Source organism: Onychostoma macrolepis, chromosome 23 (assembly GCF_012432095.1).
Source record: "Onychostoma macrolepis isolate SWU-2019 chromosome 23, ASM1243209v1, whole genome shotgun sequence".
NCBI lineage: Eukaryota > Metazoa > Chordata > Actinopteri > Cypriniformes > Cyprinidae > Onychostoma > Onychostoma macrolepis.
In genome coordinates, this window is record NC_081177.1 from 556,424 (window position 1) to 628,223 (window position 71,800).

Consider the following 71,800-nt stretch of genomic DNA (forward strand, 5'->3'; position numbering starts at 1 on the left):
AAAACTACAGTAAAAACTGAAATATTATTCTAATGTATGTAAAACGGCTGTTTTCTATGTGAATATCTGTTAAACTGTAACTTATTTCTGTGATCAAAGCTGAATTTTCTGATTTGAAATGCTGATTTGCTGCTCAACATTTCTGATTATTATCGATGTTGATAACAGCTGCACAATATTTTTCTGGAAACTGATACATTTTATTTTCAGGATTCACAGATGAATAGAAAGTTCAAAAGAACAGCATTTATTGAAACAAAAATCTTTTGTAACATTTTAAATGTCTGTTAACTTTTGATCAATTTAATGCGTCCTTGATGAATAAAAAGTATTAAAAAATGACTGACCCCAACCTTTTGAATGGTTGTATATATTAGTACAAAACTTTTCCAGTGAGTTACACTATTGTGTGTGTGTGTGTGTGTGTTCAGTACGCAGATTCAGACAGTGGAGATGATTCTGACAAACGCTCATGTGAAGAGAGCTGGAGGCTCATTTCGTCCCTGAGAGAGAAACTACCAGCTAACAAGGTACCAGAAAAACAGAAAAATTATTATTTATTTATTTTTGTTATTATTGGTATTCTGGTCACACAGTTACTGTATCTGACATTTAATTAAACGCAAGCTCTTGTATTTTCTCTCTGAGCTGCTTTATCATAAGAAGGAAAGACAAAAAAACATTATTTCAGTATATGGATTTTATTCATATTGGCACAATCTGTTTATTGCCTTTCTTTAAACATATATCAGCAAAATCCAATATCACTCAACATCTAATTCGTATGTACTGATATATCTGTACATATGATATACATATCGAAGAAAATATACATTGTGGTGGTTATATGTGTGGAGCAGTTTGTTTAATTAAGAATCAGCGATCAGCATTATTATCTAGCATTATAACTAAAACTAAAGTAATAAAAGAAAAACATTATTAAAAAAATCTATTAAAAACTATATAAATTAATAAATTAAAAACAAATATATTACTAAAAACTACAATAGTGTCTAAATGATAATAAATAACACTGCGGTGCATGATTTAGTTTGGGATTGTTCTGTATCACATACAGTATTAATTTGATTTGTGCAGCTCTTAAAAGATTTTAAAAAGTCTTAAATTTGATTTTAAATTCTGCATATATTCTGTAGCAACCTTAATCGCCCTTCACGTGTCATTAGACAACTTCTTGTGCTCGTCTGTTCCTGGGCCCGTATTCACAAACATCTTGAGACTAAAAGTAGCTCATAACTTGTAGATTTAGGAGAAAATCTTAGAAATAATGGGTGTGTCAGTCCTAAATTTATTTAGTCATTTTTAATCATAAGCAGCACAGCTATATTTGTAGCAATAGCCGACAATACATTGTATGGGTCAAAATTATACATTTTTCTTTTATGCCAAAAATCATTAGGATATTAAGATCATGTTCCATGAATTAATGTCCTACTGTAAATATATCAAAACTTCATTTTTGATTAGTAATATGCATTGCTAAGAACTTCATTTGAACAACTTTAAAGGAGATTTTCTCAATATTTAGATTTTTTTGCACCCTCAGATTCCAGATTTACAAATATTGTCCGATCCTAACAAACCATACATCAATGGAAAGATGATTTATTCATCTTTCAGATGATGTATAAATCTCAATTTCACAAAATTGACCCTTATGACTGATTTTGTGCTCCAGGGTCACATTTTTTGTGAATACAGGACAGACGTCTTTATGTTCCTCATGTGTTTCAGGTTCAGTCCATAGTGAAGCGCTGTGGTTTACCCAGCAGCGGCAAACGGCGCGAGCCGCTCCGTGTCTATCAGATCCCGCAGCGCAGACGCATCAGCAAAGACCCCCAGCAGGTGACTATGAGCGACCTGAAGCTGCAGGCGGTGAAGGAGATCTGCTATGAGGTGGCGCTCGCTGACTTCCGGCACTCGCGGCGTGAGATGGAAGCGCTGGCCATCGTCAAGATGAAGGAGCTCTGCCGCATGTACAGCAAACGAGACGCGGCCGAGAGCGAGTCCTGGAGGGAGGTGGCGCAGGACGTGTGGGACACGGTGGGCATCGCAGAGGAGCGCACGCTGGAGACCGCAGACGGAGAGAGCGGCGTGTACGACCTCAGAGCACACATCGACAAACTGACCGACATCCTGCAGGAGGTCAAAGAGCAGAACAACATGAAGGACGAGGAGATCAGAGCCCTCAGAGACCGCATGATGAAGATGGAGAGCATCATCCCGGGAGTGCAGCAGGTACACACACACACACACACACTTTTGTTTGCTTTCTTTTTTTCGTTATGTTTCTTTTTTGTTTTCCAGTTTTTCTTTTTTGTGTTTCTTTGTTTTTTTCTTTCCTTTTTATTTTTATTTTTTTGTTTGTTTCTTTTTCTTTTTTTCAATTTTTGTTTTTCTTGATTTTTGTTTTGTTTTTTTGATTTAATTGTTTTGTTTTTGTTTTTTTGTTGTTTCTTTCTTTCTTTCTTTCTTTTTAAGGCCAATAAATCTTCAGACTTTAAGGCTTTTTAAAAAAATCTTATCTTGACAAATCTTAAAAATGACAGTTGAATTTTGAATTCTGAATTTTGCAATTCTGCATCCTTTTTGTTACATCATTTCAAATTTAAATCAAATTGAAAGTCATTTTCAGCTCAATTCTGAGTGGAGTCCGTAATGGTTGACGTGTGTGTGTTTATGTAGGATGATGATGACGACGACGAATCAGAGGAACTGCCCATGAACGGCGATCAGGGGCGGGGCGATGACCCGGATGGGTGTGGCCCTCTGGAGCTCCTCCCTAAAGAGGAGCGAGTGTCACGGCTGATGGAAGAAGACCCTGCCTTCCGGAGGGGCCGCCTGCGCTGGCTCAAGCAGGAGCAGATGCGTCTGCACAACCTGCAGCAGCAGCAAATCACCAAGCGGCTGCGCAGAGGGGGCGGAGCTGGGGGCGTTGCCGGGGAGGGTGTGGTCCACCTTCCTGGAACGGGACGCTTCATTCCCCCTCAGGACTGCAAGCTGAAATTCCCCTTTAAGAGCAACCCACAGCACCGGCTCTCTTGGGGCCCGAATGCATCCATCACTCTGGACGATCTCAAAGATGAACGCAACGAGGGACGAGGCCCCGCTCCCGGCGTGCCGTTACTTCCTCTACCGTTCCAAGTGCCAGTCATCATGCGCGCGCCCTCCCCCAGTCGCCTCTGGCAACCTCCCCAATACGGCAACTGTAACTATGGCAACGGCAATCCGTTTCCTCAGCAACAGTGGCGTTACAGGCGCAACTCACTGGATGGCTCCACCGTGCCTGGCAACCAGGGTTACTATAGCAACGGGCACCACAACAATAACGGCACGCAGCATTCTGGGCGCGGTCGCTATCGGCGACAGTCGCCGGGTCCTTGCGCACGCGGGGAGGGGGCGTATGTGCAACCGTACGTCAATCATCAGCGGCCCGCCTTCCAGACTCTACCGCACACGCTTTCCGATCAACAGCGCGGCAGAAACCAAAAACCACAGGGCTACGTCACTCCGCCGCGCATGAGACGGCAGAACAGCGCCCCCGACCTGAAGAGCAAAGAAACGCCCGTCTGATGTGTGCGCAAGTCTGTCGTTTTACTGTCGTTCACGTAAGATGTCATGAAATACAAAGCCGTTTTGTTTTAATGGGTTAGTTAACAGTCTCGTGTAGCCAGACTATCAGCAGAATTCATTCTGGCCAAGAACCGCCCACTTTTGACAGGAAGAGAGCGTTTGAATGACAGTTAAAACCTGTTTGCAATGAGAGCGATAACTATGATGATGGTTTAATATTCGCTCTTAAGGTGAGCTCACATTTACTGTAGTTCTGCACAGTTTTGCAGGCGAAATCAAGTTGTTTTAATAGGAATCTACGCGATTGGGAATTTTGCATGAGAGCGAAAGATTTCATTGGTCAGGCAAATTTGCCGCGTAAGAGACAATGTCTCTGACAATGTTTTTTTTTTGTCTGTACAATTTCACCAAAAAATCACAAATGTGACCTTACTATAAACAGTGTTTTATGTATCGTTACACTTTTGATTATGGACAAAATACTTTTTCAGTCTGTTACATTTTGAATGTGTTTAGCTAATGTAACCATCACGTAATTAGAAGTCCACCTCACGACTATAACGATTAGTTCTGCACATTTTTGAAGGGTAAAATCAAGTCCTTTTAATAGGAATCTACGCGATTGTGAATTTTGCATGAGAGCGAAAGATTTCGCAACTGGTTCAAGTTGGTCAGGCAAATTTGCGGCGTTGACCAACAAAAACTTGGATTGAAAGTGATTTCTTGGATTGTAAGAGACAATGGACCTTTTTTTTTCGTTTGCCAGAAATTTGCAAAAATTTGTGACCTTGCTTTAAGCAGTGTTTTATGCAATCGCTACAGTTAACATGATAACGGACAACATACTTTTTTAGTTTCTTACATTTTGAATGTGTTTAGCTAATGTAACCATCACTTAATTAGAAGTCCACATTACGATTAAGATTTGTTCTGCACATTTTTACAGGTGAAATCAAATCGTTTTAATAGGAATCTACGCGATTGGGAATTTTTTTCGCGAAAGATTTCCCCACACAGATTTCACAACTGGTTCAAGTTGGTCAGGCAAATTTGCCACATTGACCAACAAAAAGCTGCTTGGATTTAAAACGATTTCCTGGTTTGTAAGAGACAATGGACCTTTTTTTGACTCTGAAATTTCGCCAAAAAATCGCAAATGTGACCTTACTATAAACAGTATTTTATATATTGCTACACTTTTGATTATGGACAACAGACTTTTTTAGTTTATAAATTTTGAATATGTTTTGATAATGTAATTATCACTTAATTAGAAGTCCACATCAGGACTATAACGATTAGTTCTGCTCATTTTTACAGGTGAAATCAAGTCCTTTTAATAGGACCTTTTTGTCCGTCTGTGAAATTTCATTTATGTATCCCTACACTTTTGATAATGGACAACAGACTTTTTCAGTATGCAAAATTTTGAACAAGTCCACATCACATTCACAACTATAACGATAACGACACAGAGGAGCAATATCATTGGAATCACTTTCAAAACGAAAACATTGACAACCAATCAGAATCCATCCGAGCTCAAGCATTTAAAGCGACAGACGACAAAACTGAATTTTATTGTCCACTGGTGAGCACGACTATAGCTATCATTACAGTTATCGTTCTTGGAGTGAACGGGCCTTTAGTCCTGGTCATCCAATCAGATTAGAGCTTGTGGTTTTTGCAAAGCTCTCATTATTTTAAGTGCAATATGCATGTGTGGGCGGTCCGAGACTAGTTAACCCAAACTGACCCAAACTCAGTTGACGCACAGTGGCACGTCACTTCTCCGTCTGTGTGTTTAGTGTTATTCAGGATCACGTACCTCCAGCAATGACTCGGCCCAGGACTAGCTGTGCATTAGTTTTGGGTGTTCGTATGTTCAGCCTTAATGTGCCTTAATGAGATGCCGATAATAACCTGAGATCACTGAAGGAAATGCCATGGGAGTGTGTGAGTGTGTGTGTGAGACGCTGATGATTTACTGTGTGAGATCTGAGGAAGTTTTGATGCTCGATTCATGGATGTGGTTCTTTTGAACCGGTTCTTGCAAATGATTCGTTCACCTGATTCAGAACGGAACAAAACACAAATGTTCTGGCTTCAGTACATGTTCAGATGCTGCTAGAATCATTTGACTCACTATTTCATTTTATTTCAGTCTTTCAATTTTTTTAATCATTTTTTTATCGTTACGCCAAACTCAGCATTTCAGTAATGGTCTTTAGCGTAATAAACTGAGCCAGATGATCAGTGTTAAACTACACAAGATTTCATCACACTCGTCGATTCACCTCGTTCACAGCTCAGTTAATGAACATTTAACCAGAAACGTTTGAACTGAAATAAACATCACTGAATGACTCGAATCAAGAACCAGTTCACTGAAACGAACCAGCTGAATCAAACGATTCACTGAAATGATTCAGACTAGAGGAGAGAAATTAGACATGCGAAAGTGTGTAGAGCTGGAATGAGTTTACTAACAGATGATGATGATGATGGTGAAAGTGATGTGAGAGTTCAAAGGTCAATGAAATGGATGTGAAGATGCAAGTCGTGTGAGTTTTAGAGGTGTTTTTAGGATTTCTGTGGGTTTTTTAAGTTGCGAGTGAACGTGCAGATGACGGATGTTTTAAACTCGACCAGATGGCTGAAATATTTTGACTATTTATTTGGATTATGATTCCTGTCGTTTGATCCGTTTTGACGTTATTTTTGAGGCAGATTTCGATCAGTCGTGCAGTGGTGCATCATGCTGGACGCTCGAGACTCTTAAGAAGATTCCCACTGCATGCCGTCAGACACATGCTGCGTCCCAGTTCACCTGCTTATACTGTGCCCTAAAAGTGTGTACTCTTTTTGTGAAGAAAAATACAGGCTTTTGAGTATGTAGCAGAATTGTAGGCAAGCTTTGGGACATACTACTTAGTTATTAACGAACGCTCTGTTGCTTAGTTGCTTGAATTCTGTCACTGTTTAAACTGCCCCGTCAATCATCTTATCACAGTTAACGAAATTCACATTTCGTTTAATTTAATTTCCTACCGTATTGGAGAGAAATAAAGAAGCACATCGCGGGTCTATCACGCAGAGAACTCTCTTCATATGTTTGCATAATGATGCATTTAAAAGTGAATGACTAAATGTATCATTATAAAAGTTCACGATGTTTCTGCAGATTAAATATAACGCGCATAACATTAAATAAATATTTTTAAATCAGGTTAGATATTGATTATTTATCATTCAAACACCGTTCTCTGCCTGTTTGTCAGTCTCGCATAACTGCCATGTTTGTAGTTTTAAACACTTTTTATGTGTGTTTGTAGTTCTAAAGGAATCCTCGTCCACCGCGCAATGTATTGTGGGTAATATTAGCCGTTAGAGTGCTCTTCGAATTTTAATCTCAAGTAGTAGACCATCCGGGAATCTTTGGCACACTATGATTTGGGACGTAATAATTCTGTTTTCGAATACTGTTTAGGGCAGATAGTATGTGAATTTGGACGCAGCAAAAGACACATGGGAGGCTGTTCTTGTGTTCGGTGTCGTCATGGTAACTGCGTCGCAGGGGGGGGGGGGGTCACTCAACTAGCGCAGGAAGTTTTCTAACCCTTCAGGACAATCTGCTGATTGTGTTTTGATGATGATGATGATGATGATGATGATGTCTCTTATTTACACTCGCAGACTATTTCCTGCCACAATATGACGTTGTTGTTTTTTTAGTTTCCTGTTTTCTTTTTCAGTTTGATTATGATTTAGAGTAATGTGTGTTTGTGTGCGAGGAGTGGATTTGCACGAACACACACATGCACTGTTCACTGTGTGTTTTGTTCGAGGTTGACTTTGACGTCGTTTCCAACATGATGAACCTCTGCCGCTTCTGTTTTTATGCTCTTCTGTTGCTCTTTTTTTTCTTTCTGGGTTTTGAGTTATTTTTGAGTTTTTAAAAACGTCTGGTTAAAAACTGCAAAATGTCAATAAAGGACAATGTGTATAAAACGTCAGTTTCCAGTGTTTTTGTTGACAGAAGCTGACGTCTGTATCTCTTCAGCGTCTGACTGATTCTGTTCTTGCTTTATTATTGTTGAAAATGGGTGTTTTTCTTTTTTTTTTCCTTTTCAGAGGGAAAATACATACAGAGATCAATACATGCATAATTTCTCAGAAAGAAAGAAAAAAGAAATGAAAACATACACATTAATGTTACTATGGAGAGTATGTATGCCCTCAATCTTCAAAACAAATTACTCAAATGTTACATACGCATTATATTTTCTTAATCCTATCAACAACTATATTCAAAAGAACACGGGCGCTAATGCTTACAACTCATACAAAAAGATGCCTTAATAAAACTGTTACAATTCAAGAAAAATCTGGCGTACCGGTTTAATATAACCCATCCAATTATTCCAGATTAGAAATCTAGCTGAGTTCTTAATGAAAAAAAAAAATGTATATAATATATTAATGAAAAATATATTTTTTCCATCACATATATAATGTGTATTGTATCAATCCACTCTTCAGCTGTGGGTGATTCTGGCTTTAGCCATTTTTTGTAATTACTTTTTTACTAGCCGCCAGAAGAATGAACAATTTCTAATACTTGTTCCACCCATCTAAGTTTATGTCAGAAGATGGGTGTTTTTCAAAACAAAAAAGCTTCAAATGATAAAAACGGTTAAAAAGTCCCAGATCACAGTTTTAAAAGCCTTAAAAAGACCAACATCGACATCATTTTAGAGAAGTTTGACTTGGGCTTCGCTCACATTTCATTAAGAACATGTACAAATCTAGTCCTTGTCAATGTCAACTTTATTTATATAACACCATTAAAAACAACAACTGTTGACCAAGGTGCTGAACAAAATATCAAAACCTTCAATAAAAACAATGACAACGACAGATTACGCACACTTAAAATCACTAAACACACACATTAGCTAAATGCTAAGAAAAATAAATATGTTTTGAGCTTTTCCTTAAAACCATGTACCGTAGTAGCAGTTCTAATGTAAACAGGTAAACTGTTCCAGAGTTACGGTGCAGCAATGGAAAAAGCACGATCACGTCTCTGTTTCAACCGAGCCCGCGGAACATTTAGCTGTCTCTGGTTGGATGACCTCAGAGACCTTACTGGGTTGTGAATGGAGAGTATTCAGGTGCTAGACCGTTCAAACATTTAAAAACCAGTAGCAACACTTTAACATCAATTCTGAAACAGACTGGAAGCCAGTGCAGAGAAATTAAAACTGGAGTAATGTGTTCTCGTTTTCAAACACCTGTAAGAAGCCTGGCAGCAGCCCATATAAAGGGAGTACAGTAGTCTAATCTTGTTGAAACAAAAGCATGAATCACTTTTTCAAAGTCCTTAAAAGAAAGGAATGGTTTTACCTTAGCTAGGACTCTAAGATGGAAAAACTGGTTTTGACCACAGAACTAATCTGTTTGTCAAATTTAAGAGAGCTATCAAAAAACACACCCAAGTTCTTTACTAATGGTTTGACAAACGGAGACAGCAGACCAAAATCTAAACAGGAGGAGCTGAAGGTATCAGAGGATTCAAAAACTATAATCTCAGTTTTGTTTTCATTGAGATGAAGAAAATTTACGGACATCCATGCCTTCACGTCTGCAAGACAAGCCAACAGAGTATCCATACCTCTCTTATCAGATTCCAGGGGCAGATAAATCTGGGTATCGTCCGCATAACAATGAAATGAAATATTGTGTTTCTTAAAAATTGACCCCAGAGGAAGCATATACAATGAGAATAAAATCGGAGCAAGGATAGAACCTTGTGGAACGCCGCAGGTAAGAGGGGCTGCACCTGTCATAAACTCTCCAATATTAACAGAAAAGCTCCTGTCATAAAGATAAGACTGAAACCATTTAAGAGCATTTCCCTGAATGCCTGCACAATGCTCCAATCGTGAAATGAGAACTGCATGGTTTTACTGTCAAACGCTGCACTCGGATCTAACAGCACTTGCACCGCAGATTTGCCAGAGTCAGCAGTTAATAAGATATCATTTAAAACCTTTACCAGTGCTGTTTCTGTGGAGTGGTATTTTCTAAAACCTGACTGGAATGCTTCAAAAATGTTGTTTCTGTTCAGAAAGCTCTGCAGTTGATGAAATACTATTCTCTCCAGAATCTTAGACATAAAAGAAAGGGTAGAAACTGGCCTAAAATTTGACAAAACTGTTGGGTCTAAGTTAGTAAACAGTTCACTACTCTGAAATATCGCTTGACACATTTTACAATAATAATAACTTCTGTAGATTTCGGTCGTTACAGAAATGTGCATCTTCCAGGAAACTTGTTTTTGTACCCAAGAAGAGCTGATTGTGATATGCTCATATATGGAGAGGCGCCTGTGGTTTGTGTTTGAGTCTGAGGAAGAGAGATAGAGCTGTGAATCCATCCAGACCAGAAGAAACCAGCTTCATACAGACTCATGCAGCTCCGCGGACGCCAGCGCTCACAGGTACTGCTCATTTACTCCCATACAGTCCAAGGCTGCACTTACTGTACTTGATCAAAAATACAGTAAAACAGTAATATTGTGAATTAGGTGAACATGTGTTAAACTGTAATGTATTTCTGTGATGTGCAGCTGTATTTTCAGCATCATTACTGCAGTCTTCAGTGTCACATGATCTTCAGAAATCATAATAATATGCTGATTTGCTGCTCAACAAACATTTCTGATTATCATCAATGTTGAAAACAGCTGCACAATATTTTTGTGGAAACTGTGATGCGTTTTATTTTTCAGGATTCACAGATGAATAGAAAGTTCAGAAGAACAGCATTTATTTGAAACAAAAATCCTTTTTAACATTATAAATGTCTTTACTGTCACCTTTGAGCAATTTAATGGTTCCTTTATGAATAAAAGTATTAATTTCTTTAAAAAAAAACAAAAAAAAAACAACACTGATATTTTGGAAATTCACAATAAATTAAAATTTAAAAAATGACAACATAATCCAGTTTTACTTTTTTTCGTTATACATTTAAAGAGAGCTTGTAATAAAAATGAGCAATTGTTCAATTTATAAAATTATTTTGGTAAGTTATTTATCGTGTATTTTATTCTATCTATTTGTTTTTATTTATTATACAATTAACAAAAGTAAAAAAGGCCTCTAACACTAGCTTGCTCTATTCTTTTTCTATTCTGTTTTCTTTTTATTATATATAAAAAAAAAAAAAACCTTGCTACGTGTACTGTGTTAAGCTAACCGAGACTTGTTACAGCTCTAGCATATTATTGCTCTTTTGTTGATTTTGATTGCTTCTATTGTCCTCAGTTGTAAGTCACTTTGGATAAAAGCATCTGCTAAATCACTAAATGTAAATGGAATGTAATGTAAATACACTATATTGCCAAAAGTATTGGCACCCCCTTCTAATGAACAGGTTTGACTACTTTAGTAATTTCCATGAGTACAAATATTAATGTTTAAGCATATAATGATATTCTGGGGAATTGTGTGCTTCTAATTTTAAAGGACCCTTTTCTATTCTAACATGACAATGCCTCTGTGTATACGGCAAGGTTCAAAAATAAATGATTGATTGAGTCAGTGTGGAAGAACTTGACTGGTCTGCAGAAAGCCAAGTCCTAATCCAAGCTGAACACCTCTGCTGTGACTTTAAATGCAGATCTTGAGCCAAAAACTCTTTACCAAACACCAATGACTTGTACATACACTATATAGACAAAAGTATTGGCACACCCCCTTCTTTAGAACAGAAAAAGGCACTTCCAAAACTGTGGCAACGAAGATGGAAACATAATTCATGTATTTAAAAATTGTATTTCCATCTCTGTTGCAACATTTTTGGAAGTGTCTAAAATGACTGTATCCCATATGTACAAGTCATTGGTGTTTGGTAAAGAGTTTTTGGCTCAAGATCTGCATTTAAAGTCACAGCAGAGGTGTTCAGCTTGGATTAGGACGTGGCTTTCTGCAGACCAGGCAAGTTCTTCCACACTGACTCAATCAATCATTTCTTTTTGAACCTTGCCATATACACAGAGACACTGACATGTTAGAATAGAAAAGGGTCCTTTAAAATTAGAAGCACACAATTCCCCAGAATATCATTATATGCTTAAACATTAATATTTGTACTCATGGAAATTACTAAAGTAGTCAAACCTGTTCATTAGAAGGGGGTGCCAATACTTTTGGCAAATAGAGTGTATGTAACAATGGACAAAAAGTGTCATCAGTCTTTTTTTCTTTCTTGATTTTGTGGTCAAATTTGGCATAAACATGCTATTTTACGAAGTTTTAACATACAGTGACACAGTTTTGCTCAACAGTGTCTTAATATCCGGCAGCCTTCATCATGCCACACTTCATCATCATCCTCGTCTTCCTCCTGCTGCGGTGCTTCATGGTCACGAGCAGCATCTGTGAGAGCGACAGGAACAAGGACCATCGGCCCCGCGTCAGCTGCGTGAGTCAGGGACTGACGGTTGTTCCCGACGGCATCAATAAAACAGCCACGCAGGTCCTGGTTCTCACTGGAAACCAGTTCACTTCTCTGTCCTGGTCCATGTATTCTGGATTCACAGAGCTGCACGAGCTGGACCTGAGCCACAATCACATCAGCACACTGGAGCCGCCGGGTAAACAGAAGCACAGCAGACAGTGAAAAACACTAAATTAATACTCAATGCAAAAATTAAAAAGCAAAAAGTGAAATTCAAAATGCAAAATAAAAGCAAAGTTCAAAATGTTTAATGCAAACTGCAAAAATTTAAATGCAATTTGCAAAATTGTCAATTTTCAATAAAACTTAAAAAGCAAAAATTAAAAAGCTAAATTAATTCAAAATGCAAATTCCAAAAATTAAAATGGCAAGTTAAATAGCAAAGTGTGATATTCAAAATTCAAAATAAATGCAAATTGCAAAAATCTCAATGGAAATTAAACTGCAAAATTTAAAAAGCAAAATGCAAAAATTAAAATGTGAAATTAAAATGCAAAATAAATGAATGCAAAATGCAAAAATCTAATGGCAAAATTAAAATGCAAAAGTTAAATAGCAAAGTGTGAAATTCTAAATGCTAAAATTTCAATAAAACTTAAAATTCAAAAATTAAAATGTGAAATTAAAATGCAAAATGAATTCAAAATGCAAAAGTCTAAAGGCAAAATTAAAGTGCAAAAGTCAAATAACAAAGTGTAAAATTCAAAATGCAAAATAAATGCAAACATTTCTATGAAAATTAAAATGCAAATATTATAAAGCAAATATTTTAATTTAAATTTAAAAGGCAAGATTAAAATGCTAGTCTTTTTAAATTATTTTGAAAAGTTATCATATATTTTATTATTTTTTATTATATTTCTTTTTAATTTTTAAAATGAGTGTCTTTTTGTTTATAAAAAGTTAAGTTCCTGTGGTTTACAAAGTTTAGAGTATTAAAACAAGCTAGAGCACAAGTACATTTTGTAAATGTATTTTTTTATTATTATTATTATTTTGATAAGTTAAGATTTGGTTTTATATTTTATTAATTTGTATTTTTTATTATGATGATAACATTATTATTTTCTATTATATTAAGTCTTTTTATGGTTGTGGATTTAGTCAAGTGTTTGTTTACAGACATGAATTTAAAGGCACAAATCTTTCATTCTGATGTGATGAGAGTCTCAGACTCTGTGTTTCTTTCAGGTCCAGTGCTGAAGAATCTGAGCGTCTTGCATCTGTCTGGTAACCGGTTAACTGGTTTGGGAGGACTGGTGTTCCGCTGCGCTCCCAGTCTGATGGAGATCTACTTAGACAGGAACCAGATTCGTTCCCTTCACGACAGCACCTTCAGCGAGCTTCCGTTTCTGGAGATCATTAACCTGTCTCAGAACAAGCTTCCCGCGCTGCCTCTGCGCCTCCTGGAGCGCGTCTCCTCCGGCGGCCTGAAGACCTTCGACTTGGAGAATAACAGTGTCTCGCTGATGCCCGACCAATTCTTCTCGTCCAAACCCGAGCTGCCTTATGTTTTCCTGACCCACAATCCCTGGCTCTGCAGCTGCGCGGTTGGTTACCTCCATAGCTTCCTAAACGACCAGGAACACAACATCTACATGCACGACGGGCCAAACAACCTCATTCCTGCGTCCGAGTCCGTGGTGTGTTCCGGTCCACCTCACCTGCTCAAACGACCCATCATTGAGCTGGAGGAGAGTGACTTCTGTCCACCAGATCCACCAACTCCAACTTATCCTCCACCCCTCCACCCCAGAGGAGACGAGGATTTCAGACCCACTCATGTTCTTCCAGATTTCAAACCAAATTATAAACGTCCAGATATTGGATCCCCTTCTGAATCTCCAGATCTTGACCTCACTCCTCATCTTACAGATCTCGAGCCCCCTCCTGATCTTCCAACAATCTCAGTGAAACCAATTTCCAGCACTCAAACACCAATTGCTCCATATCACACCACAATAGACTCCCACCTGCACGATTCCACCAAATCCTGGACATCCATTGAAACGTATTGGGTCACTGAGACCTGGACCGAGATGTATTGGGTCACTAGGACCTGGACCGAGATCTGGTCTGAATTCTGGACAGAGTATTTTACTTTGACTCCAACGGCCAATCCATATCTTCCCTCTCAAGGCACCACAGAACCAAACACCTGGAAAACCGACACATCCCAACCCACAACCAACTCTGAACCGCCAACCACTGCCCCAATTATTGCCGAATCCCAAAGTCAAGATACTGGACGAACTGAGCCACACACAATCGCATTCAGCACCAACTTTGGACTAATTATTGGCCAATCCCAACCTCAAAGTACCACCCAACCAGAACTGCCTACGATCACGGTCCAAACCACCAGACGGGTCACTCCGCCGACCAGCGTTGGTCCACACTGGGCAGAAGCTCGGGAAGCGTTTGGACGTTTGCTGCCCTGGTGCTGGTGGCTGTTTGCTGGTTTTCTGTTTCTGTGCATACTTTCTGCTCTCACTTCCTGTTTCCTGTTCCTTTGGCTCCTCAGAAACTACCTCGTCGTCTACCTGCGGCTCAAGCGTCACGTCTCGCCCTCACGGGTCACCCTGCGGGCGTACAGACGCACCCAAAACACGCTCGGATTGGAGAATGAGGGTGAAAGCGTGAGTTTTTTACCCCTAGAGCGGATCAAAGATGCTCAAGCCGTGTTCCGGACTGTCCTCTTCATCTCCAGAGACGAGCAGCACCAGAAGAAGGAGACCGAAGACGTCTCTTCTGTAACAGAGCTGGCGAGAGATAAGGAGCGAGCGCCGCTGGAAGTGTTCAGGAAGACGCTGTGCAGAGTGATTAGTGCAGAAGAGGAAGCAGGCGGATGGACGGAGGAAGAGGAGCGCGGGGAGAATGCGCGATACAGCCTGATCCTGAAGGAGGAGAGAGGCCTTCAGAGAGAGAGGAGGTGGCTGGTTGGAGAGTGGGAGATGGGCGGTGGGGGCGTGGCCTGTGAGAGATCCTGCTCTCTGATTGGCCAGCCCTCCGCAGTCGCTCTGGAGTGAAGCACTGGTGGATATGATTCAGTCTCAAACATCAGTTCAGAACTTTCTAGTATTACTAGTTGGTTCAAGCCAGTGAAGTAATAATAAAAAGTTCTTGCTCTTCTCAGCTAGAAACAATGGAATTAATTCACTGTATTTCACTAACTATAGGAAACTTTGCAAGTACATGTCGACTAATAGCCATTAGAGTGTTAGTGGACTAAGTTAGGGTTACACTGCATAAAATATTTTCTTGCTTAGTATTTTTGTCTTGTTTCTAGTATAAATATCTACAAATTCTGGAATCAGGATGCATTTACTTGACAATATTATCTTGTTTTCTGAAAATATTATTCAAATTTTGTTAGTTTTTGCTTAAAACAAGCAAAAATATCTGCCAATGTGGTATGAAAAATAATCTTAATTCAAAGGCTAAACAGGCTTTTTCAAAGGCTTTTTTTTTCACCTCATTGGCAGATATTTTTGCTTGTTTTAAGCAAACACTAACAACATTTTTTGACATAATATCTCAGGCCATTTTACTTGCATCTTAATTCCAGAATTTGTAGATATTTAGATTAGAACACAAGACAAAATACTAAGGAATAAAATCATTTTTTGCAGTGTAGTAGAATAAGTTTGCATGTGCATGCAAAGTAACTTGTAGTCAAGGAGCAGTTATTAGACATAAAAAGATATAATTAGCAGAATTAATTCATTAAGTCATTACATTTATATAGCGCTTTTCTGGGTACTCAAAGTGCTTTAGGTTGTGAGGATCTCCTCAGCCACCACCAGAATGTCTAAATTGGAACGTTAAAATAAAGTGTTACCAATGGAAATGATTACTTTATTTACATATGCATGCATTAATTTAGCAGACATGACTTGACTTAGCAGACAAATGTTTAATAGCTTCACACCATTGATGAAGTGTTGTTAAGCCTGATAACTAAGCAAAAATGAACTTAATAGTGATCTCACCTGAGATAGTTTATATGAATCACCTTCAGATGGCAATTTGTTTCATTCATGCTAAAATCTCGTTATGTTTCTAGAGTTTTTCAGCATTCCATTATTACATTTATGGCTCTAGCAGACGCTTTTATCCAAAGTGACTTACAAAAGTGTCAATAATACAATATTCCTAATATAACTGCAGGTTTGTTTACATCAGGGTTCCTGCACATTTTCCATTTCAGAGTTCCATACTTCTCCAGACTCACATTTCCAAACCTCTCAGAAGATTTTCAGACATTATTTATCAAAATTGGTTCATACAGCATTATTTTCAGCTTTATATTTGGTATATAATAGTCATTCTGTAAATGTTTTTTTTTCATTGATTTTCTGATAACATACAGAGAGCTCTTAAAAAAATAAATAAATAAAAAAGAATTTTGCATGCACACATGAAACTTTTTTGTGCCCTCGAGAAACTATTCACATTTGCATGGGTATTTTTGGCATGCATACGCATTACAATTTATAGTTTTATATAACCTACTTGCTCAAAATGTGGCTTTCCTTATGGTAGCCCCTCTAACATCAAGAGCTAATGTCCAATTTAACATCGTCTGCAGCAGCCATGAGCTGATGGCACAATACAGCTGTGTGCATTGCCCTATTTGCTAAGTTCAAGAGTCTATAAAAAAAGACTAGTATTGTAAAAAAGTGTTCAAAATGTGGCTTTCGTTAGAGCACGTGTGTCATATTTCAAGGCCTTTGGTCTCTTTAACACATACTCTGGCCTATGACACCACACCGTGAAATGGGCTGAAAAAAGTCTGTGTATTTTTTATTTTTGCAAAGGTCCTCGAAGCTGTCATCCGGTGCTAAGAATATCAAGAAACATAATGTAAAAGTGCACCTTGTATTCATTCAGTCGTGTTTGACAATCACTAAAGAATCATTAAACAGCTGCCATGAAAACACACTTCTTGTATGATTTATTTTCATTAAATTCTTAATTTTCTATTATAAAAAAAAAATAAAAATGGGGCAAAAGTCTGGGAATGCAAATATTTTTCCATACTCTGCTTTCTTTTTTCCATAGGTTAGTACGTGTATGTGAATCACTTTAAAATGTCGCCTTTTTTAATTTTTTAAAGAAAAATCCTATGCCCTTTTTTCAGCATTCCATAATTACAAAATGGTCAAACTTTCATACAGTATTCAGAACATCTCTGGGTCGATGTAGAGGTCTGGAACATTTCCCCCACTTTACAGAGAATTCTTAGTCACCTTCGAAAATGTTCAAATTCATTTTTCTAAATAAAGTCAAGTTACATTTAGTTTTTTACAAACATTTTTGCACTAATATCAAAACTATCATGTAATTATTCAAAACTCTAGACACATAATTCACAACCGATGATCAAAATGCACATTTTTCACTTTTTCCAAATGCTTGGATTGGATACAGTACACAGGAGCCAAAGATCTTTTGTTCACTGAACTAAAATCACGGGTTCAAAATGACAAAAAAACTTAACATCAAAGTATCACTGTTTCAAAATACAGCTCCCACATTACATCTGAAGTGTTTATTCATTTCATTATAATGATCTGCTGCTCAGAATGCTACGCTACATTACTCTAGATGCATAGCTTTTACGGTTTTAAATGATGAATAATATTAAATGTTTAGATTATGAAAGCGACTGAGGACTGAGTATCTTCAGGTGTGATAAATTGTGTTCAATGACTCGTGTCTGTTCTTTTCTCTGTAGTCTATTACAGTGACGTATGAATGTGTGAAATGAAATGTGTTTTGAACAACTATATTTAATGATTGCACTAACAACTAAACAGTGAAACTATGTGTGATCTAAACTAATGTTCCTATGATATTTCATAAGTTATTTAAACCAATGATTCTTCAAATGCAAGGCTTCTTTAAAGATATGAAGGCAACATGTAACCTTTTGAACGTTGGACAGCCTGTGTTACAAATAATGACTGTTTTGAGTTTCTGTTGTTGTAAATAATTACAAAATTATAGAAAGTTTTAATATATTAATAATTTTTTTTAATATACTTAAATTATATATATATATATTAGTCATTTAACAGAGGCTTTTATCCAAAGCAACTTACAAATGAAGACAATAAAAACAAACCATTTTGTGTCTAGTTTTTAAAAAATGTCAAGGTTCAAAATAATTGTAAAAACTGTTTCTATAATGCTTTATTCCATCAATACAGATCATTTCAAAACAGCTTTGTATTAATAAACAGGAAAAAAAACACTGCTAATGTTGTAAAATCAATGAATTATGAGACTAATTAAACTTCAGTTGTAAGTCAGCTCAGTTCAACTCAACTCAGTTTAAAGGTGATGTAATTGTGTAACACGCAGATTGAAACAGTCCTGCTCCAAACCACCAAAAACCCTTTATTTCATCAAAACATTTGGATTTTCAATATTTCAATAAAACAGTCAGAAACGAAACAGGTCGACTGAAGTCTTGTTTATTGGATCTTCGTGAAACACCTACAGAAACTAAAGCACAGATCAGATTCAGACGGTGGAGAACTTGGGCAGCTGGTTCCCGAGGATGGCCTGCCGCTCCACACCCTGCTCCGAGATGACCGCCAGTCTGACCACTCCTCCGCTGGAGCCGTCCCTCTCCATGGCCAGAGTCAGCGCTGCGCACACACACACACACACACACACACACACACACACACACACACACACACACACACACACACACACACACACACACACACACACTTCATGAAGCTTCGAAACCTTTGCCAATCATTGGTTCACACATCAAACTGCAAAAAGAGGCTTCTTTACGTCACAACGCTCCGTGAACCCATAAACCAGCGTCTAGCTCAGCTTTACACATTTCTAGGAAAAATAACACATTCGTATAATAAAATGTAATTATATTAATAAATAGTCACTTATTGGCCCGATTAACCAAAACCCCTGTTAAAGCAAGCACTGAAAACTAATAAGAGATCACATATTATACAGACTTCATATTTAATAGTATTATATGATTTGTTAACAGTGTTGGGGAGTAGCTAGATGCATGTCATTGAGTTACGTAACTTAATTTCAAAATAAATGTTACTGTAATCTGCTACAGTTACTGAGAAATTAAATTAGTTACAAATTGCATTGACTAAAATATTGCGGTGCTAAATGAAACTATATATTATAATCTTAATTCAAGTGAAGAAGCATTTTAAAAATCTGCCTGGTTAAAACATTCATTAGAAATTTACAAAAGTAATCAGTTACATTATTTTGATAAAGTACCTGAAATAGTTACATTACTAATTTCATTTTAAATAAAGGTAACTTGTGCATTTCCCGACAGTTTTCACTGCAGTAGCACCGGGTTCACCAGCGTGTGGCGCCTCCAAACAATCAACCATTCTGTGAAGCAGTCGGTTCAACGGATTCAAAGCTCTGAAAAACCTTCAAATTTGCAACTTAGAGATAAAAGAATCCAAATTGTGATTGGACAAGTTGCATATTCAAGAAAAAAAGTTTGAGAAGAGAATTTTAAGATTAAAAAGTTGCAATTTGGCTTGAGTTTTCATTGCGTTCACACCAGTTTCACCAGCGTGTGACTCTTTAAAACAGTGAATCATTTTATGATCCAGTTGGTCAACCGATTCAAAGCTGGAAAAAGCTTTAAAGTTGCAATTTTGAAAAAAAAGAAAAAAAAGAAAGAAAAAAAGAATAGTAAGAAACTCTGTTGCTAGAAAAAAGCTGCAATTTGGCTGGAGTTATTGTTGCATGTACAGCACTAACCAACCAGCGAGTCACAGCCAGTGCTCCATTCTGCAAAGCAACTGGTTCAACTGATTCAATTTAAAGATAAAAGAATGCGTATTGTGATATTCAAGTCATAAATTTGATTAAAAAAAAAAAAGTCACAATTTGGCCTGGAGTATTCATTGCATTTACAGTATTTTGACCAGCGAGATTCACCACTGAATCATTTCATGATCCACTTGATTCACCTGCCCTGAAAAACCTTACATTTACGATTTAGAAATAAAAACAAAATCCAAATTGTGACATTTAAGTCCCATATTTGAGAAAAAGAAGTCCAAACTGTGAGAAAAAGTTAAACATTCAAAATCGTAAGATTAAAAAGTTGTACTTTGGCTTGAGTTTTCATTGCATTTACACCATTTTGAAGATTTAAAGTCATAATTCAAAAGTCTAAATTATGGCTTTTCTAAATGATGAATTGTGAGATAGTTCAACTGATTCAAAGTTTAGTTTTGAAAAGCATAAAAACCATTACACCTATAGAGAGTCCCTGTAAACCACAAATACCAGACCGAGTGTGTGTGTGAGAGAGTGTGTGTGTGTGAGTGTGTGTGTGTGTGTGTGAGAGTGTGTGTGTGTGTGAGTGTGTGTGAGAGAGTGTCTGACCTTCCGCAGTGAATTTAAGACACTCCTCTTTGCTCATTCCAGTTCTGTAGTTTGAGTCCACGTATCCGTAGATGTAGCTGCTGCCAGATCCTCCCACTGACACCGGCTGTCTGGTCATCATGCCTCCGACCGGCACCGTGTACACCTGCACACACACACACACACACGCTCAGATGAGCCGTTCCTCCGTCTGCGGCTCTGCCTGCTGCTGCTGAAGCTGTACCTGTCCTCCTCTGCGTCTGTCCCAGCCGGCCACGATGATCCCGGCCATCAGCTCCTCTCTGTACCTGTAGCACATGTCCCGGAACAGACTGGCCGCCGTCTGCACCAGAGGAGCCTCGTCCAGCTCGATGCTGACCGCAGCAGAGATAAATAAAATGTTTTGTGAGTACGGGCCCAGGCGTGATCTAACATTATACTAGACAACGAGACAAAACCAGGAGCTGCACCTGTGGAAGCCCAGCTGGTAGGTGACGGCGTCAGCGATGGCCTGCGTGTCCGCCGCCGAGCCCGAGCGGCAGCAGAAGATCCGCTCGTGGATGGGAGTGAGTTTATCCGTCACGCGGTTGGCGATGTAAGCGCTGCACAGATCACATGGAGCAGTTACACAGAGCAGAATCATCAGACCGAGCAGCTAAGCTGAAGAAGCGGTGCCTCACCCGGTGGTGGTGCGCGAGTCCGCTCCGATCACCACTCCTCCGTCAAACTCCACCGCCATGATGGTGGTCTGAACAACACAGAGTCCATTAGCACAGCAAACTACAGCTTCATCGCTCAGACGAGGCGCCTCAACATCCGCAGCAGCCGTGTGAACCGGACACTCAGAATTCTTTTTATTTTTACATTTTGAGACGCAAACGTGCAATTTTGAGAAAAGTTGTGTGATAAACTCGCAGAAAAAAAAAAGAACTGAGATAAAACTAACAATTTTGAGAGAAAAAAGGACAAACTGTGAGGTAAAAATCCAATTTTTTCTTAAAGTGCAAAGTGTGAGAAGTTCAGTTACTAGAAAAAAGTAAGAATTGTAAGATGAAAAAGTATTAAGTCCAAAATGTGTCAAATAAATTTGCAGTTTTGAGAACTCAAAAAGCAAAAAATAAATAAATAATAATAATTAAAATTAATTTATTATTATTATTTTAACATTTTTGAAGTTGAGAAAATTCAGAAGTGTAAAATTTGAAAAACTCTCAGATGCTAAAAAAAAAGCAATATCACATTTTTAAGAAAAAACCCCAACAAAAACAAATAAAAACAGATACAAATTAGCAAATTTTGGGATAAAAAAAAAAGTGATGAGACAAAAAAATTCTAGAACTGGAGATATAAACTGGAAAATGCTAGAAAATGTCAACTCTGAGATAAAAAGTATAAATTGAGAGAAAAAAATAGTAGTATGAATTGTGAATTGAGATATAAAGTATCAATATTTTAGAAATAAAGTCATAATTGAGAGATATAAACTCATGGATGTTAGGAAAACGTCAATCATGACAAAAAAGTGATAAAAGTATAATTTCTGAGGTAAGTTAGAAACTCACAGTTCAAAAACAACTGAGATGAAAAGCAGCAATTCTGAGGGAAAAAAGACCGAATTGTAAAATATAAACTACAGAAAACTAAACTCGACAGTTTCTAGAAAAGGTCAGAATTAAAAATTCGCAATTACCATATTATATATATATATATATATAGCCTGTGTGGAATAATTCGGTTATATCATCTACTCGTACTGCTTTGATTCATCGAGAAAATAATAATAATAATAATGTCATAATTAGTAACCTCGCAACTATAATAAATGATTTTAAAAAGCATGCGAATAAGTTCGTCTCTGTATCTATTGTAAACATGAGTTATGATGAGATGGATATGAAGGAGTTTATTGTTTTCTGCTGCATCATTCACGGAGCGCACGAGCTAATAACGCGTTTCTCCACAGCATTACAGCAGTGTTTTGAGATTATTATAATAATCGTGTCTACTTCTCACCCCGGTGCTGACTTCTCTCTGCGTCCAGTCAGGATGTAAATCATTATAATTATTAAAAGTAGAAACGTTAGCAGGAAAACGCAGCGCTGTAGCCATCTTGAATGAAGACCGTAACTGAAGGACCCTTGGCAGGAGTCCGCACATGCGCCTGTCTTAAAACATCATACATGCCTGATCAATCAGAAAACACATTCTCGGAAATGCATTACAGAATTTAAACAATAACACGCGGTGCTATTTTTTTTCTATTCATTTTTGTTTGAAGCATATTAGATTGGTATAATATTTCCCGGGGAGTGTTTATGCTTGTTCAGGCAGCTGTCGCGTCAGTCTCAGGCAGACCCCGTGCGGAAGGTAAATAATGCAATGCGTCTACATTTACTGTATTAAACATTACATGAACCCAAACACGAGACAGATCATCGAACAAGTATTTATCTGGAGTGTGATTTGATTCTGAGATTGTGTGTTATTTATGGCAGACTGTGATGTTGAACAGAGACCGTGTTTGTGTCACTGATATTATACTCTCATCATCATCACAGTAATCGTGTTATTTCTGTTATTTTTCTCAGATGACTGTACATAACTTGTACATATTTGATCGCAATGGCAGCTGCCTTCATTACAGCGAATGGAACCGCAAGAAACAAGCCGGGATCTCCAAAGATGAGGTCAGAAACACGAACAAACACTACATCACACACATATATATATATATATTAGTGCTGTCAATCAATTACAAAATGGAATCGCGTTAATCACAGTCATGGACTGTCATTAATCATGATTAATCACAAATTTAAAATACTAGGATTTACCTGTAAATGTGTTGAAATAAAGAAATGCATGACAAACTAGTTTAAGGAAATATAACCTTTCACACTTCCGCCAGATATGAGACATAATCCTTATTATTATTTTGTTTTTATTCAGCCATTTTCAGCCTTTATACTGGCAATGAAACGTTTACCAAGCCACATCGCTTCAATCCCAGCATACATTTACCCAACTATTATCAGAAGTATTTCTAAACAAATACAACAAAACATTGCGACCTTACGTGAAGTATTATGACAAAATGCGTTATGAAGAAGAACTGGACCTGTTCATTAACATCATGCTACATAAGACAGTTTATGAGATTAATAGTGCACTTTTACTCAGAACTCACTTCAAGCCACCATCGAGTGTTTGTAATAACTTCCTTTTGCGATCACATGTGGAATTTGGTCGTTTACTGTTGTTAAAATATGCTATTTATAGCCTTTTATATCGCTGCACAAATTAGCATTTTAGATGCTAATTTGTGTCTTTTATACAGGTAAGGAGCTGAGATTAGGAGCACTCTCTTAAAGGGAGTCTCAGTTTGTTACCTGTATAAAAGACACCTGTTCACAGAAGCAATCAATCAATCAGATTCCAAACTCTCCACTATGACCGAGACCAAAGAGCTGTCCAAGGATGTCAGGGACAAGATTGTAGACCTACACAAGGCTGGAATGGGCTACAAGACCATCGCCAAGCAGCTCGGCGAGAAGGTGACAACAGTTGGTGCGATTATTCACAAATGGAAGAAACACAAAATAACTGTCAATCTCCCTCAGACTGGGGCTCCATGCAAGATCTCACCTCGTGGAGTTTCAGTGATCATGAGAACGGTGAGGAATCAGCCCAGAACTTAACGGGAGGATCTCGTCAATGATCTCAAGGCAGCTGGGACCATAGTCACCAAGAAATCAATTGGTAACACACTACACCATGAAGGACTGAAATCCTGCAGCAGGTCCCCCTGCTCAAGAAAGCACATGTACAGCCCGTCTGAAGTCTGCTAGTGATTCAGAGGAGAACTGGGTGAAAGTGTTGTGGTCAGATGAGACCAAAATCAAGCTCTTTGGCATCAACTCAACTTTCTGTGTTTGGAGGAGGAGGAATGCTGCCTATGACCCCAAGAACACCATCCCCACCGTCACACATGGAGGTGGAAACATTATGCTTTGGGGGTGTTTTTCTGCTGAGGGGACAGGACAGCTGCACCACATCAAATGGTGCCGTGTACCGTCAGCGCCAGGGCATTGAAAATGGGTCGTGGATGGGTCTTACAGCATGACAATGACCCAGAACACACGGCCAAGGCAACAAAGGAGCGGCTCAAGAAGAAGCGCATTAAGGTCCTGGAGTGGTCAAGCCAGTGTCCAGACCTTCATCCCATAGAACATCTGTGGAGGGAGCTGAAGGCTCGAGTTGCCAAACGTCAGCCTCGAAACCTTAATGACTCGGAGAGGATCTGCAGAGAGGAGTGGGACACAATCCCTCCTGAGATGTGTGCAAACCTGGTGACCAGCTACAAGAAACCTCTGACCTCTGTGACTGACAACAAGGGTTTGGCCACTAAGTACTAAGTCACGTTTTGCGAAGGGGTCAAATACTTATTTCACTCATTAAAATGTAAATCAATTCATAACTTTTTTGAAATGCTTTTATCTGGATTTTTTTGTTGTTATTCTGTCTCACTGTTCAAATAAACCTACCATTACAATTATAGACTGATCATTTCTTTGTATATTTTACACACACACACACACACACACTTTCATAATAATGTAATTTAAATGGAATAATTACAGTGAATAAACTGCTGTAAATTGCCATATTTCTTTTTTCTTTATCGATAATAATAATTACCTTTAAAATGAAAAATAATTCTCTTAACATCTAACACAGAAATAACAATATCACAAATGTCACATTATTTGTCACCATGGTTTAGAGCAGTAAAATAACTAAATGATGTTTGAAAGACAAATGGAGGGAGAATCGTGAGTCAAATATTTCCTGCGCAACCATTTGCTAAAATGTCTTTTTCACGAGCTACAAACCAAATTATGCATGTTTTATCTTTGTTTTTATTCATATGTCCTTTCTAATGCCATGTTGTTTCTTAAGTTTATTTTATTCCTATGTTGTATTCTATGTACAGAGAGTTGATATTCCTCATATTCTTATGGCTGTAAATATCTGCTGTTATTTTTCAGTGAAAGCAGCTGAAGTGACGGTCATTATCATGTAGATGAAGGTTGATTCTGTTCTGTTTCATCAGGAGTTTAAGCTGATGTACGGGATGCTGTTCTCCATCCGCTCCTTCGTCAGTAAGATGAGTCCGCTGGACATGTATCCTTCCTCTCATCAGCATGTGTGTGTGCGCGTGTGAGAATGTGTTTTCTCCTTGACTGAATGCTTCAGGAAAGATGGCTTTCTGGCGTTCCAGACCAGCCGTTATAAGCTGCATTATTATGAAACTCCAACGGGAATCAGACTGGTGATGAACACAGACCTCGGCGTGCCGAACTGCAGAGACACACTGCAGCAGATCTACAGCACTGTAAGAGAGAGACACACACACACACACACACAGTACTCTAGTACTCTCTGTCTTTACTCTGGTAACTGTCTCTGATTGTGTCCGTCTGCAGCTGTATGTGGAGTACATCGTGAAGAACCCGCTGTGTGTGCTGGGCGAGTCTCTCCAGAGCGATCTGTTCAACAGTAAACTGGACTCTTTCATCAGAGCCTTGCCGTTCTTCAGCGTCCGCGCCGCCTGATCACAATAAAACATCAGCTTCTGTTTATACTCAGCGTCTGCTTCCTCTACCACAGTTCTTTTGTTAAATATCACTTTTCATTTTTTGAAGACTCACAGAATTGATCAAAATAAACGATTCCTTTTTTTTTTTTTAATTGTACGCGTGTTCTCGTGACTTGATGGCAATGACTTCACCAAGTTTCATTTTACTTTGCCATTCATGTTCCTATTTATTGCTGTCAGTTATTGCTGTTTTAAAACATCAGTGTGTGGAGATTTATTGCAGAATAATGTTCAAAAATGAATTTATGTGATGTTTGAAATTAATAAAAAATTTGCAGGATAAGTAACAAGAAATGATGAAAGCACTTTATAAAGGAGACTTGACTTGTTTTGAAAACAATGGTTATTATTTTATTTCTTTGACAGGGGTGTCAAACCTGGAGGGCCGCAGCCCTGCCGAGTTTAGTTTTAACCCTACTCTAACTCACATACCATGATGAAGTTTTCAAGTAAGCCTTAATGACTTGATTAGCTGGATGAGGTTGATTAAGGTTGCATCTAAACTGTGCAGGGCTGTGGCCCTCCAGGAACAGAGTTTGACACCCCTGGCCTATCTGATTCAGCCATTTACATTTCAATTGCTCAATCCGTTTCGTCAGAATGATCTCTTCAGCCCTGCAATTTCTTAATGACCTGATACTGTTGTTGATTTAAGAGTTCAGCAGCTTGTTTTCCATTTTCATTTCCTCTGATCTTTTCTTTCCTTGTTTGAGGCAAAAAGAGCTTAAAGTGCAATATCAACTTTTCCCTCTTTGTTTTTAGGCATTTTGGGAGAATTGTTGAATTGCGACATAAGGGCCTTTCGCACTGCAGGAACCTTTTCATAGTACCCGAACTAATTGTGGAACTACCCACTTTTGGAACTAGGAACGGTTTTAGTTCTAGGAACTCCGTTTGGAGGAACTAAATTAGCTCCTACTTCAGAGTACGGTCTAAAACAGTTCTAGGAACTATCTGTGACGTAAGTGTTCGCTGATTGGCTAAACGCGTATGAAAACGCCCTCATCCTCCATGATTTAAAACACTGTGTAAACATATACTGTGTAAACACTGCATCATACTGAGAGCATTTATAAATGGCATTTACCTGGAGACTTCGTCTACGGTGTTTTGTGCATCTATCAGCCTCAATGAAATGTAACACTGCAAATTGCTGTTGGAGAGTCTTAGTTCTCCTTTCCGTTCTATCAATAGCTTGACATATACATCGAAATTCCATGTCCATTGTTGTGAAACCAGCGAGACACAACAAAAACACAGCTCCAATCACAGCATCCTCCATCCTCCTGTTGTTAATGTTGTTCTTCTTTGTTTACGTTGTTGAACGCCATGTACAAATGACGCTGCTATCGACCGGCTTACGTCACTTCTTAGTACCCACTGTCGGTGCGAATGCAACCCTTTAAATGGTACTGCAAAATCGTCCCAGTACTTTAGTTCTGTACTTTTAGTTCTGGAACTAAAGCAGTGCCAAAGGCCCTATAGACTAAGATTTGTACAGAAGGCATAAGAGCTCCTCATGCTAATACTGAATAAAACAAATTCTCTTAGCTATTATTCACATAGATCTTTGATATGGATGAATATTTTTTCTATTCATTAATATTCATTAAATATCGCCAGCTAAAAAGTAGTAACTAGTACTCTGAGTAGTTTTTGAGAAGAGTACTTTGTACTTTTACTTAAGTACTGTTTTGGCACCAGTACTTTTACTTGTAATTGAGTATTATTTCAGCAATGTAACAGTACTTGTACTTAAGTACAAATTTCCAGTATTCTTTCCATCACTGCTTCTGTCCTTAAACCTCTTCTTTTTTTTTTTTTTTTTTTACTGAGGGGATTTACTGACAAAAAAGAAAGAAATTGCTTACCCTGTTTTTCGTACCTTGCCCCTGGGTGGCTCGCCAATGTCAGAAGAACTGATGGGGACGTGGAAGATCTTCTGAAGATGTTTATTGCAGCGCAGTAGTTAAGTCAAGTCAGGGGCGGATCTACCGGGGTGGCACCCCACCAGCCACCCCAGAATTATCACAGAATAAAATATAAATGTAAGCAGTGCTTCATGTGCTACTTTTCAGCCGCAGCGATGACAGCGTAATGGAAAATAATGGCAAAAAAAAAAACAAGTCTTTCACTAAACTGTGCACGATGGTTGCGCACGCAGCGCACCAAGTGTAGTCAGCTTCATTAACAAATGACTCTTATGAACCGGTTCTTTTTGAGTCGAAAACACAAAGCGCAGCCCATAACGAATTGTTTTTGCATTTGTTCGTAAATCAGATACTGCTTCTTAGTTTATTCAGAAGTCCTCTGAGAAATCTAATCCCGTCCGGATATGTCTGAGATTCATCCCATAATTGTTTGGTGGTCCGATTCTCCGACCGCTCGCTCCACTTTCATCATGGACGAAACAATAACATGAAATCAAATCAGTAAGAAGATGCCGATCACGAAAACTAATAGCAGAGTTAGGTAAGAATCTTGTATTGCCGTTTTCTCGATTGTTAACATAATATAACTGATTTTAGTTGGTCCATTTTCCCAAACCATTAATTAAGTTCTCAAAAGAAAGACACATTTCTCAAAAAGTTTAACAATGAGTAAGTTAAACATTAGGCAGCAAAACGGATGACACCAATCAGAATCTCTGCATCCCAACAACGGAAAGAGGAGAGAGCTGAACGAATAATATACATGGGTTTTATACTTACTTATATTCAGTATAATTACAATACAGTACCAGTACATTAGATGATGGAAATTTCCATATTCTATATGTACAGTAAACTGTAGCACATGTTGTACACCTTCAAACGTGTGACTGTCAAATTTGATTTGTAATAATTTTTTATGTGTAGCTACTGCATGTTTGTAGAACTGAGAAATGACTGCCTAGAGATATAGTCTTGTGTCGGGAGACCAGGAAACTGCTGTATACCGTAATGAAATTTGACCAAATGTGCAGTGGATGCTGAATTTACTTATTTTTATTTTTTTACTGTACTGTATGTGGTGCATACCTAGTTCATATACAATTCTTTGGTATTTGAACTTTTCTAGTGTTTTTCATCTACTGCAAGATTACAGTAGTAAAATGAAAATGATCTGTTCCCCAAAGTTCATTGCTGAATTATTATTTATTTAATTTATGTTGTATACTGTAACAGACATTGAGCTGCAAAAATAATTCCTGAATCCTAAGAGTTTGTTAAGTGTTATTGATCTCACGAGTGTTCACTGGGTCATCTGTGTGTCTGAATTGTAAGAATTTAAGAATACCTGTAATAACTAGACAGTTTGAAAGACACATTTATGCTGGCTTGTCTTAAATTCTTGTTTAAGAAACGTAAATAGTTTGGTCAGTTTGATGTTCTAGATGTTTTCTAAAGTGTTGCTAGATGGTTGCTAGGATATTTTGGGTGGTTGCTAGGCTCTTGCAGTTGCTGGGGTGTTGCTAGACTATTGATAGTGTGTTCTGGGTGATTACAGACATTCCCATCTCTGGTAATAACAGAAAATCAAACGTTGTTTTCAAAACTGATCCAGTTGCAATGCTTTGATATTATTGTATTTCTTTCTAATGTTAGGAAATTCAAAAGTATTACTCTTAAATTTAAACTATGATTTATACCATCTAAGCAGCCTAATATTAATAATATTAATAGAACCGCATGTCTTCTTTAATGATACAAGCTCAGAAACATTTATAACCTGTTGAAGTTTTTTATATTGTGTATTGACTTGGTGCCATGATGGATATTGAAATGTTATTTATTTTTCATTTTAAACAGTATCGATGATTACTTAATGGTAATGCAATATTTGTAAACAACTGTGCATGTCAGACAATCAATCACCCCAAAACTATGGATGGGGGCTTGCTTTGGTGTTGCCACCCCTCATAGACCCCGTGCCACCCCTTTGCCACCCTAAAAATTATTTTCTAGATCCGCCCCTGAGTCAAGTCAAGTCACCTTTATTTATATAGCACTTTTAACAATACAGATGTCAAAGCAAGCAGTGTTGAGGGGTAAGTAGTTACATGTAACAGTGTTATGTAATTTAATGACAAAATTTCTTGGATGAATAAATCAAAAGTAGGTCAGTACACTTGAATCAAAACGCGATGTGGACTAGTGCCTGTGAATATTAAGAAGCAAAAAGACAATATATGAATCCTGCACGTTCTGTGTGTCTCTGTGGAAATCAGGCGCGGACTGGCCATCGGGAGAACTGGGACAATTCCCGGTGGCCTGGCAGCCAATTTGGTCCGCTTTTTAAAATATTGTTATTATTGTTTAAGTAAGCTTTCAGATGATCATTACCCTTGTCATTGTAGAGGAAGCAATAAACACTTGGTAGTACAACAACAGGAGCACACCCGATGGCGTAATTCAGAATGTAATGCAGTTTTCCTCCACAAATCCAATAAAGCACAAACGTTAACATTTACTTTCAAAGTTGAAATCCATCTCTAGAGTGTAATGAAAATAATCTCTATCTTCTGGAATAAGGTCTGATTGTTGCAGGGTTTGATAGTGCAAGTGTAACAACAATTTTAAAGCCATTTATATATTTTGAGATATGAATTCCAAAATTAATATAAATTGTTTTGTTGTATTTTTTCCACAGGTGATAACAGGCTTCATGACAGTGAACATCTGTCGGTATCAAGGTGCTGTGATTGATTAGTCTAGAGTTGGTGGATCTTCTCTCAGAGACTGTGTGAACAAAGTCACGAACAGATTTGTGTGTATTGCTGAATAATATTCCAGTAAATGATATATATGATTGCCACAATAATAAACCCAGCCTTTGATATTACTTGAATTCAGGATGTAACCTGTCACACACCATTATATCTCCTTATACACCTGCCTGTTTTCTTGCTCAGAAGTTTTATGATGTCCGTACTAACTCGGACAGTCAGCCAGACTTGAAAACAAGAAATCAAAACATAATTTCAGTGTAAGCCATGAATGAAAAAAACATTTACACATGTGTTAACCATAATCCAGTCTTTTTGTTGTTTACTTGTTTGATTTATGGCTGTTTAACGGTAATGTAAGGCTGTTAGGGAAAAAAATTAGGACTTCCACAGCTCTGACTTCATGCATCAATGATAGAACACATGAATCACATTCCTGGAAGAGCTGGGGTTTGTGGACCAAGAAAATGAGAATAAACATTTAGAAATTTTTTTTTAAAGGCACTAAAAATAGATACATGTGTGTTAATTATGATCCTGTACTTTTATTTTCTTGTTTAAATAATGGCTGCTGAACATTAATGTAAAACTGTTAGAGAAAATGCCATTGCCACAGATTTAGAATTAACCACATTCTACTATTTTTATTTTCTAGTTTGGATAGTAGCTGTTTAACAAATGGAAGACATTTTTCAAAAATGTAATATTCACAATAAAATATGTTGTGCTAAAGTAGAACACTCTTCTTGTTTAAGTCCACAAATAATGTGTTATTGTTTGTGATGTACACGTGATTAAAACGTTTTATAGACGTTTGGGACCTTTATAGAACCTTTGTCAAGTTCAGATGTGTAAACCTCAAGACATAACTGAATGCCTTTCACGATGTTACACAATGGGTGTGTGTGATTATTTTATATGCAGGCTTATGTGTACACTTAAATTATGCAGCAGCACATCTTATAAACATCCAGAAGATGACATATTTAGACGTCCAGGGACACGCAGAAAAGAAGTGTAGTTCACGGCCAGATAATGTAAAAGACGTCAGTTCAACTTTCATTTTGGAAGTATTTTTCAACTATGACGAGACGTGTCGGAGAGACATCTTTTCAACGGTCATTAAACGTCCAAATGTTTTCTGGGAATGGTTACTATTGTTAAACCATGGTAACCACAAATTAAAAATGTTTTTTGCTACACTAACCATAGTTTAACCATGGAATTTGTAGTAAAAATAAATACAAATGGTAATCCATTTGCACAAAAAAAACCCCAAAAAAACATGGTTACTGTACTTTCACTATAATCAAATCATGGTTAATTTTTGTAAGGGAAAAATATGAGGATTTTTATATAAATATATTGTGATGTAGTTATTATTGTACTAATTTTGGCATGTAGGCAATTTAGAAAATATAGTTTTGTTAAATCTTGAGTCATTAAAGTCATATGAGAGATATAGAGATATCAGGGCAAAATAAAGAGACTGAAAAGTAAAATGGAAGTGAAGGTACAGTTCAGGAGAGAACTTTTAATTATTTTGCATGTCTCCAGCCTAAGGATTTAAACCTTTTTTATGTGATGGCCATACAAAAAATAGGGTTGTCTGTGTTTCAGAATTTGTTTGGGTGTATGGGATGGCCTGGATGAGTGTGAGATTTCCCAGCCTGAATTGTTTTCCCAGTACGCCCCTCGTGGAAATTAATGGCGCAAACACGCAGTTTCATTAACTACACATAGGCCTACTGAAGCGTGTATCGCTCGCAGTGTTTTCAGTCTCTGCCGCCTCAATATATAAGCTATGAGTACATGAACACATAAACATAATCTCTAGAACTGCTCTGTCACTTCATGAGCATTTTACAATTTCTTTTGCAAGAACTATCATATCATATACAAACAGATACCAATGTTTCAAGAGTTTAGTAAAAAGAATAGCTATGCTAAATAACCGTATTTTGGTTGATGTATATGCTATTATTTTATTATTTTTTTAATTAACTTTTTTTTTTTTCGAAGCATTGTTAGATGCAGTGTTAGTGTTGAATACTAGGCCTACTGTAAGGTTAACCCTGCATGGTGTAAACGTTTGAAAATGATTAACAGTTGAAATTAATTAGAAATTTAGAAAAGTAATCAAAACTAATCAGTTACATTACTTTTATAAAGTAATTGAAAAAGTTACACTACTATTACGTTTTAAATAGGGTAACTTGTAATCTGTAACCTATTACATTTTCAAAGTAACCTCCCCAACACTGGAAAATAGTGTGTCAATGTAAAATGACAAGATTAAACACTCAATTTTTAGTTAAAGGCATTTCATTATTGAATTCAGAGATGTCATCGTCCAGCTCAGTTTAGTTTAAATAGTATCTGTGCAATCAAGTCAATGATATCGCTGGAAATTAAGTGTCCCCAACTGAGCAAGCCAGAGGCGACAGCGGCAAGGAACCAAAACTCCCTCTGTGACAGAATGGAGAAAAAAACCTTGGGAGAAACCAGGCTCAGTCGGGGGTCAGTTCTCCTCTGGCCAGACGAAACTCGCAGTTCAATTCCAACCGCAGCCATGTCAGATTGTGCAGAGGACTCATCTGGTTCCCGAGGTCTTGTCCCGATGGCCATCTAGGTGACGAGGTCTTCACTGGGGATCTGTCTCTGGGGATCATCTTGGTGTCCTGATCTCCGCTGATGTTCAGGGCTGTAGAGGTCATCTCTAGGTGCTGATCCACCATCTGATCTGGATACGGACTGGATCGGGTAGCTACGGTGATCTCAGAATAAGAAAGAAATAGACTAATATTAGCATAGATGCCATTCTTCTTATGATGTAACGAGTACATTGTGTGTTATGGGAAATGTTCCTAGTTCCGGTTGATCTAATTAATGCAGCCTAACAATCCGTTAACGGATTTGAATAATAGAAGCGTATTAGTGTGTTGTGTACTCCAGGTTAAAGAGATGGGTCTTTAATCTAGATTTAAACTGACAGAGTGTGTCTGCCTCCCGAACAGTGTTAGGTAGATTGTTCCAGAGTTTGGGTGCTAAATAGGAATAGGATCTGCCACCGCAGTTGATTTTGATATTCTAGGTATTATCAAACGGCCGGAGTTTTGAGAACGCAGTGGACGTGGAGGACTATAATGTGATAAGAGCTCGCACAAGTACTGAGGAGCTAAACCATTCAGGCCTTTATAAGTAATTAACAAGATTTTAAAATCTATACAATGTTTAATAAGGAGTCCGTGCAGTGTTGACAGAATCGGGCTAATATGGTCCTATTTCCTGGTTCTAGTAAGAACTCTAGCTGCTGCATTTTGGACCATCTGGAGTTTGTTTATTAAGCGTGCAGAACAACCACCCAATAAAGCATTACAATAGTCTAACCTTGAGGTAATGAACGCATGAATTAACATTCCTGCATTTGACATTGAGAGCATAGGTCTCAATTTAGGTATATTTTTAAGATGAAAAAAAAAATGCAGTTTTACAAATGCTAGAAACGTGGCTGTCAAATGAAAGATTGCTATCAAACAGCACACCTAGGTTACTGGCTGATGATGAAGAATTGACAGAACAGCCATCAAGTGTTAGATAGTGTCAGGGTTGGACTGAGAGACGAACACAGGTGAGTCGAATTGCTTTTCTTTAATTCTTTCTTTGCAAACGTAAACAGATCTCGAAGGATAACAGAACCAAGTAGTAACAGTGCTGGAATCGTTTTCAACATAAGAGGTGAGTCCAACATAAAGACATTCTTCTTTCTTTTCAAACAGGTCTGAGTGCAAGGCTTACGGCACGGAGGAGTCCAGGAATCCAAGAGGTAAGTGAGAGATGATGAGCTTACGACCTTGAGACCAACCAACGAAGGATTGTGGTGAGTGACTTTATGTAGGGTGTTTGGTGATTGGAGTCAGGTGGTAATCAGTATTCGGGTGATTGTGAACGGGTGTTGATGGTTGGTGTAGGTGAGGTTGTGGGCGGATCCGTGACAGTACCCCCTCCCCCATGGGCGTCTCCCGGCACCCGGGTCCGGCGGCGAGGGCGACCGCGTCCTCTTGGGGCTGGGCAGTTGGGGTGTGACTGGTGAAAGTCGGAAAGGAGCAAGGGTCCAGTACATCCTCTCGGTTCACCCATGACCTCTCCTCGGGGCCGAATCCCTCCCAATCCACTAGATATTGGAGTCGGCCGCCCCGCCGCCGGGAGTTTAGGATCTCTTTAACTCGGTAGATGGTTTCACTGGGTTCGGCTTCGGGAGGAGGCGGCACTTCGGGCTCTGTGGATGGAGGGAGAACGGGGTTAGTGAATGGTTTCAGTAACGACACATGGAAGGTAGGTGATATACGGTAAGTTGGGGGGAGTTGGAGCTCGTAGGTGACTTTGTTGATTTGTCTTCGTATGGGGAAAGGGCCGACATAGCGAGGGCTTAGTTTTTTGCAGGGTAGACGGAGGCGGATATCCCGCGTGGAGAGCCAAACTTGGTCGCCAGGTTGGTATAGCGGGGTAGCGGCGCGCCGAGAATCCGCATGCAATTTGTGTCTCCGTATTGCTTGTTGGAGGTGGACATGGGCAGAGTTCCATACCCTTCGCTCTCTCGAAACCAGAAGTCCACAGAGGAACTTCGGAGGGTTCTCCGGTCCAGGGAAGAGAGGTGGTTGAAATCCGAGGAAGCATTGAAATGGGGTTAGACCGGTGGTTTCCTGCCGCATTGAATTTTGGGCGATTCGCCCAGGGAAGGTATTGGCTCCATCGGTCTTGGTGTCGATGGCAATAGGCGCGGAGGTAACGTCCAATCTCCTGGATCTTCCGTTCTGTTTGGCCATTGGTTTGCGGGTGATAACCGGAGGACAGGTTTACTGAGACTCCCAACAGACGGAAGAAACTGCGCCAAACCCTGGAGGTAAATTGGGGCCCTCGGTCGGAGACAATATCTTCGGGTAAGCCAAAGTTCCTAAAGACGTGCTGGAAGAGGGCTTCCGCCGTTTCGAGGGCCGTGGGTAAGCCTCGTAATGGGATTAATTTACAAGCCTTTGAGAATCGATCGACGACAACCAGAATAGTAGTTGATCCATTTGAGGGGGGTAAGTCTGTGGCAAAATCAACCCCGATATGGGACCAGGGTCGGCGAGGAATGGGTAGTGGTAGCAGTTTGCCCTCAGGTAAGTGACGGGGGGTTGAAGTGATGGCACAGACGGAACAGCCTCGAACATACCGGGCCACATCCTGCTTCATGTTGGGCCACCAGTACTTGTTCCGGAGGAGCATGAGAGTGCGTGTGCGGCCTGGGTGACCTGAACCTGGAGACGTGTGGGTTGAATCTAGAATGGGGATTCGAAGAGTGGTTGGGACATACAGCTTCCCCTCGGGAGTTTCCGGAGGAGCAGGTTCCTCTTGAGTGGCGGCACGGATCTGGTCATCCATCTTCCAGATGATGGGACAAGCAAAGATGTTAGGTGGCAGGATTGGCTCTGGGTTTTCAGGTGAGGGGTCTGGTTGGTGCAGACGGGACAAAGCGTCGGCTTTGAGGTTCTTATGGCCGGGACGATAAGTGATGGTAAATTTGAATCTCGTGAAGAAAAGGGCCCAGCGGGCTTGTCGGGGATTTAGGCGTTTGGCTTCGAAGGTATTGGAGGTTTTATGATCCGTAATCACCTCGAATGGATGTTGGGCGCCCAGCCAGTGCCGCCACTCCTCCAGCGCCAGCTTGATGGCCAGTAGTTCGCGGTTCCCGATGTCGTAGTTTTGCTCGGCCGGTGACATCTTCTTAGAGAAGTAGGCGCAAGGGTGAAGGACTGGGGGTTCGCCTTTCCTTTGGGACAACACTGCCCCCACCCCACTGTTGAAGCATCCACCTCTACCACGGCTGTGATCGGGATCCGGATGGGTGAGTATTGGAGCGGTACAGAAGGAGGATTTTAACTTTTCAAGGCGAGTTCCGCTTGGGACGCCCAGGTGAGGGATTTCGGTTTCCCTTGAAGGAGAGAGGTTAAGGGGGCTGATAAATGGCTGAACTGGGCAATGAAACGCCGATAAAAGTTGGCGGCCGAGGAACCGTTGGAGCTCCTTGATAGTGGACGGTTGAGGCCAGTTCACGGCTTCCACCTTGGCCGGGTCCATTTGTACCCCATTCGCGTCGATAATGTACCCTAGAAGTGAACCTGGGTCTGATGAAACTCGCATTTTCAAGTTTAAGGTATAGTTGGTGCTGGCGAAGGCGTTGGAGGACTTGACGGACATGAGCGTGGTGTTCTTCAAGGGTGGCTGAGTAGATCAGAATATCATTGATGTAAATGAGGGTAAATCGGTTGAGCATGTCCCGGAAGATCTCGTTCATAAAGTTTTGGAATACTGATGGTGAGTTGGAAAGGCCATACGGCATAACCTGATATTCGTAGTGCCGGTAGGTGTAATGAAGGCTGTCTTCCACTCGTCTCCTTTGTGTATTCTAATCAAGTTATAGGCGCTGCGGAGATCCAGCTTAGTAAAGATTCGGGCCCCACGAAGCTCTTCCAAGGCTGCTGGCACCAGTGGCAAGGGGTAGGCGAACTTGATCGTCTGGGCATTGAGCGCCCTGTAATCTATGCACGGACGGAGGCCTCCGTCCTTCTTGGCGACAAAGAAGAAGCTGGATGCTGCGGGCGATGTGGAGGGACGGATGAACCCCTGCTGCAGTGCCTCTCTCACGTATTCCTCCATGGCGGCACGTTCTGGGATCGAGAGGGGATAGACGTGGCCTTTAGGCAGTTTGGCCCCGGGCAACAGGTTAATGGCGCAATCCCATGGTCGGTGTGGAGGAAGGCGGGTAGCAGCAGTTCTACTGAACACATCTTCATAAGAGAGGTAAGCTTGGGGAATACGGATTGAGGTAGGTGTGGTAGGACTCTCTAAAGTGGTCGAGTTGAGTGGGAGAGATGGCACATACTGGTGAGGCACTGGGAGACCGGTGAGGCATTTCTCGAAGCACGAAGCACTCCACCGAAGGATTTCCCCTGAGCGCCAGTGCAAGTCGGGGTGGTGCTTTGCTAACCAGGGACGTCCCAGCACTACCTCCACAATGGCATCCTCCAGGATAAGGAAAGAGATTGGTTCCTCGTGAAAGTTCCCCATGCGGAGCGTGACCTCCGGGGTGCAGTGACGTACCAGCCCCTTACTCAGTGGCCTGCCTTGGATGGTGGAAATCCGATGGGAGGTGTCGTTTGAGCCGGGTAACTGAATACGGGAAAGGCAAGCCGAAGAGATGAAATTTCCCGCGGCTCCAGAGTCGATGAGGACCTTTACTGGGAAGGAGTGGTGCAGGTGTAGTATCAAAGCATGACTATGAGGAATTTCAGAAACATCCGGGTGAAGGTGAACTGTACTCACCGTTGAGTTCGCGGGTCGGACGGGACAGGACACCAGAACGTGACTTCCTGAGCCGCAGTACATACACAGAATTGAGCGTTCGGCGGCGAGACCGTTCCTCCGGAGAGAGATGGTACTGGTCCACTTGCATGGGCTCTGGTGCAGTTGGACATGGTTTCTGGAAGGTAGTTATCGGGGTGGTATCTGAGCGGCAGGCCGTTAACTGTTGTGAGATATGTAACGCCTTTTGAAGCAAACTCTCCAAGCCCACCGAATCCTCGATGACCGACAATTGTTGTCTGATGGTTGGTTCCAAACCCCGTCGATAGGCGGCGAGAAGTGCCGTTTCGTTCCACCCACTGCTAGCGGCCAGAGTGCGGAATCGTATGGTATAGTCGTGAACGGACATGTTTGCTTGTCGCAGCTGAAACAGCTCTTCATGAACTGAAATGGAGGAGGCTGACTGGCTGAATACTTCCCGAAAGTGGTCGACGAAGGCATCCAGGGACCGTACTAACGGACTGTGGGAATTCCAGAGCGCTTCGGCCCACTGTAGGGCTCTTCCGAACAGCAGGGACATGATAAAGGCGATTTTCGCCCGATCATTCAGGAACTGGTGGGGTTGAAACTCGAAGTACAGTGAGCACTGAAGTAGGAAGCCGCGACAGGTGGCCGCCTCGCCTGAGTAGAGGGTAGGTTTAGCCATGGGGCACCTAGACGGAGGTGGCTGGGCTGGAGGTGGTTTCAGGGATTCACGGAGAGCGTGAACTAGCTTGGCGAATGGATCCGGCGTTGGGAGATTTTGACCTTCCATCTCAGATCTGCCACGTCTCAATATTTCTCTTAGGGTTGGTCTTCTGTCAGGGTTGGACTGAGAGACGAACACAGGTGAGTCGAATTGCTTTTCTTTAATTCTTTCTTTGCAAACGTAAACAGATCTCGAAGGATAACAGAACCAAGTAGTAACAGTGCTGGAATCGTTTTCAACATAAGAGGTGAGTCCAACATAAAGACATTCTTCTTTCTTTTCAAACAGGTCTGAGTGCAAGGCTTACGGCACGGAGGAGTCCAGGAATCCAAGAGGTAAGTGAGAGACGATGATGAGCTTACGACCTTGAGACCAACCAACGAAGGATTGTGGTGAGTGACTTTATGTAGGGTGTTTGGTGATTGGAGTCAGGTGGTAATCAGTATTCGGGTGATTGTGAACGGGTGTTGATGGTTGGTGTAGGTGAGGTTGTGGGCGGATCCGTGACAGATAGTGTTCTAGGTTATTACATGTGGGGTTTTTAGGTCCGATAATTAACTCTTTAATTAATTAAGAAATTACTCTTCATCCAGTTTTTTATATCGACTATGCATTCCGTTAGTTTCTCAATTTGGTGTGTTTCACCGGGCCACGAAGAAATATAGAGCTGAGTATCATCAGCATAACAGTGAAAGCTAACACCATGTCTCCTGATAATATCTCCCAAGAGTAACATGTAAAGCGTGAAAAGTAATACTTACTAAGGCACTTCCACTAATGCCAACAAAGTTTTCTAGTCTTTTCAAAAGAATGTTGTGGTCGATAGTGTCGAACGCAGCGCTAAGATCCAGTAGAACTAATAAAGAGATACAACAACGATCAGATGATAGAAGCAGGTCATTTGTAACAGCCAATTTGAAGGTTTTGGGGACATATCCTAATGACAATGATGAATTAATAATAGCCAAAAGAGGATCTATGACTTCTGGAAGCAGCTCTTTTAGTAGTTTAGATGGGATAGGGTCTAACATACATGTTGTTGGTTTAGATGATTTAACAAGTTTATACAATTCTTCCTCTCCTACAGTAGAGAATGAATGGAATTGTTCCTCAGGGGATCTATAGTGCGCTATCTGATGCGATACTGTAGCTGACGGCTGCAAGGATACAATTTTATCTCTGATAGTATTGATCTTGGAAGTAAAGTAGTTCATAAAGTCATTACTGCTATGCTCTTGGGAAATGCCAACACCTGTTGATGCTTTATTTTTCATTAATTTAGTCACTGTATTGAATAAATACCGAGGGTTATGCTTGTTTTCTTCTAGAAGAGACGAAAAGTAATCAGATCTTTTAATGCTTTTCTGTAGGATAGGGTACTTTCCCGCCAAGCTAAACGAAATACCTCTAATTTAGTTTTCCTCCAGCTGCGCTCCATTTTCCGGGCTGCTCTCTTTAGGGCGCGAGTGTGCTCATTATACCACGGTGTTGGACTCTTATCCTTAATCTTCCTGAAGCGTAAAGGAGCAACCGCATCTAAAGTGCTAGAAAAGAGAGAGTCCATAGTTCCTGTTACATCATCAAGTTGTTCTGAGCTATTGGATATGCTGAGGAACTGAGATAAGTCAGGAAGATTATTTATAAAGCAGTCTTTTGTGGTAGAGGTAATGGTTCTACCATATTTGTAACAAGGAGTTGGCTTTACAGCTTTAGCTATATGGTACTTTCCCGCCAAGCTAAACAAAAATGAGGAAAGAGCGGCCCTGGATGAGATCAGCACAGAGCACAGGAAAAGGCTAATCCAGCTTCGGAGAGCTGAGACCACACGGGAGAAACAGAGGGAGAAGCGCCAAAAGAGGAAAGCTTTTTTTAACAACCCTTTCCAGTTTACAGCGGACCTATTAGGAAAGCCCAAGGGTGGAACCCTGTCATGTGCAAAGGAGGAAATAGAAAACAGTGTGGCGGCTGCACATGGAGACTCCTCCAGAGGTTTTCCTCTGGGTGAATGTCCTTTCCAATTGCCGATTCTTACACCACACACCCCTTTTAACATGGCAGACATCACCATGGATGAAGTGAGGGCAGTGGTGACAAAAGCACGGGCGGGATGAGCCCCAGGACCATCAGGCACCACCTATGAAATCTATAAATGCTGTCCACTGCTGCTGAAGAGGCTCTCAAAGCTCCTACGGACACTTTGGAAGAAGAAGCTGGAACCCGGGCTCTGGACTCTCGCTGAGGGCTGCTTTATGCCAAAGGAGCTCAATTCCAGACCAGTTCTGGGAGATTTCCCTGCTGGACGTAGAGGGGAAAATCTTCTGGTCCGTCATCGCCAAAAGGCTAACAACATACCTGCTTGCCAATGAGTTCATCGATCTTAGTGTCCAAAAAGGAGGAGTACCAGGATATTCCGGCTGCCTGGAGCATACAGCAGTGATTAGCCAGCCCATCAACGAAGTCAAGAGTAACAACAACACACTCTCTGTTGTTTGGCTGAACCTCGCCAAAGCCTATCCAAGCGTCCCACACCAGCTGATCCAAAAGGCATTGGATCACTACAGAGTTCTATCAGAGGTAGTTGAGCTTGTAATGGCACACATGGATGCGCTGCAGATGAGGTTCACTGTGGGAAGCGTCACCACCAAATGGCAAAGGCTCGAGAAGGGCATTATGGCAAGATGCACGATTTCCGTGGCCCTGTTCATAGCGGCTATGAATCTGTTGCTAAAAGGCAGGAGGAATGCAGTGCAGAGGCCCGAAAGCAGACAAGGGCACGAGACATCCTGCTTGTAGAGCTTTCGTGGACGACGTGACGGTAATGACTCCATCTATCCAGGGGACACAGTGGATCTTGAGTGAACTGGAAAAGATGGCAACATGGTCACGCTTGCAGTTTAAATCGGAAGAGTCAAGGAGCCTCAGTATCTTGAAAGGGAAGCTTACAGGAAACATCTTCAACATCCAAGGCTCTAAGATCCCATCAATCCAAGATTCCCTAAAGGACTGCGGCAATCTCACTAATACCAAGGCCCAGCTGAACTCCTGGCTCAAGGCAATAGAGCACAGCCAACTGCTCGGGAGGTTTAAAGTCTGATGCTTTCAGTATGGCATCATACCCCGGCTGCAATGGCCCTTCCTACTTTACGACTTTCCCGTGTCTCAGGTGGAAGGAATGGAAAGACTGTGCAGTAAGTTCTTGCGGATATGGCTGGGAGTCCCCCCATCATTCAGCGCAATCAACCTGCACAGCAAGACCTCCAAGCTTCCCTTGCCAGTCTCATCGGTGGTCGAGGAGTTTAAAGACGCCAAGGCAAGGGCAGTCAGTACACTCCTCTCGTTTGAGGACGGGAAAGTAAGACACGCAAGTAAGACCATCAAATGCGGCAGAAAGTGGAAGCCCCAGCAAGCTGTGATGGAAGCACAATCTCACTGGAAACACCAGGAAATCGTGGGCGTGGTATGCCAGGGATGCCTGGGCCGCCTGGGCATTGCCTTGCAACGAGCCTCCGACTGGGAGTTGAGAGTGGACCTGAAGAGGAAGCTTGTATTCCTACAGGACGTGGCAGTGACCTCCCTCCAACCAGATATGGTCCTGCTATCCAGGAGCACGAAAACCATCATAGTTGCTGAGCTCACGGTGCCCTGGGAAGAGAGGCTAGCCACGTCCCACCAACTGAAAAAAGCTAAGTACCAGGACCTGGTCGACGAAGCTGTCATAAAGGGGTGGCATGCAACTAGCTACCCTATTGAAGTCGGCTGCCGCGGGTTCCCAGCAAAATCAGTGCTCTACTTCCTCCAGAGGGTGGGCCTGGAGCCTAAACAGCTGAAGAAAGCCACCAGGGACATAGCTGCAAGTCCAGCTCAAGATGGCTGTGGCTGAAGAGAGCCCACAGTTGGAACCCTTCTGCAGGTGAAGGCTAGTCAGTCTTCGCTGCCCCACTCAGGCGAGGTGTTCAGATTAAGGGGCGAGACACTTGAGACCCTGAGATCCCTGCTGACGATGCGGAAGGGTTCCAACAACGTGGATGCTCCAATGAATACCATCTCGGAAGAAGATCTGCATCACCATATTTAGTGTAGTTCCTACAGTTGCAGCTTGTGGCAAAGCATCTCTGATGTTTACTTCACCATATCATATGAGGCATGAATATAATTTCGCATGCAAATAAACACATAATAACACACAACATGAGCTTTATGTTATGCATTTAAAAATATACAGTGAGGAAAATAAGTATTTGAACACCCTGCTATTTTGCAAGTTCTCCCACTTAGAAATCATGGAGGGGTCTGAAATTGTCATCGTAGGTGCATGTACACTGTGAGAGACATAATCTAAAAAAAAAAATCCAGAAATCACAATGTATGATTTTTTAAATATTTATTTGTATGATACAGCTGCAAATAAGTATTTGAACACCTGAGAAAATCAATATTAATATTTGGTACAGTAGCCTTTGTTTGCAATTACAGAGGTCAACATTACATTTTGGCCCACTCCTCCACACAGATCTTCTCTAGATCAGTCAGGTTTCTGGCCTGTCGCTGAGAAACACGGAGTTTGAGCTCCCTCCAAAGATTCTCTATTGGGTTTAGGTCTGAGACTGGCTCGCCACGCCAGAACCTTGATATGCTTCTTACAGAGCCACTCCTTGGTTATCCTGGCTGTGTGCTTCGGGTCATTGTCATGTTGGAAGACCCAGCCTCGACCCATCTTCAATGCTCTAACTGAGGGAAGGAGGTTGTTCCCCAAAATCTCGCAATACATGGCCCCGGTCATCCTCTCCTTAATACAGTGCAGTCGCCCTGTCCCATGTGCAGAAAAACACCCCAAAGCATGATGCTACCACCCCATGCTTCACAGTAGGGATGGTGTTCTTGGGATGGTACTCATCATTCTTCTTCCTCCAAACACGTTTAGTGGAATTATGACCAAAAGTTCTATTTTGGTCTCATCTGCCCACATGACTTTCTCCCATGACTCCTCTGGATCATCCAAATGGTCATTGGCAAACTTAAGTCGGCCTGGACATGTGCTGGTTTAAGCAGGGGAACCTTCCGTGCCATGCATGATTTCAAACCATGACGCCTTAGTGTATTACCAACAGTAACCTTGGAAACGGTGGTCCCAGCTCTTTTCAGGTCATTGACCAGCTCCTCCCGTGTAGTTCTGGGCTGATTTCTCACCTTTCTTAGGATCATTGAGACCCCACGAGGTGAGATCTTGCATGGAGCCCCAGTCCGAGGGAGATTGACAGTCATGTTTAGCTTCTTCCATTTTCTAATGATTGCTCCAACAGTGGACCTTTTTCACCAAGCTGCTTGGTAATTTCCCGTAGCCCTTTCCAGCCTTGTGGAGGTGTACAATTTTGTCTCTAGTGTCTTTGGACAGCTCTTTGGTCTTGGCCATGTTAGTAGTTGGATTCTTACTGATTGTATGGGGTGGACAGGTGTCTTTATGCAGCTAACGACCTCAAACAGGTGCATCTAATTTAGGATAATAAATGGAGTGGAGGTGGACATTTTAAAGGCAGACTAACAGGTCTTTGAGGGTCAGAATTCTAGCTGATAGACAGGTGTTCAAATACTTATTTGCAGCTGTATCATACAAATAAATAGTTAAAAAATCATACATTGTGATTTCTGGATTTTTTTTTTTAGATTATGTCTCTCACAGTGGACATGCACCTACGATGACAATTTCAGACCCCTCCATGATTTCTAAGTGGGAGAACTTGCAAAATAGCAGGGTGTTCAAATACTTATTTTCCTCACTGTATATTTTCAAAATATATTTAACAGTGTTTCACATATATGTGAATATTACCTTTCTATATGGGAAAACATTGGCATTTTACTCAAAAATATTTGAAATGGATTTTAAATGTGGGTCAAGATCGGCAATACTTATGTGGCCCCATATATCTATATTTGACATCTGGGCCAAATACTACATTTGGCATCTGGCCCATGTCTTGTGTGCCGTCTTAAACCCAGTACCATCTCTGCCAAACCCGGTCCATGTTTGGCCCACATGCTGTATGCTAGTGCCGGATGAATGCCAGCTGTTTGCTGACTGGGTTGTTGTGGTCACCGAAGCTCGTTAAATATGAGCAGGTCAACAACGTGATCAGAACCTGTCTCGAGCCATCACAGACGCTACGACATTTTCAAACCTGTTTGATATTATCGCCACATGATCTCGTAATGTGAGGGACACAATGGCAAGGTGGAACTAATCCAGCCAATCACAGTGCAGATGGTAAAAATAGTCTAATGCATCGTTATGAACAGAAACGAAAAGCCACAAATTAATCAAATCAACTAACTAGAACTAAAATTAACAAATGCATAGATTGTGTATATAATACCATGTTTCATTGTATTGTTTAATTACCTCCAACTCTTTCTGTAGTACTGACAGTCCTTGTTGTCCATGTCTTTCAAGCCATTGTTTCTGCCATGTTCTCTTTTGTCGTGGTTTCTTCTTTCTTTCGGATAAAATAACTGCACAGACCAATTGAAGGGCCAGTTGATTGTCCATGCTTGAAGAAATGGCCTATAATTGCTGTAATTTCTCACGAGGAATTGTATTTTAGCTGATGGTTGGGAACACCTCTTCACTGAATGTTTTGTAGTGTGTGCACATCGTCAGCATTGTGAGAAGAAATCTTGTTGTGTAGTACGAGCAACACAGTGATTCGGCTAGTCTTTCAATCATGTAGTGTGAGTGTAGCATGTCTGGACCCGTCACTCGTTGCACAATAACCACTCAAACACTCGGCAGTGAGATCCAGTGACTTTTAATCTGAGAGAAATGAAGAGAGATCATCAGTGGATCGATAGTGCATCGGCTTCTCTCACACTGGTCACAAGCGAGCAACCCACGCGCTCGTCAGCTTCACATATATCAGACTGTAATGATTGAACAATCAATAAACAAAACAATATATTCAAATACTTATACTTTGTAACAATACATTAAGAGAAATAATCAACTATAAAACTATTTGTAGATATAAATCCATATTTCTTCACATTATGTACCAAAAATCAAATGAAACATTGAATATAATTAGCACCTTAACATGTGCAGGCCGCACCACGTGCGTCACAGATCATTAATCACACTCTAAGTGCAGTATATGTTCATTAACAGCAAACTGGACCGCTTTCATTTATGAAACAGAACTATTTTAACAACATACCTGAGAGAAATGAAGAGAGATCATCAGTGGATCGATAGTGCATCGGCTTCTCTCACACTGGTCACATTCTGAGCACAAAATGCTAACTAGTTAGCGCCATGATGATTTGCATAAAATTCAAATTAAATGTTAACTCACATCATCACAACTAACAACAAATTTGTTAAAATCCAAGATGGCGGCGCGCTCAGACGCAGCGGCTTCTCCGGGTCCCAAAGACGGTGCTTTTATGTCTTTTAATGGCGTCTGTTCGTCTCCAAACAATGTCAATTTACCGCTAATTCATCGGGAGATCACTCCGGGATACATCTATGATCGCCAAAGCCTTTTGGATATCGACAACACATACAAACACAAACTCGCCGCGGCTACTGAGAAGCTACGAGGCCTTTGTTTACTGCTGGAGCCGGACCTCGAGACCGCGGCCTCGCCTACTGACGCTACCCACACAAGGCGGCGTCAAGCGGTGTGAGAGAGGACGGAAGCGGTAAGCGCGAGGTATACGAGCCAGGCTAAGGGCTAACCCCACAAGACCGGCTCTTCCAACACTCATGCTCTCAAACGTTCGCTCTCTGGAAAACAAACTGGACTTAATTCAACTCAGTCGGTCTACACAGCATGAGGCAAGGGATTGTTGTGTGTCTGTTTTCACTGACACATGGCTAAACGACAACATCCCGGACTCCGCCATTCAGCTGCACGGGCTAACCTGCTACCGAGCGGACAGAGATTCATCACTGTCTGGTAAGACTCGCGGCGGTGGCTTGTGTGTGTATATCAACAAAGAATGGTGTAACAATGCTGCGTTAGTATCAAAACACTGTTCGTCGATGGTGGAGTTTATGGTTGTGAAGTGTCGACCGTACTATCTGCCGCGGGAGTTCACGGCCACTGTTATTGTCGCGGTTTACATCCCCCCGTGTGCACATGCTAAGGACGCGCTTCGCGAACTGTACAGCGCCATCAGCGAACAACAAACAAATAACCCCGACGGCTTTTTCATCATAGCCGGTGACTTCAACCACGCAAACTTAAAGACAGTTTTGCCAAAGTTCTACCAACATGTAAACTTTGCAACAAGGGGAAATAACACACTGGACTTTGTTTACACAACAGAAAAGAACGCTTACAAAGCCGAACCCCGCCCCCACCTCGGGTACTCGGACCACATCTCTGTTATGCTAATCCCAGCATACAGCATACAGCATACAGACCACTTCTCAAACTTGCCAAACCGGTTCAAAAACAGATCACGGTATGGCCAGAAAATGCTACCTCAGCACTGCAGGACTGCTTCCAGGACACAGACTGGAACATGTTTAAAGAGGCAGCCACCTACAACAACCACACAGACCTGCAGGAGTACACTGGAACTGTGACTGCTTACATCAAAAAGTGCACTGATGATGTGACAGTCACCAGAAGCCATGGATGACAGCAGAGGTTCGTGGGCTGCTAAAGACCAGAGATGAAGCTTTCAGATCAGGAGATAAAGCAGCCCTCAAAACAGCAAGAGCCAATCTGTCCCGCAGCATCAAAAATGGAAAACGGTCATATGCTCAAAAAATCAACAATCACTTCACAGACAGCAGAGACACACGGAGTCTGTGGCAAGCCATTCAGACCATCACAGACTACAAGCCCCCGCCACAGGCCTGTGATGATGACACATCCCTCCCAGATACACTCAACCACTTTTATTCACGGTTTGAAATGCAGAATGACACACCTGCACAAAACCTGCCCACACCTCCCAACAACCAGGTGCTCTGTCTGTCTCCAGCCGACATAAGGAAGACCCTATCTAGGATCAACCCACGCAAGGCTGCGGGTCCCGACAACATACCTGGCCGTGTACTGAAAGACTGTGTTGAACAGCTGACAGATGTCCTAACAGATATCTTCAACACCTCGCTGAGCCAGGCAGTCGTCCCCACATGTCTCAAATCCACAACAATCATACCGGTACCAAAGAAATCACCTGTGTCCTGTCTAAATGACTACCGTCCCATAGCACTGACTCCAATCATAATGAAGTGCTTTGAGAGGTTAGTCATGCACAACATCAAAACCAGCCTCCCCAACACACTCGACCCGCTCCAGTTTGCATACCGTCCAAACCGCTCTACAGACGATGCAATCTCCTCCACCCTCCACCTGGCTCTTACCCACCTAGAAAACAAAGACTGTTATGTTAGAATGCTGTTCATTGACTTCAGCTCAGCATTCAACACAATAATCCCACAACAGCTCATAAATAAACTAAACCTGCTGGGCCTTAACAGCTCCCTCTGTAATTGGATTCTGGACTTCCTAACCGGAAGACTTCAGTCAGTCCGTGTCGGCCACAACACCTCGAGCACTACCACACTGAGCACAGGTGCCCCACAAGGCTGTGTGCTCAGCCCGCTGCTCTTCACGCTGCTGACCCACGACTGCACTGCCAAGTCCAGCTCCAACCACATCATCAAGTTCGCTGATGACACAACAGTGTAGGTCTCATCAGCAACAATGATGAAACGCACTACAGAGAGGAAGTGGCACAGCTGGCTGAATGGTGTGGCACTAACAACCTGTCCCTCAATGCGAGTAAGACAAAGGAGGTTGTGATGGACTTCAGAAGGAACTCCGGTGATCACCCCCCACTGACCATCGACAGCTCGTCTGTGGAAAGAGTCAGCAGCACTAAATTCCTGGGGGTGCACATCACAGAGGATCTCACCTGGACCACCAACACCATGTCACTCTCCAAGAAGGCACAACAGCGCCTACACTTCCTCCGCCGGCTGAAAAGAGCAAGTCTCCCTCCACCAATCCTCACCACTTTCTACAGGGGCACCATTGAGAGTGTGCTGACCAGCTGCATCACTGTCTGGTACGGGAACTGTACCGCAGCAGACCACAAGACCCTCCAGCGGACAGTGAACACAGCTGCAAGGATCATCTGTGCCCCTCTCCCCTCCATCCTGGACATTTTCCTTACACGATGCTCCAGCAAAGCCAATAGTATCGTGAAGGACTCCACACACCCCTCCCACAGTGTCTTCCAGCTCCTACCATCAGGAAGACAGTACCGGAGCATCAGAGCCCGCTCTGCCAGACTGCTCAACAGCTTTTTCCCCCAGGCTGTGAGAGCCCTGAACTCAAATCACCCCGCCCCTCTCTGAAAGCCCATATAAACCCTCTACCTCCTGAAACATGGACCATCTGAAACTTATGGAACTTTTTTTGTGCAATCGAAGTGTGCTACACACAGGTGAGTGGGCCTGTACAAACCACCTGTAGTAGCACACTCTCCTCCTCTATGTGCACCAGCCACTTTTCACACACACACACTGCTGTGTGTATACAAATCCCACAAAAAGACTCAGTAATATGCATATGTTTACATGCTCAGGCACTACAAATCATCCTGCACTATTCCCCAGCCAGCTGCTGACTCACAATGTTTTCTTTGCACATGTACAGTATTTATCTGAAGCACTCGTATAGTTTGTATAGTTTGTATTTTTTAGTTTATGTATAGGTAAAAATTCTTTTATATATAGCATATTTATAGTTAAATCTATCAGTAGGATAGTTGTGTATAGGTTTATATTGTTTTACTTCATTGCTGTATTCCTGTATTTATGTAGCACCGTGGTCCTGTGAGGCACGACATTTCGTTCCACTGTATGCCCCCGCATGTAGCGGAATGACAATAAAGCTCAACTTGACTTGACTTGACTTAACACAGTCTGGTTCTGCTATCGCTCAGTCAAGCTTACAGAATGAAAATCATACATATTTTCAAGAAATGACAACATACCAGAGGTATTCACGGAGAGAAGCGAGCAACCCACACTCACCACCAATCTCAGATGATTCAGATTCTCCCAATTCCAGGGGCAGGAAATTCACTTGTAACAACAAATTCCAATGAACAGTTTTCTCCTGGCCAGTTCTGGTGTTACGTATGCTGTAAATATGACACTGGGGTTTCAACGCTACAACCCTATAGGGCGTAGACTCCCACCTGACTGTTAGTTTTCTCTTCCCCCGTTCATCTTTGTTGGCCAGCAGAACCTGATCACCCAACTCAATGTTACAGCCCTTCGTCTTTTGGTTGTACAACTTGGTCTGACGTTGCTGACTGGCATCAACATTCCTCTGAACGATGGTCAGAGCTTCTTTCAGGTCATCCTTCAACCTCCTTATGTATTTCACGAGTTCACACTTACATATATTTAGCACGAGTAACGTAATGCGTATTTGGCGAGTATGGTAATACGTTGTTGGCGTGCTGCCCTGGGGAAGGCCTCCGAGCTCGGGAATTGCCCGAACCCAGAGTACCCCCCTTAGTGTGTTGAGAACTTTAGTGATAATGGTGGAGAAGGGGTGGTGGAGGGATGCTGATTAGCCGTCAAATGAAAGGAGGTATGTCAGCTGTATTTATACCCGTGTGTTGATTAGTTTGATGGCGTACCACTTGTGTCTAATTAGGCTAAGTATCTGACGTGCTCCTCCCGAACTTTGTTAATAAAACATCATTTCACGAGTTCACACTTACATATATTTAGCACGAGTAACGTAATGCGTATTTGGCGAGTATGGTAATACTTTGTTGGCGTGCTGTCCTGGGGAAGGGCTCCGAGCTTGGGAATTGCCCGAACCCAGAGTACCCCCCCAAAAGCAATTAAATGTTGGACAGCCACCAGACTAAGATCCCCCCCCAAATACGCAATAGAGATCTGGCGGTAGCTGGTATCGAGGAGTAGCCTGGATGACAGGCCGGGGGAGCCTACGAGCTCTGAGGGAGCGGTTTGGCATGCATGGGTAGGCCCCACTGGCCGCTGGTGTGAACTGCGTGGTTTGGGGCGACCGGTCATGGAGGGCTCGAACCGAAGCTCAACGGTGTGCTCATCACGTTGGGACGGGTGAGCCCTGCCCACTGATAGAGGAGCAGCGTGGTTAAGGCTCTGACCAGGAGGACCCGAGTTGCCTGCAGTGAGATAGATCACAGAGTCGGCGTACAAGCCCTACTGGCTGTCAGCCCCTGCTGATCAGAGGACAGAGGGCGGAAACTTGCTGAGAGAACCCATGAAGCCTCCGACTAGAGCACAATACTCTGTCGTCGGACGAGTGGGTCCTATTGGCTTGGAAGGTAAAAAGAGTTTGGGACGTCCGACAAGGAGGCTCTCGCGACATCCGACGGGAGATCAAGACTCACGGCATCGAATGGATGAGCCTCACTTGTGGGCGGCAAGTACAGGAGCCCACCGGGAGACCAGCGTCAACGTCTGACACGAGATCAAGACTACGATGTCAGACGGATAGCCTCGCCGGCGGGTAGGGAGAAGAGAAAACCCGGAGACTGGGAGGGCTCTCGCAGCATCCGATGGGAGATTGAGACTCAGGAGATCGAACGGGTAAGCCTCGCCAGGCCGGGGGAAAAGGTGTGAGGATAGAAGAGACAGGTGGACGGTGTTCGGCAGGCGGACGAGACCCATGGCGACTGATGGCTAGGCCTCGTAGCCCGTCGGACGGAAAAATAGGTGGGTGGTCAAGACCGACACCGACGCTCTACGGGAGGCCAATACTCACTGAGCCGACCGTAGGATGAAACGGTAAGTCGTCTGGCTGGGAGGCTCTTGCCGATGCCCGACGGGGGCACAATAGAGTGGGGGAACTATGTAGGCGGATCGGCGGTTAGCATGAAACTGGTTCCTTCGACAAAAAGCCAATAGGATTTTCCCATAGGCTTTTGGATTATCACAAAAAATAAGCTCTGTGTTCAACCATAGTTCATGAAACTTACACGTTTTGTCCATCAAGATATCTTGACAAGATAATATAACTTTGATGAATTTTGAAGCCGAAATAAAAGCGCCAGAACTGAAAAGCTAAACTTAGGCTGTAAACGAACTACACCACCATGGTCGCTCGCCTTCAGCGTCATCACCACCAGCGCGCTCCCGACAACTGTTTCAAACTTATTTTTAACATGTTCAGTGAAGGATTTACTCTGTATATGAATTTTAATCCACGCTACAGGAACCGTTTCATGAATAAATACAAAACTAGAGACAAACTAAAACTGAAATGAGATATTAGTAATAAATAGTATAGCGAATAAATGAAATAATCATAACTAAAGGACATTTAAAGCACGTATTTCTGTACATTTTGAAATAAGGTGCATTAAAACTCAATAAATCCTTGATTAATATGAATATTTTAATTAAAAACGTATCCCCGCGTATTTAAATAACAGCAGAGTGAGCAAGTTTTTGGATATGGTAAGATTAAACTTATTTAGTGAACAAAGTACCACATTTCAGCTCTCATTTTGTTAGGATTGGTACACAAAATGTTATTTTATCCGTGCTTCAAGGAAATCCTCAATCTATGTTTTCTAACCACTTCATGTGGCCGCAAACATTTAATTTTTACGTGCCTTTAAGCAATATGCATCATTAAAGTTTAACTTTCACCACGTTAAGCCGGCAAATGTGGTGTTTACATGTAATAATCGTAATATATGTTTACCTTATGGTGCGGAGAGTCTCCGTGTCAGTAAACGATAAAACAAGCATCTTCCCTCTGAAAACGTGTCGCATTTCAGGGGCAAAGCAAAAAAAAACAACATCGAACAACAATATAAAATGCTGTAAACTATTCATTGGTTATCCTAAAATTAATTGAATTACAAATTATACTACAACTGGAAAATACTGTATATTGACAAACTGTTTGGCGTGATGACGTTTAATGTCTCCGACAGCGCCTGTAGTCCCATTTAGCAACTTGTTAGCAACAGTCTTTTTTAAGAAACATAACAGCTTAAAAAAATCACGAGTGGGGTGTAACTGGTGTGTTTTATGTCGTAGAATAAAACGTGAAAGTATCTTGAGCTTGTGTGAACCACGGACCTTATTTTAGGGATTTAACCAAAATCCCATTCAAAAAACCCATTGACTCTGGGACGTTGGAACCGGAAGTGCTAAAATGCTAACTCGCTTCCGGGTTTTCGCCTACAAAGTGACATCATAGTTCCCCCACTCTATACCCACAGTGTCGGACGAGTAAGTGTCACCAGCGTGGGACTTGAAAAGGTAAGGTTGTCTGGCCGGGAATGCGCTCACCGGCGTCCGACGGGAGATCAAGACTCACTGTGTCGAACAGGTAAAGACGGAAAGGTAAAGTTTGGTCGGGACGCTTAGCCGTCATCCAACTGGTGAGCATGCTCACCTGTTTGAAGGGCCAGCGGCGCTGACGTAGGAGGAAATAAGACGAGGTTATCCGGCCGGGAGGCTCTCGCGACATCCGACGGGAGATCAATACTCGCGAGTCGGATGGTTAAGCCTCGCTGGTGGCAGACTGAAAACTAAGATTGCTTGACCGACCGAGTATGTAGCGTTCAACGGGGGTTTGATATTGTGGTGCGAGCGGACGGAGAAGGTAAGATTGTCTGGCTGGGAGGCTCTTGCCGACGTCCGACGGGAGATCAAGACTCACTGTGTTGGACGGGTAAGCCTTGCCGAGCATAGGACTTGAAAAGGTAAGGTTGTCTGGCCGGGAGTGCTCTCGCCGGCGTCTGTTAGAAGATCGGGGCTCACTGAGTCGGACAAGTAAGAAAGAAAGGTAAAGTTGTGTGGTCGTGAGGCTTCGCCGACATCCGTCTGGAGACGGACACTCGCAGCATGGATGGGTAAGTCTCACCGGCCGCAGGATGGAAAAAAGGTACATTTGTCTGGCTGGGAGGCTCTCACCGATATCCGCCAGGAGCTCAATACTCACTGTGTCAGACCGGGTAAGCCTTGCCCAGCGAGGGATTTGAAAAGGTAAGTTGTCTGGCCGGGAATGCGCTCACCGGCGTCCGGCAAGAGATCAGGGCTCACTGTGACGGACAGGTAAAGACGGAAAAGGTCAAGTTGTGTGGTCGGGAGGCTCTCGCCGGCATCCGACCGGAGATAAATACTCACAGTCCGGATGGGTAAGTCTCGCCGGCCACGGGATGGAAAGGTGAGTTTGTCTGGCTGGGAGGCTCTTGCTGATGCCCGACGGGAGCACAATACCCACTGTGTCGGACAGGTAAGCGTCGCTAGCGTGGGACTTGAAAAGGTAAGGTTGTCTGGCCGGGAATGCGCTCACCGGCGTTCGGCGGGAGATCAGGGCTCACTGTGTTGGACAGGTAAAGACAGAAAGGTAAAGTTAGGTGGCCGGGAGGCACTCGCCGTCATCTGACTGGAGATGGAAGCTCGCAGCCTGGTTGGGTAAGACTCTCCGGCCGCAGGGTGGAAAAGGTAAGTTGTCTAGCTGGGAGGCTCTGCCAGCGTTCGACAAGATGTGAAGATTCACGGTGTCAGATAGGTGAGCCTCGCCAAGCCCAAGAAAAGGTACGTTTTTTTTTTTAAATGTCTGGAAGGCTCGTACCAATTTTTTTATTTTTTTTTTACACTTGCTTAAATGCCTGCCGATAGCAGGACAGATTTAAGATGTTTTTGGAACCAGGAGCGACTGGAGGGTTTTTTGGCCTCGTCTAAGAATAGAGGTTCGAGAGGGGATTTGGCCTGGGAAATCCTGGAGCGGAGGTACTCGAGGACAGCTTGGTAAGGTTGGATAGGAGAAGAGAGATTGAAGATGTAAACGAAATGATCTTTCTTAACTTGGACTGTTTACTTTGTTTGATCAGAAAATAAATGGTTTCACTATCGAGGATTGTTAGGTCTGAGATGGTGGGGTTGCTGGCCGGCTCGAATTTAGAGGAGATGGTGAGCCCTGAGCATCTCAGAAACCCAGAAGGCTAGAGTGAATATGGCGTCCGACGGGAGATCAATACTTATGGCATCGGACGTGTAAGTTTCACCTATAGTCAGACGGAAACGCAAGGTTTGCTCGACTGGGAGGCTCTCCGCCTATAGGGGAAAGCTAAACAGATTAATTCTGTGAAACGGCTGAATGTAGTGAATGGAAAAATGGCAACTTTTGACGTCCATATTCGATAATTTACGATAATTATGATAGTAATAATTACGATAGTTTCTGACGTAAAGAAATGGCCAAATGTTAAAGATTAAGTGGACATTTGAATTGGATGTTTAGCCGAACGAGGATTAGATCGCACGGTGGCATATAGACCAGTGGTTCATAAACCCATCCCGGGGACCACCAGCCACAGCACAACCCGCATGCCTCCCCCATTCAACACACCCGACACAACTCATCAGCTCATTAGTAGAGTCTGCAAGACCTGAAACGGGTGCGGCCCATGAGAGAGACATACAAACCGCGCGGCAGCCGGGGCCCACAAGACAGGCCAGAGAACCACCGATATAGACGATTGTCAGGCCATTGGAGCCATCTTAGGCTTTGATGTAATGAGTATTTACATGATATTGTATAATACATTAAAAGAAGCTTCAACAGAACCATGTGTTACTTACTTTTGATACTTAGTTCAAAACGATTATTATGGCCTATGTGGCATGCAATGCATCCGTTACCCAATTATTCATTGTAGAGAGCTGTAGAGAGCTGTGAGAGAGAGGAGCAGGGGCCGCGATTTCTAGTGGAGGCAGCCTCACACTGAACAACGGCCTCTGGGGCTTGGGGTGGGAAACTGATTGAATCGTAAGAGAAAAAGGAGTAAAAGAAAGAGTTCTGTATTGTGAGCGGAGGCAGCCTTGTGGCTAGCTCCTGCTGCTGTAGCTATAGGCCACAGGAAGGGAGTCCTGAAGAGCTATCGTGTCCTACTCTGCTAACGGAAGTAACCTCACGCTAGTGTCTGCTACGGGAGCTGGAGGCCACTGTAAAGGAAAAAGAAAGTTATTCGTAGCGGGAGAAAAAGACTGAGATGTGTGGGCCTGTGTTGCAGGCGGAGGCAGCCTCGTGCTTGCTCCTGCTGCTGTAGGTTACCTGGACATTCCAGCGTGTCCCACCAAATGTTACAGTGTTGCCGATTTAGCCATTTATTGCTGGATTAGCCATTCTCACACTAGCCTAGCCACTTCAGCAACAAATGCACGCTTTTTTTTTTTTTTTTTTCCATTTAAGGAATGCTCTGTGTAAATTAAATACTGCACTGTAAAAACAATTCCGTAAAATTTACGGTAAAAAAATTCTAACGTAAATAACACGATAGCAACATTTTAAGTTTTACGGTTTTAACTTGAATTTTCAGTCAAATACCGTAATTTCATTAACTGATATAATGTTAATAAACCAACCTATTGAAGTACTGAAATATGTTTTGTACCTTGAAATACACTGATAACCACCAAATGCAGGTGGTGATGAGAAAGTCACATGATGCACCAAAGCCCATTACAGGCAGCTTTAAATAATAACATATATAGATGGTGCACAGTGTCATTCACACAAGCATTAAACATCATCATGGTGAGACTCATTAAATTGAAATTTGCAATAAACATTCATTTAACAACATTAGATGTAACAAACAACCTTAATAAACATAACTGATAAGAAAAACTAAGAAGAAACAGTTATTTCAAAGAAAAAACATCAAATTCAAACAAAATTTGAAATGCAATGCAGGGAATTCTGGGAACATCAATTTACGGTTTTTCCCTGTAAGTTTTATATTATTTTTCACTTCCAAAAACGGCATTTCACCATAAAATTGTCTGAAATGTCTATTACAGTTTTTCACTGTATATCTTAGGGGAACTTACCGTTACCCATTAACAGGTTTTTCCTGTAGCATTTTCACGTTTTTAACCGTTAAAATTACGGTCATTTTTACAGTGTGGTAAGAAATGCTGGTGAAAAAATGGTGAAGTAATTCCTGTGTGTATTCTAGGCACTGTCATGGTTACATTAACATCCAATGATGTCGCGACGTCCTTTAACAGCTTATCAACAATTACCTGCCTTGAGCGATTTTACCTGAGAATTATTTGGCAACACTGATGGTTGCGCCGCTAGCGTAGGCTGCCTCGCACTAGCATCTGGAAACAGAAGCTAGAGGCCCGGCTGCATATGGCGCTGCGGCCTGGAGAGCCGCGGTGAAGGCTGAGCCGAAGCGGGAAGCGAGTGAGGCTTGCTGCGGTGAGAACTGGGGCGCGGCCCAGGCTCGTTGAAGGCCTGCTGCTGCGACCTGACGCTCGCGGGTGTTGGGCGGGACAATGGTGGTGTCGAGCGAGGCGAGTTCGGGCTTTTCTCGATCTATGGCTGCTGAAATGGATTTAGGAGTGAGGTTGGCTGGTTTGCGGGGTGACGAAAAGATCGTGCAAATCCGCTTGTTTACCCTCCGAGAAGACGGTGCGTCGGAATTAATCAGCGTTGGAATTAAACCAGGAGCTCGGCGGCCGTGTCTGGGGGAGAAAGACCGATCCTGGGGCCGGCAGATTGGCCGGAGGATCCGAAAAGATCCCCAGCATGGGTCTCGTTGTTTGGACAGGAAAAAGTCGGGTGAAGTAATGGCAAAAGATGCAGACCGGATGCTGATTAGCCGTCAAATGAAAGGAGGTATGTCAGCTGTATTTATACCCGTGTGTTGATTAGCTTGATGGCGTACCACTTGTGTCTAATTAGGCTAAGTATCTGACGTGCTCCCAGCAGTGACGGACCCCGTCTGAGTCTTGCCGCTCCGAAAGCAGCACAGCCGAGTCCGCAAAGGACCTCTGCAGTGACAGACACTGCCTGAAACCCACAGCTCCTCAACAACCCAGCCAGGCTGCAAAGGACCCAGTGAAGACCCATCTGACCCAGCTGCCCGGTCCATGCTCTAAGGACCCTTTGTGGCACAACAGAAGTTCAGCATCCTCCAGGTCAGCATTGACGGCTACCGGAACGCAACTCTGTGCCATCCCCACTGCACGCAGTCTGCATCACCAGTGGAAGACGTCTCTACCACCGGACTGATCACCCGCCTGTGGAACGTAATTATAAACTTACCAAACCTCTTTCCTAAAAACCTTGGCTTAGTTTATACCTGCAGCCTATGTTTCTCTAACCTGTTTAGATAACATTTACTTGGGGTCAGCATTACGAATAATAGCTATATTATTTGTTCAGAGATAAATAAGCAGTTATTTATTGTTAATTCCACCAGAGCCATTAAGTGGTTCCCATAAGCAACATTTCCATAGAAATCTCTTCCATTGCTACATTCAGCTCGACAGCATTGCATTCAGCTGTTCTGTGTTCATTCCATTTATTTGTTTCTGCGATTTACTCAGTTTCTTCCTTCATATTTTGTTGTCTATTATTCTCTGTTAGCAGTGCATTTTCACTTATTGGTATCATCACTAGTTGTTGTATTTACTCTTGCATATCTATTGTTAATAAATTTCATTTATCTTATTACAGTTGTGTCTTCTTTGTGTTGATGATCCAAGGCTCTACTAGTTAGCTAAATCACAAATCTTTCAGATAAATCAATTGACCAGCTCCCTCCAATGTGTGCAATTCAAATTATTGAACAGCTTGTGGGAAACACGCCCGCATTGCCAAATTGCCAGTCTTTGACTGGTGCACTAAGCTAAGTGAGGTGGGAATTGGTCATCTGATATACTCATAACTGCACCTTGAGTGACGTGTGACCCAAAATCACAACGTCTTAGGTGACGTGAGTCCCACATACTACAACGGGAAGGCGTGAGCCATCCGGGAAAAATGGTCTGTTACGACCAACACATCCACATTGCGGCCTTTGGAGCTTTCCGCAGTCCAAAAATCTATGCATACTAGCTCCATTGGACTCTCTAGTGGGGCTCTGCCTTCAGGTTCGGGTGTTTTACTGACGATGCAGCACTTGCAACCCTTCACATACCTGCGAACGTCATGTTCCAGCCCGACCCAAAAGAACCTTTGTCTTGCTAGGTGCATAGTTTTACTTTGGCCCTGGTGCTCAGCTTCGTCGTGGATGCCTGTCATGACCTGGGTGACTAAGGAAGATGGGACAACGTACTGTAACCGTTTCTTTCCCATCAGGTTATCTTTGTTTACGCTGTACAGTACACCATCAAGTATTTTCAACTTGTCCCGTTGCTTCAAGACTCTAAGTACCTTATATGTCTCGCCAGCACGCTCACGGCGTGAGGCTCTCTTGCCCCTATTGATGAAAAAAAGAACCCTTGCCAGACAAGGATTATTCTGTTGTCTGTCTCTTAGTTCATCCAATGAAAAGACTGGTAATGGGCATTGCCCAGGAGGCAACAATTGCTGGGTGTCTTGGACAATCCAGGAGATTGCTCTCGATTCAACTCCTGCTTCCCAGTCACTATAACCCTCTAACACTGCAGACACCTCAGCACTTGAAAGTGGACAATGGCTTGGTGTTACACAAGGAGGACCTTCAACGCTGTGGATTCCAGCACTAAGCCTAAATACATCCTGCACTATGTCTCTTTCGAACTGTTCCGCTTCCTCGAGCAATGCACTGTAGGGCTCATTCAACAGCCTCTGATTGACCCGGTCATGGATGAAGGGTTGATGACTTAAAGCATCGGCCACTATGTTCTTACTGCCAGGTATGTACTTGATGCTGAAACGATAGTGCGCCAACTTGGAAACCCATCTCTGCTCACACGCGTCGAGTTTAGTCTTAGTGAGAATGTAAGTTAAGGGATTGTTGTCCATCCATACGACAAAATCATGGCCTTTCAGTCAGTGGCTGAATTTGTTGCAAACGGACCATTTCAAAGCCAAGAACTCTAAGCGGTGAGCAGGATACTTGGCCAGAGCGCGCGTTAAGGCTTTGCTAGCGAAAGCAATTGGCCGGGCCCACTCTGCGATCTGTGATAGCACGGCGCCCAACCCATCCAGGGATGCATCAGTGGACAAAATAAATGGGGGGCTAAAATCAGGATGTGTCAGTACAACAGAATTCATCAGAGCAGCTTTAAGCTCCTCCTTCCAGTCCCCAGGACTCAACTTCCTGAGTGCAGCAGCAACCTTCTCCGGAGTTTTCTTGCCCCTCGGCGCAGCTGTCAAAGCAAACAGGGGTTTTGCGATGGTGGAGCAATTTGGGATGAACCTCTGGTAATACAACACCATCCCAAGGAATGATTTAATCTTCCCTTTAGACAGGGTTACCCCATCCTCCATCATCAAATCAGACTCTGTCACCGCTCCAATTGCGCTGACTTTGTCCGGGTCGGTCGCTACCCCTGAACTGTCAATGACGTGCCCCAAAAAGCACACGCTCCTCTGGAGGAAATGACACTTTTTAGGGGCTAACTTTAGCCCATGCTCTCAAAGCCTACTGAACACCACCTCGAAGTCTCTTGATGGCTTCACCCTCGTCTGGAGCGTACACAAGTAGGTCATCAAGATAACAAAGCAACGTCAAGAAATTTTGATCACCAAAGATGTTTGTCATCAGGCGCATGAAGCTAGAAGGGCTACTGCACAAGCCCTGTGGTAAGCGGTTAAACTCGTAAAGACCCATCGGTGTTGTGAAGGCCGTAAGTTTTTTGTCCTTCTCAGCCATTCCGATGTTATAAAAGCCAGAGGTAAGATCCATTGCGCTAAAGACTGCATTCCCGCCCAATGCCGCCAAGCAATCTGCTTTGTGAGGCAAGGGGTGAGCATCCTTGATGGTCCAGGCATTAAGCCAGCGGTAATCAACGCAGACACGAAGATCACCTTTTCTTCCATACCAGGACCAGCAGGGATGCCCACTCACTGCAAGACTTCCGAATGATCTCTTGCTCTTCCATTTCCGAGAGCACTTTTCTCAGTTTCTGATACTGAGCTGGGGGGACACGCTGATACGGAAGTCTGAACGGGCGGTTATCTGATAAATTAATCCTGTGAACAAACTCTTTGGCCATATCGCAATCTAGCTTGTGTTTAGAAAACACATCTTGGTGTCTCTGGATCAACTGCAAAAGCTGGTCTTTCCAGTACGGAGTCGCCTCGCTGGACTCAATATCAAGATCACTGAGACCAAGCTTCTGCAGCGCATCACGCATGTCAGAGGGATAACTACCCCCACGGTCTGTGCTAGAGGAGACAGTCTGGGTCTGCACGCTTACAGTCTCTCCACGACTATGTCCGGGTTGTACGTCCAGGTCTTCGACCACTAAAACAGGAGACACATCTGCTATTTTAGCATTACGTCTCAGAGTGACCGGTTTATTGGACGGGTTGATCACTTTGACCGGCACCCATCTGTCACCCGGTAATGTGACTATAGCACGCCCAACAAGAACAGCTTTCTTATGAGTTTGTGCTTTAGACGGCTCAACCAACACGGTGCTTCCCACAGAAATAGTGGAACTGGTCGGGAGTCTGCCCCACACAAGGTGCTCTTGCTGAGGTAATAGCGTAACAGCTTCAGTAAGCTTAACGGTTCTGACAACAGTTGGGATACTACCACCTTCCCATCTATTGTGCTCAGACAACATACTCAAGAACCGCTGAATCTCTGGTTCTCCAGTAGAATTTGGCTGGTTCATCACACGCCAATAGCACTGGGACTGTTTAAGTTGACTGAGAATATACTTGATAACGTTAGTACCAACAATTAACTGATCTTTTTTCCCTGGTACAACCAAGGTAGGCACGATAACCGAATGTCCATACACACACATCTTTAGCTGGTAGATACACTTGGGCTTGACCTGAACACCACCACAACCAACAAGCAAAACATTGGCATGGGGCTGGTCAGACTCAAGGGTCCTGCATGCATCTAGCAACTTGTGCTCTATCTCCTCATTAATTGTGCATGCCATAGAACCAGTGTCTAGAAGGCCTTGGCAAGTGACCACATCATTCACCAGCACATCTGTATAAAACAAACTGTCAGCTTTTTCCAGCTTTGCGATGTCCTGAAACAAAATGATACTGCCACTTGATTCAACCTGACAATGATTGCTATTAGGGCTGCACGATTAATTGGAAAAAAATCACGATCTCGATTCATACATAAATGCGATCTCATTTCTAAATGACGGCGATTCACTTCCGTGTATTTCCCTGCATTCAGATCATGCTGCATTCACGCGTTATTGGTCACACTCACACAATAACAAAACACTATTAATTCACCAATCAATCATAAATCTCGATCACTTCTCTCCTCTCCCTCATTGGCCACGTTCCGCTGTCACTCACATGACGTGTAACAAGGCGGCAGACCTAAATGGAGTCAGTTTACTTGGTGGATTTGTAACGGTAAACGCCCCATTCACACGGGGGCGTCAGTGTCAACGCTTAACAGAGGGCATGTCTGAAGCTTGGTGCTGACGCACCATCAGAGTAGGTGCGATCGACTTAATGCGGCGCCGCAAAAATCGGCTGCCACCTGACAAAAGCAATGCATTCTGGTTAGAACATTTGTCTGAATTTGATCGGTGCTGCAGCTGCAGTACCGCGAGAGCAAAACGACACCAGCCACCTAGGTCAGGCGCTGCAGTTGCTCAAAATCGGCTGCGAGAGCCTTGATGACGACACACTTTATCCTCATTGGTCAGATTCTGTGATGACCAGCATGAGGTGTGTTGCATGTTTATTCTAACAATTCAATTCCAATAATGCTCACAAATCTGTGTTTTTAACAGTAAAAGCATTTTTAGTGTAGTCGCACTGTTATGTCGAATCACATTTACCAATAAAACACTGATAAAAGCATATATACCCCCACTTTATTGGTATTTAAATAGTATATGTTTATGTTGAAGTTTATTCATGAACAGATGGCGCTGTATTAAGCAGTATATAAAAAAGTGTTTCCGTTGCTCATAAAAACGTTTCTGTGTATTTGACAAAAGCAGCCACAAAAGACTGCTTTATAAATAATCTTCCTGACTTATCTCAGTTCCTCAGCATATCCAATAGCTCAGAACAACTTGATGATGTAACAGGAACTATGGACTCTCTCTTTTCTAGCACTTTAGATGCGGTTGCTCCTTTACGCTTAAGGAAGATTAAGGATAAGAGTCCAACACCGTGGTATAATGAGCACACTCGCCCTAAAGAGAGCAGCCCGGAAAATGGAGCGCAGCTGGAGGAAAACTAAATTAGAGGTATTTCGTTTAGCTTGGCGGAAAGTACCCTATCCTACAGAAAAGCATTAAAACTGCTAGATCTGATTACTTTTCGTCTCTTCTAGAAGAAAACAAACATAACCCCCGATATTTATTCAATACAGTAACTAAATTAACGAAAAATCAAGCATCAACAGGTGTTGGCATTTCCCAAGAGCATAGCAGTAATGACTTTATGAATTACTTCACTTCCAAGATCGATACTATCAGAGATAAAATTGTATCCCTGCAGCCGTCAACTACAGTATCGCATCAGATAGCGCACAATAGACCCCTGAGGAACAATTCCACTCATTCTCTACTGTAGGAGAGGAAGAATTGTATAAACTTGTTAAATCATCTAAACCAACATCATGTATGTTAGACCCGATTCCATCTAAACTACTAAAAGAGCTACTTCCAGAAGTCATAGATCCTCTTTTGGCTATTATTAATTCATCATTGTCATTAGGATATGTCCCCAAAACCTTCAAATTGGCTGTTATTAAGCCTCTCATTAAAAACCACAACTTGACCCCAAAGATCTAGTTAATTACAGACCGATCTCAAATCTCCCTTTTCTGTCAAAGATACTAGAAAGGTAGTATCCTCACAATTATATTCCTTCCTAGAGAAAATGATATCTGTGAGGAATTCCAGTCAGGATTTAGATCGTATCATAGTACTGAGACTGCTCTCATTAGAGTTACAAATGACCTGCTTCTATCATCTGATTGTGGTTGTATCTCTTTATTAGTTCTACTGGATCTTAGCGCTGCGTTCGACACTATCGACCACAACATTCTTTTGAATAGACTACAAAACTTTGTTGGCATTAGTGGAAGTGCCTTAGCATGGTTCAAATCGTACTTATCTGACCGCCATCAGTTCGTAGCAGTGAATGAAGAGGTATCATATCGATCACAAGTGCAGTATGGAGTACCTCAAGGCTCAGTACTAGGGCCGTTACTTTTCACGCTCTATATGTTACCCTTGGGAGATATTATCAGGAGACATGGTGTTAGCTTTCACTGTTATGCTGATGATACTCAGCTCTATATTTCTTCGCCCGGTGAAACACACCAAATTGAGAAACTAACGGAATGCATAGTCGATATAAAAACTGGATGACGAGTAATTTTTACTGCTAAATTCTGAAAAACAGAGGTGTTAATTATCGGACCTAAAACCCCACATGTAACCTAGAACATTATCTAACACTTGACGGCTGCTCTGTCAATTCTTCTTCATCAGTCAGGAACCTAGGTGTGCTGTTCGATAGCAATCTGTCATTTGAAAGCCATGTTTCTAGCATCTGTAAAACTGCATTTTTCATCTCAAAAGCATATCTAAATTGCGACCAATGCTCTCAACGTCAAATGCAGAAATGTTAATTCATGCGTTTATGACCTCAAGGTTAGACTATTGTAATGCTTTATTGGGTGGTTGTTCTGCACGCTTGATCAACAAACTACAGTTGGTCCAAAATGCAGCAGCTAGAGTCCTTACTAGAACCAGGAAATATGACCATATTAGCCCGGTTCTGTCAACACTGCACTGGCTCCCTATCAAGCATCGGATAGATTTTAAAATCTTGTTAATTACTTATAAAGCCCTGAATGGTTTAGCTCCTCAGTACTTGAGCGAGCTCTTATCGCATTATAGTCCTCCACGTCCGCTGCGTTCTCAAAACTCTGGCCGTTTGATAATACCTAGAATATCAAAATCGACTGCGGGCGGCAGATCCTTTTCCTATTTAGCACCCAAACTCTGGAACAGTCTACCTAACACTGTTCGGGAGGCAGACACACTCTGTCAGTTTAAATCTAGATTAAAGACCCATCTCTTTAGCCTGGCTTACACATAACACATTAATACGCTTCTATTATTCAAATCCGTTAAAGGATTGTTAGGCTGCATTAATTAGATCAACCGAACCGAACACTCCCCATAACACACGATGTACTCGTTACATCGTAAGTTGAATGGCATCTGCGCTAATGTTTGTCTGTTTCTTTCCTAGTCTGTTTCTCGGTCCGTGTCCGATCAGATGGTGGGTCGGCGCCGGGAGGTGACGTCTGCGGCCCTGATCGTCGGCGGAGACCAGGACGCCCGGATGACCCCCAGAGATATATCCCCAGATATATCAACCAAAATAACAAAATAACTAAAATATAATAAAATACCTAACTACATAATACTACTATTGTTAGAAATTGCAACAAAATTAAAATAGAAATAGAAACTTTTGAACTGCGGGTTTCGTCTGGTCAGAGGAGAACTGGCCCCCCGACTGAGCCTGGTTTCTCCCAAGGTTTTTTTCTCCATTATGTCTCAGAGGAGTTTTGGTTCCTTGCGCTGTCGCCTCTGGCTTGCTCAGTTGGGGACACTTAATTTCTAGCGATTATCGCCGATTTGATTGCACAGATACTATTTAAACTAAACTGAGCTAGACAATGACATCTCTGAATTCAATAATGAAATGCCTTTAACTGAAAATTGAGTGTTTAATCTTATCATTATACATTACTGACACTCTATCCTCCAATTTGATACTGTTAAGTGCTTTGACACAATCTGTATTGTAAAAGCGCTATATAAATAAAGGTGACTTGACTTGACTTGACTTGACAAATATTGCATTTAATCTGTGATAAGAGTGAAAACACCGTGCGAGCATCACTACCGGGAGCAGAAAGTGTCCGACTTGACGTTTCCACTTTTAATTCCGCCCTGACTGCAAGAGGCTACTCTCGCCAGCTGGTGACAGGCTAGTGTAGTGCATCTCAAACGCACCTACTGATAACAGCCAATCACATACTCCCGTTGCATGAACGGGATTGGCTAGCGTCTGCGCTAGGGTATTTGCATAAGGCGATCTGATTGGCTGACGCCTGCGTTGGCGCTTGAAAAGTTGAAAAGCTTTCAACTTCTGCCGTGAGCAACGCCAGTGAAGCGACGCGACAGACTCACAATTCAGTTCGGCAACACTTGATGTCACTCCATTCAAAGTAAACAAGAGGCGTTGACGCCGACGCCCCGTGTGAATGTGAATATTTTTATTTATTATTGTTAATGTTCTCTTATGTTCAACAACTTAAAGCTTTTAAATTATTCACTTTAAGGGGTCTAAAATAAAGAAAAGAGACAATTTTTTGTTACTCCAGCACTTTATTATACTGAATGTCCTGTGTTTTTTTTTTTTTTTTTTGTACTTGAGTGCAATAAATTTTGGTTGAAAAAATTAGAATCGTGTAAGAGAATCGTGATCTCAATTCCCATGGAGAAAAATCGATATTCACATTTTAGCAAGAATCGTGCAGCCCTAATTGCTATAGTAGACCATGGGATCTTCTTCACTGGTGAGGGGCTGACTAACTCCACTCACATCGCCCCCTCCTCGATGTGAGTGAACTAGTTTCCCTGATCATATATGTCAGGAGACTGTGCCGCAGCTTGGCCAACGACCTTGTGACAGGCCCTGCACTGATGCCCAATCTCTAGGCATGCGAGACATCTTTTTTCCTTCATACAGTGGGAATGAGTCGAATGAGATCGATCCCCACAGACTTCACATGGGGGAGCTCGATACCACGGTGACACCCGAGGCTTCGGTTCAGATGCGGGCAAGGTCGTGCGCTCTAACACTCTTTCTAACATCTTCAGCACCCGCTCCAAAGTGCCAGACTCATTGACTTCATTTGCTTTAGTGTGAACACCTGTGATACATGCTGGTGAGGTTGCACCCACACTTTCGCCTCCTATGGCTACTAGAGTTCCAACTGCTCTCTCGGTAACAACAGCCTGATTTACTACAACCGTGGGCACAGGTGGGGCTGGTTTCCAGGACTTAAAGTCCCTCTCATACTCATCGATGGCCTCTTGGACTTCCTCAGCCGACCATTTGCTTATGGGCTTACACCTAAAGACACTGGAAAGGTCAGAATTAGGGCAGTTTCTGATAAACATCACTGCAACCTCTGAGCTCATGTTTTCCATCTTGCCACCACATCTTTTCAGGTGAGCGTCTGCTAGCTCGGCTGCCTCATTCAACCTGACCCAATAATCAACAGGGCGCTCATATTTCATAAAAGTCGGCCAACGGCTGGCACGAGCCAGGACTCTCACTAAAATAGCACCACAGTACCTCATAAACAACTTCAGTACAGAGTACAGCTGAGCCGGGCTACTTTTCAGCTTAACGGTCCACACTGTCGGCTTTGTTGTAACCTTTTTTAGACAAATACACCTCCATCTGTTCAATCCACTCCAGGATAGAACATTTGTCACTACCATCCCCCCTGAACATTTGCGGTTCTCTAATGTCAGCTTTGACTATCAGATTTAACTTGGACAGATCGAGGCTTGTAGACAGGGGCATGGTCCTGGAAGGTTGCTGCTCAAACGATGGAGCAGAACCAGGTAATGCAGAATTCTGGTTGATTAACAACCGTGAAACAATTGAATCACCTATCTGATTTCCAAGTTCGCCAATGAGGTCACGCAGTTGCTGTGTAACGTTATCACTACCAGCATTGACAGGAGTAGAGGAAGTTGGCTTATTAATTCCATCAATGTGTGGTCTAACTGGAGCAGCCACAGAATCATAAGTCAATACACGTGGTATACCAGTTACGGGCTCACCTACCCCCAATAGCCCTCGACCTCTGCCAATGTGTGGCGTCATCAAGTCTTCATTCCACCCCCCTTCCGCCATATTACAAATGGTAGATGATAATGAAAAACATAGAAAAATTTTTACTTCACAGTTACTGTATGCTTCTACAGCAGAGATTAAGAAAACAAAAAAAAACAGAATACAGTCCAATGTGTGGATAATGTGTGAAGCAAGAGTCCAGATCAGTTACTGTCAATGTCCAGACACTGCCACCAGAACGTCAACGATGAAGATTCTTCGGCCGCCGATTTCAGAAGCGTTGTGATCCCATGTTGTCAAACCCCAGCGATCAGCTGCGACAGATCTGGTGCATCCGGAGAGATTTTTCGCAATTTCAGCAATGAGATCCTTGTGTTTTCCTGTCATTGAGGGCGCACCATCAGTAGTGATGGAGACAACTGAGGATGCCGGTATATTCATGTCTTTGCATGCTTCACTAAGTGCTCTATGAATGACCTCGTCCCTTGTTCGTTCATGAAGCGATTTCAACGGCAATAAATCTTCTGCAACCTCAAAAGTCTCTGAATTCACACATCTCACCCAAATGCAAAGCTGAGCAACGTCTCCGATGTCTGTCGATTCATCCACTGCCAAACCGAGTGCTGAAGCAGTGGCTAGCTTAGTTTTTAGTTGTTCTTTCAAATTCTCAGACATTTCAGAAATTCGACGAGTAACTGTGTCATTGCTGAGCTGTAAACTTTTTATCCTGCGAATTATCTCGCTCTTGTTGCTCAGATCATCAAACAGACATTGTGATTCCAGAAAACAGTTCTTAACTAGCTCCCCATCACTGAATGGTTTGCCGTGTTTGGTCTTCAAGCACTCTCCTACCTTCACTGCTGAGGCTGCGACTCTTCTTGTGTGCATCCCTGCTAAAAAAAACAATAGAAGCTCAATAGAAACCATCACAGAAATTCTAATGGTTTCCATTAAAATGCCATTATAAACCATTAGCTTTTTCCAGGAAAACCATTACAAAATTCCTTTTTGTAGTGTGTTTGACAAAACTCCATCGGTGACAGAAATGGAGAAAAAACCTTGGGAGAAACCAGGCTCAGTCAGGGGGCCAGTTCTCCTCTAGTCAGACCAAACCAGCATGGTGTGGTCTAATTCCAGGCTGCAACACAGGTCAGGTTGTGTAGAGGACTCATCTGGTTCCTGTGATCTTGTCCCGAGGTTGTCTAGGAGACAAGGAGACTGGGAATCTGTCTCAGGGGCTCATCTAGTTGTCCTGTGGCCTCATTTATAAAGCGTGCGTATGCTCAGATTTGATCTTAGAGTGTGCGTACGCTTAAATCCACGCCAGCGCTCATATTTATAAAGACGGTCTTTGACGTGGAAAAGTGCTTAGCGTCACGTCAGGGTCTGAGCAGACGTACGCACTTTTTATTGTCGGAGTATTGCAGTTCTTTTTTAAATGTAAGCTGTTCTTGCAGCTCGCTCTTCTAAATTATGATGATTGGTAATATTTTATATGTTAATGACATTAATTAGGAGTCGTTTACAAGGCAGAGAGCTGAAACCATTCAATTGCGCGCAAGTTGAAGATCATTTGCGATTCATAGATTTCACATCTGAAAGAGACGCGTACGCTCGTTTTCTGTTCTTACGTTCATTTTATGAATCAAACGTACGCATATTTGAGAAATGATCGTAAGATCAAATTTAGGATGGTTTCTGCGCAACATTTTATAAATGAGGCCCCTGGTCTCCACTGACATTCAGGGCTGTAGAGGTCATCTCTAGGTCCTAATCCACCATCTGGGCTGGATACGAACTGGATCCGGATGACTGCAGTAACCATCTAATCTGGATACAGACTGGATCTGGTGGCTACGGTGACCTCGGAATAAGAATGAGACGGACTAATAGCGTAGATGCCATTCTTCTTATGATGTAACAAGTACATAGTGTGTTATGGGAAGTGTTCCCGGTTCCGGTTGACCTAATTAATGCAGCCTAGCAATTCTTTTCAATTCTTTCTTTATAGAAATTTGTTAGTGTGTTATGTGTAAGCCAGGTTAAAGAGATTGGTTTTTAATCAAGATTTAAACTGACAAAGTGTGTCTGCCTCCCGAACAATGTTAGACAGATTGTTCCAGAGTTTGGGCACTAAATAGGAAAAGGATCTGCCGCCTGCAGTTGATTTTGATATTCTAGGTATTATCAAATGGCCAGAGTTTCGAGATCGTAACGGACGTGAAGGGCTATAAGGCGATAAGAGCTCGCTCAAATACTGAGGTTCTTGAGGGCTTTATAGGTAATTAGCAAGATTTTAAAACGTTTACAGTGTTTAATAGAGAGCCAGTGCAATGTTGACAGAACCGGGTTAACATGGCCATACTTTCTGGTTCTAGTAAGAACTCTAGCTGCTGCATTTTAGACAAGCTGGAGTTTGTTTATTAAGAGTGCAGAAGAACCACCCAATAAAGCATTACAGTAATCTAACCTTGAGGTCATGAACGCATGAATTAACGTTTCTGCATTTGACATAGGTCGTAATTTTGATATATTTTTGAGATGGAAAAATGCAGTTTCACAAATGTTAGAAATGTGGCTTTCAAAGGAAAGATCGCCATCAAATAGCACACCTAGGTTCCTAACGGATGACAAAGAATTGAGAGCAGCCATCAAGTGTTAGACTGTTCTAGATTGTTAAACCGCTGTACTTATCAGAATTGAACTAATGACAGTTTTCTCAAGAGCTGTTTTAAACTCATTCCATAACTGATGGACTTTAGACAGTTATTGAACTACACTGGATCAACAATGAACTGGTTCCAACTGAATAATGATTGTTTACTGTGGTCTTTTAGAGCTGCTTTACTAAACTTGAACCAAATTGAAAAGTTGTTAAGACACCATCATTCAGACTGCACATAATTCCCATAAGCTTGATGTGTCAGAATGGATCGTTGTTACAGTCTAGCAGTGGGTGTGCAAATCTGCATTTCTCAAAGAAACAATTGCCACATTTTGGATTCATACATTAGTGACTGCAAGAACTAGCATTAAATCACTTAAAGAAAGTGTTGCAAGTAGGTTTCTACAATTACATTAGGCAGAATTACTAACAGCAACGTACCAGAAGTGATCAACTGCGGAAAAAAAAGCAAAAAGCTAATAACTACACCTCCAGAGAAACAAAGCTGCTAATCCAAAGATAAAACATTAAGAGAAAGCATTAAAGCAGCTCTACAAAACTTAGCACTCAAGAAACTCTGGAAAAAGTACAACACTGAAGACAAACCATTAAAAATCTGATTTTTATTTGGTTGCACAAGAACACTGTTGAGAACATGTAAATAGACAGTGGCTGAAACATATTCATCAGAAGGACTCAAGGTGACATTAGTAGATTCAGCATCCTGGCTCAAGGTGACGTTAGAAGCAGACACAGCATCTTGGCTCAAGGTGACGTTAGAAGCAGACTCGGCATCCAGGCTCAAGGTGACGTTAGAAGCAGACACAGCATCCAGGCTCAAGGTGACGTTAGAAGCAGACACAGCATCTTGGCTCAAGGTGACGTTAGAAGCAGACACAGCATCTTGGCTCAAGGTGACGTTAGAAGCAGACTCAGCATCCAGGCTCAAGGTGACGTTAGAAGCAGACACAGCATCCAGGCTCAAGGTGACGTTAGAAGCAGACACAGCATCCTGGCTCAAGGTGACGTTAGAAGCAGACACAGCATCTTGGCTCAAGGTGACGTTAGAAGCAGACACAGCATCCTGGCTCAAGGTGACGTTAGAAGCAGACTCAGCATCCTGGCTCAAGGTGACGTTAGAAGCAGACACAGCATCTTGGCTCAAGGTGACGTTAGAAGCAGACTCAGCATCCAGGCTCAAGGTGATGTTAGAAGCAGACTCAGCATCCAGGCTCAAGGTGACGTTAGAAGCAGACACAGCATCCAGGCTCAAGGTGACGTTAGAAGCAGACACAGCATCTTGGCT

At 42.2% G+C, this 71,800-nt stretch overlaps 4 protein-coding genes across 6 annotated transcripts in view; 3 read left to right on the forward strand and 1 right to left on the reverse strand.

Annotated features, from left to right (window-relative positions):
- si:ch73-375g18.1 (kinesin-like protein KIF1C) overlaps positions 1–7,183 on the forward strand; it is a 32,656-nt gene extending 25,473 nt beyond the window's left edge. The window contains exons 21-23 of the mRNA XM_058762795.1: positions 432–530; positions 1,756–2,259; positions 2,707–7,183. Coding sequence (XP_058618778.1) covers positions 432–530; positions 1,756–2,259; positions 2,707–3,594 — 1,491 coding nt within the window. The 3' untranslated portion in view covers positions 3,595–7,183. The remainder of the gene's footprint in view (positions 1–431; positions 531–1,755; positions 2,260–2,706) is intronic.
- A 2,842-nt stretch (positions 7,184–10,025) lies between these two features.
- Positions 10,026–18,447, forward strand: LOC131532207 (platelet glycoprotein Ib alpha chain). 2 transcript variants are annotated; one of them, XM_058763700.1, is made up of 3 exons: positions 10,026–10,099; positions 11,951–12,259; positions 13,315–18,447. In XM_058763700.1, the coding sequence occupies exons 2-3, from the start codon at positions 11,977–11,979 to the stop codon at positions 15,150–15,152; spliced, it is 2,121 nt and encodes a 706-aa protein (XP_058619683.1). In that variant the 5' UTR covers positions 10,026–10,099; positions 11,951–11,976; the 3' UTR covers positions 15,153–18,447. The 2 variants fall into 2 exon arrangements, with proteins under 2 accessions (XP_058619683.1, XP_058619684.1); XM_058763701.1 differs by having other exon boundaries at positions 10,077–10,099; positions 11,969–12,259.
- A 142-nt stretch (positions 18,448–18,589) lies between these two features.
- Positions 18,590–22,695, reverse strand: psmb6 (proteasome 20S subunit beta 6). The gene is made up of 6 exons (XM_058763702.1): positions 22,537–22,695; positions 21,204–21,271; positions 20,994–21,125; positions 20,768–20,897; positions 20,545–20,689; positions 18,590–18,782 (listed from the first exon to the last, which is right to left on the reverse strand). Exons 1-6 carry the CDS (start codon positions 22,678–22,680, stop codon positions 18,655–18,657), a joined length of 747 nt encoding a protein of 248 aa, XP_058619685.1. The 5' UTR covers positions 22,681–22,695; the 3' UTR covers positions 18,590–18,654.
- Positions 22,696–22,757: 62 nt separating this feature from the next.
- On the forward strand, positions 22,758–26,465 carry trappc1 (trafficking protein particle complex subunit 1). 2 transcript variants are annotated; one of them, XM_058763704.1, is made up of 5 exons: positions 22,758–22,890; positions 23,112–23,210; positions 25,637–25,707; positions 25,780–25,918; positions 26,010–26,465. In XM_058763704.1, exons 2-5 carry the CDS (start codon positions 23,112–23,114, stop codon positions 26,136–26,138), a joined length of 438 nt encoding a protein of 145 aa, XP_058619687.1. In that variant the 5' UTR covers positions 22,758–22,890; the 3' UTR covers positions 26,139–26,465. The 2 variants fall into 2 exon arrangements, with proteins under 2 accessions (XP_058619687.1, XP_058619686.1); XM_058763703.1 differs by lacking the exon at positions 22,758–22,890 and adding an exon at positions 22,931–22,966.
- The last annotated feature ends 45,335 nt before the right edge of the window (positions 26,466–71,800 follow it).

What these genes read in the sequence shown, in the direction of transcription:
- psmb6 (XM_058763702.1), bottom strand. Translation starts at nt 22,680, where the DNA reads ATGTGCGGACTCCTGCCAAGGGTCCTTCAGTTACGGTCTTCATTCAAG. An exon ending in GACTCGCGCACCACCACCGG is followed by an intron (nt 21,126 to 21,203) that starts GTGAGGCACCGC and finishes TGATCTGTGCAG; the next exon opens with CGCTTACATCGCCAACCGCG. An exon ending in TCTTAAATTCACTGCGGAAG is followed by an intron (nt 18,783 to 20,544) that starts GTCAGACACTCT and finishes GTGTGTGCGCAG; the next exon opens with CGCTGACTCTGGCCATGGAG.
- LOC131532207 (XM_058763700.1), top strand. Translation starts at nt 11,977, where the DNA reads ATGCCACACTTCATCATCATCCTCGTCTTCCTCCTGCTGCGGTGCTTC. An exon ending in CAGCACACTGGAGCCGCCGG is followed by an intron (nt 12,260 to 13,314) that starts GTAAACAGAAGC and finishes TGTTTCTTTCAG; the next exon opens with GTCCAGTGCTGAAGAATCTG.
- trappc1 (XM_058763703.1), top strand. Translation starts at nt 22,934, where the DNA reads ATGAACCCAAACACGAGACAGATCATCGAACAA. An exon ending in CCGGGATCTCCAAAGATGAG is followed by an intron (nt 23,211 to 25,636) that starts GTCAGAAACACG and finishes CTGTTTCATCAG; the next exon opens with GAGTTTAAGCTGATGTACGG. An exon ending in TGCAGCAGATCTACAGCACT is followed by an intron (nt 25,919 to 26,009) that starts GTAAGAGAGAGA and finishes GTCCGTCTGCAG; the next exon opens with CTGTATGTGGAGTACATCGT.